This window comes from Mesocricetus auratus, unplaced genomic scaffold (genome assembly GCF_017639785.1).
Source record: "Mesocricetus auratus isolate SY011 unplaced genomic scaffold, BCM_Maur_2.0 Super-Scaffold_100676, whole genome shotgun sequence".
In the NCBI taxonomy this organism is placed as follows: Eukaryota; Metazoa; Chordata; class Mammalia; order Rodentia; family Cricetidae; genus Mesocricetus; species Mesocricetus auratus.
In genome coordinates, this window is record NW_024429266.1 from 104,299,830 (window position 1) to 104,371,918 (window position 72,089).

General features: G+C 41.5%; 1 protein-coding gene and 2 pseudogenes across 6 annotated transcripts; 1 reads left to right on the plus strand and 2 right to left on the minus strand.

The window, feature by feature from the left end:
- Positions 1 to 9,051: 9,051 nt before the first annotated feature.
- LOC121136779 lies at positions 9,052 to 9,492 on the minus strand (annotated as a pseudogene).
- A 2,173-nt stretch (positions 9,493 to 11,665) lies between these two features.
- LOC101832752 (zinc finger protein 431-like) lies at positions 11,666 to 42,499 on the plus strand. Of its 6 annotated transcripts, XM_040738016.1 has the most exons (5): positions 11,666 to 12,136; positions 12,680 to 12,718; positions 35,930 to 36,056; positions 36,263 to 36,323; positions 36,872 to 42,499. In XM_040738016.1, exons 3-5 carry the CDS (start codon positions 36,023 to 36,025, stop codon positions 38,463 to 38,465), a joined length of 1,689 nt encoding a protein of 562 aa, XP_040593950.1. In that variant the 5' UTR covers positions 11,666 to 12,136; positions 12,680 to 12,718; positions 35,930 to 36,022; the 3' UTR covers positions 38,466 to 42,499. The 6 variants fall into 6 exon arrangements, with proteins under 6 accessions (XP_040593950.1, XP_040593948.1, XP_040593951.1 ...); XM_040738014.1 differs by lacking the exon at positions 12,680 to 12,718; XM_040738017.1 differs by lacking the exons at positions 11,666 to 12,136; positions 12,680 to 12,718 and adding an exon at positions 15,729 to 16,603.
- Positions 18,822 to 20,048, minus strand: LOC121136519 (annotated as a pseudogene).
- Positions 42,500 to 72,089: the final 29,590 nt, after the last annotated feature.

The following is a 72,089-nucleotide window of genomic DNA, read 5'->3' on the forward strand; positions in this document are numbered from 1 at the left end:
GGGCTTAACAGACACCTATAAAACATTCCACCACAAAACAAAATAATATACCTTATTCTCAGCACCTCATGAAACTGTCTCTAAAAGTGACTATGTACTCTGTCACAAAACATTAATCCATAGATTAAAAAAAAATTGGAATAACTCCCTGTATCAATTGGATCATCATGGCTTAAACTTTGAATACAACAACAACACAAATTACAGAAAGCCTACAAACTCATGGAAACTGAATAATGCTCAAATGAATGGAAAAGTGATCAACACAGATTAGGTAACAGCACACACAGTGACACCATCCGACTTCAAAACGACCCACACTGCTGCAATGAGACCGCACTGTCCGAGGAAGACTCAGGCGATCAGCAGACCCTACGCGAACACTCGGGACCAAGTCACAACAGCGCAGTGGATTCTGACACCCGAGGCCGGGAGCCCGGGCAGTGTGGCCGCCCCGGCGTCCGCAGCAAATGCGCTCCCGACGCGGACTCTGCGCCCAGCACCGAGTCCACGCATGCGCTCCTGAGCTGAGCGCTCGGCGCCCAGGGCACAGCGTCCGGGAGACGCTGGGGACGGCAGCGCGCTGCGTGGTGACGTCACGTGCGGCCCGACCGCGCACGGCCCCCACGCCCCGTCCCGTGCGTTCCGCCGCGGACGAAGACGATCAGAGGCCTCGGGACCGGCGGCGGTCTGCTACATGGTGTCTTCTATTGGCCCTCTCTGCCTACCTTTCCCAGAATTCTCATCTCCTAGCCCCTCCTGTCTTCCGGCCTCCATTGGCCAAACAGTGTTTCATACACCAACCGATAAGAGAAACATGTACACAGAAGGACATCCTGTCAGTGAGGTTTAGGCAAGCCTGGGTTATAGGAGAGACCCTATTTCAGAAGAGCAAACGACACAGCTCGTGCAGCCTCTGCATCCCAGCTTTTTGGACCGTTAGTGTCTGTCTTTGTCTTGGGATCCACATGGGACTATGGCACCCTGGCCCTCTCTCCCAAGTCCACAATCAACTTTGACGCCCCTGCCTGGAATCTGTGACAGCGCTGAAGCAGCAGCCAGCAGCAGCGAGAATGATGTGAAGACTCCCTGCCCAGCTGCAGGCCTTCCACTGAGGGGTCTTTAAACCCTCACCAGCACTCCACTGGCATGCTCAGTCTGCCTTACTGTATGACTTCTGGCTCAGAAATTCACTTCCCAAGGCTGCTCGTTGTACCTGAACGTGGGAACCAGCAGGTAGAGTTCCACGCTGATGCTGACTACAGAAGTGGTTGGACAGTCACTGACAGCCCCTGCATGCGTTAGAGGTACACATGGTACATTGTCACCACCTTATGAACAGTGGCTAAGATGACGGGAGCGGAAGGGGATGAAGACGGCTTTCTCCACCCAGATGACCCTGCTGGGTCCTGCATCCCCGCGTGCAGCACACTGGGTATCTGGCAAGTGTAAAGCATGGGCTTATGGTTGATTTACACAGGCTTAGTGTGAACATGACAACCAAGACTAAGAGTTCTACAGCGGCTCTTCCTCTTCTGAGGTGGTGTGCTTGGGCTGCCCAGTTGTCATCATTAGAAATATTAAGTAGAACCATCTTCCCATGGTACTGGCTCACCACCTTGAGAAACCTGCAGTGTCTGTGGAGAAGGCTCAGCTGTCAAGACTCTGTGGTGCCCTTGCAGAAGACTGGATTCTGTTTCCCAGAATCCAATTGGCTCACTTTCCTGTCACTCCACCAGACCCAAGCCTTTTCTGACCTCTGAGAGCACTAGGCAAGCACACACGTTCATGCAGGCATGCACAAACAAAAATTAAAATAAACAAATAAACTTAACGAAGAAACTGGAAAAAAACCTGCGAGAGAAGGTCCATACAATGTTTAAAAGAAGCATGCTATGAGCATGTTATATTTATGTGAGCTCTAAAAGGAATTTTTCTTATTTACCTATCAGTTTGTGATGTATTGTATAGATGTTACATATAAAGTATAAATATCAGTTTGTGGTATGTTGTATATAAGGTACATAAAGAGTATAAATGTGGCCAGGTATTGTGACTTACGCCTTTAACCCTAACCCATGTGGGGGTGAGGCAGATGGATCTGTGAGTTTGAGGCCAGCTAGGACCACACAGTGAGTTCTGGGCTCAAAAATAAAAATAAATGTATAAGGAGTTGAGGTGACAAATGGGAATTCTGTGTTCTAGGAAGACAACTCTCTGAATGCAATTCTCAAAGATCACTAGTGTGAATGCTTTTATGTTGATAAAAGAATCAACTTTTAAATGTTTGAAAGAGTAAACCTGTTGATTTAAAATTACAAAGATTTAATACTTAGATTTTTGCCTGGAGAGATGACTCAGCTGTTAGGAGCACACAATGCTGTTATAGGGAACTCAAATTTCACTCCAGGACCTATATCAGGCAGTTACATGGAGAGACCTCGAATCAAAAAAAGTTTAAAAGTAACCATATCTATTAATTTAAGTGTTTTTTTTGGGGGGGGGACAGGGCCTTGAATGATGTTGAGCTTGATTTATAGACCAGGTTGGCCTCGAACTCACAGATATCAACCTCCTCTACCTATTGAATGCTGGGGTTAAAGGCTTGAATCACCACCACCCAGGTTCTTTAAGATTTTTTGTTTGTTTTTGTGTTTTGAGACAGGCTCTCAGTATATACCTCTCACTGGCCTGAAACCCACTGTACAGTTCAGGTTGGCCTCAAACTCACAGATGTCTCCCTCCCTCAGTCTGTTGACCAGTGAAGAATAGGGAAAAGTACAGTTGAACATGAATAGAAATGGAGGTGCTGTGTATATGCATTACTGTTGGTTCCCATCCTCGTAAGTGTGAAGACAAAACAAACACAGCTAAGACACAGCGCTGAGAGAGTCTTCCTCCCTGCAGAGGGTGGGGATAGATGAGACTTTTCCAAAGCTATGCTTTTCCTCAGCAAAGGAAGCAGGGGGCTTTTACTGTGGGAGTCTGGACACATTCATGTGAGGTCTGCCTATACCTAAGGATGCTCTGTTAACAGGTGTACTTCTGAACATGGACACACTGTACAGGCAGAGATGTTAGTCTTAGCTCAATGAACTGAGGGAACAAATGTATAATATAAAAATCATGAACAGAAATGCTTCTGGAATCTTTGCTGAAAATCTAGTAAAGGATACTGGGAACGTAGACTACTTAGGAGCAAATGTTACCTGATAATCAAGATGTATCATCTAAGGATCGATGTATCAATGCCAGAATTCTCACAAACACACAGGACAGAGACAGAAAACAGAATACATAAGGAAAAGTCACCCATCACACCGTGGATGCCATTCTAGGAAGAACACCTCTGCTGGGCTACTCTAGCCTCAGAACAAGGGTGATTTGGCTCTGAGCAGACTGCTTCAGAGGAAGGCGACAGAGGCTTCCATTCAGTACCAGAAAGAGATCATTCTAAATAGCCCTGACTGCTGGATGGCTTGGGACAGTGACACCACTACAGAGAATTCCATTCCTTTTTAATTTAATTTTTATTTTTATTAAGTTTCATTAAAATATAATTACCCCATTTTCCCCTTTCCTCCATCCTTCCCCTCATATGTCCTCTCCCTTAATCTCCTTCTGCCTCCAAAATTTCAAATTGATTGTCTCTTTTTCTTTATTTTGTTAAATATGTGTGAATAAATATGCCCAAGTATCAATGTGGCCTGCTAAGTCTGCTTTTGTTGTTTATGTGTATATAATTTTAGGGTTGACCACTTTGTATTATATAACAACCAAGTAGGATTTTCACCCATGCTGGAGGATGAATCTCACTCTTGCAGGAGGATTCTTCTCTTTACTGAGTATCAGGAGTCTGGCTTCTGGTGACCTAGGCTGCCTTGGACAGGAAACATTGTCTAGAATAGAGAACTGGGGCTGAAGTAACAGCTCAGCGGTGAAGAGCACAGGCTGCTCTCCCAGAGGCCCAGGTTTGATGACATGGCTGCTCTCACTTGTGCTGTAACTCCAGTTCCAGGGTATTTGACTTCCAGTCAGGTTTCCCTGGCTACTGAGCATGAACATGGTACGCAGACCTGTATAGAGTCAAAGAAGATCAATGCAGATGAAATAATCAGTTTACAAAAAGAAAAAGAAAGTAGAGACAACTCATAACATAGAGCTTCTTCCAGCTGGACATGGACATCCATACCTTTAATCCCAGCACTCCAGAGGCAGAGGCAGAAGCAGGAGGGTCTCTCTAAGTTCAAGGCAGGGAGTCTAATGCCACGCAGTACAATTTGAGAAAAGGTGTCCAGGGCACAGTCGACTCCATCAGTCCAATCCCAGGTGCACAGTAAAGCTTAGGCTGTGACTACAGAGAAACTATTTGATGAAGCACATGTGACCAAGAGGGTGGGTTCTAGAGCTCACAGGCTCTCAGCAGAGGTCAGCAGGTCATAGAGCACACGTGACATCTCCCCTAAGCATGGGTAACGGTCTAGGGAGGGAAGAGTCTGGAATAATCACTCTGGGGAATTTGGGGGAGGTCTGCCTCTATAGCAAAGGGTGGGTGAGATCTGCCTTCATACATAGCAATAAGGTCACCAAGTCACTCGTGACCTCCACTCTCAGCTTTCTGGATGGTACACAGTTATTTGATTTGTCTCCTCCATCGAGAAGACACCTCTGTGTGATAACATGCCAGGTTCTCTTAGTGCTTCTCTGAGTGCAAGGCCTTCATACACTCTCCACCAGATATCCTGCTGAGAGATTTTAGCTACTGTCTGAACTCACTGTGGGTGTCCTACAGTTTACATAGTAGCACTGTTCCCTCTATTTATCTTATTTTTTCTTTATTTTATTTTATTTTAAAATTTAAATTAGAAACAAGGTTGCTTCACATGTCAATTCTAGGTCCGTCTTCCTTTCCCTCACCTCCTCCCGTGCCCTCCCACCAATCCCTCCAAGATCCCCTCATTTCCCCAGGGAGGGTGAGGCCCTCCATGGGGGTGTCCATAGTCTGTCATTTCATCCAGGGCAGGGCCTAGACCCTCCCCCAAGAGTCCAGGGTGAGAGTTCACCTCACATTGTTGGATAGGAGTCCAAAGTCCGTGTGTATACTCGGGATGAGTACTGATCTACTGCCCAAGGCTCAATAGATTACCTAGGCCTCCTCACTGATACCCACATTCAGGGAGTCTTGATTAGTCCCATGCTGGATTCCCAGCCATCAGCCTGGGATTCAAGAGCTAACCCTTGTTAGGTCAGCTGTTTCTGGGGGTTAAGCCAGCCTAGTCTTAACCCCTTTGCTTATCAGTCCTCCCTCTTTGTCACTGGATTTCTTGAGTTCAGCTCAGTGTTTAGCTGTGGGAGTCTGCCTCTGCTTCCATCAGCCATTGAATGAAAGTTCTGTTTCCCAGACTCTCTGGCCATGGGATTGTAGGCTGGCACTCCCCAGATCTATGTCTAAAATCCATATATGAGAGAATACATGCCATGTTTCTCTTTTTGTGACTGGGTTACCTCACTCAGGATGGTTTCTTTTAGTGCCATCCATTTGCCTGCACATTTCAGGATTCCATTGTTTTTCTTTTCTGCTGAATAGTACTCCATTGTGTAAATGTACCACATTTTCTCTATCCACTCTTCGGTTGAAGGGCATCTAAGTTGCTTCCAAGTTCTGGCTATTACAAATAATGATGCTATGAACATAGTGGAACAGACATCCCTGTTATATGAATTTGTATGTTTTGTACATATGCCTAAGAGTGGAGTTGCTGGGTCTTGTAGTAAACTGATTTCCATTTTTCTGAGGAATCTCCATGCTGATTTCCAAAGTGGCTGTAAGAGTTGGCACTCCCACCAGCAGTGGAGCAGTGTTCCCCTTTCACCATAACCTCTACAGCATAAATTGTCTTTGGTGTTGTCTGGTATTCCTGTCTAGTGGTGATAGTGGGGTGTTGAAGACTCCCACTATAAGTGTGTGGGGCTTTTTATTTGATTTGAGTTTTAGTAATGTTTCTTTTACGAACGTGGATACCTTTGGATTTAGGGCATAGATGTTCAGAATTGAAACTTCATCTTCGTGGATTTTGCCTCTGATGAGTATGTAATGACCTCCTTCATCTCTTTTGATTGATTTTATTTTAAAGCCTAATTTGTTAGATATTAGGATTGCTACCCCTGCTTGTTGCTTGGGTCCATTTGATTGGAAAATCTTTTCCCAACCTTTAACTCTCAGGTAATGCCTGTCTTTGACGGTGAGAAGTGTTTCTTGTATGCTGCAGATGGATGGGTTCTGTCTTCAAATCCATTCTGTTAGCCTGTGTCTTTTTATGGGTGAGTTAAGGCCATTAATATTGAGGGATATTAATGACCATTGATTGCTCATTCTTCTTTGATTTGGAATGGTTGTTGTTGTTGTTGTTGTTGGAATTATGTGTGGAATTCCACCCCTTTTTTCTTTTGGCTGTTTGTAAAGTGGGATTATCTAATGCCTATGTTTTTCTGGTTGTAGGTAACTTCCTTGGGTTGGAGTTTTTGTTTCAGAACTTTCTGTAGGGCTGGGTTAGTGGATATGTATTGCTTGAATCTAGAAGTGGAAGAAAAAACAAACCAAAAAATGCAAGGAATGGAAGAAAAAAAAACCAGAACATTCATAAAATGCAACAAATGGATGAAAAGATAAACTGAAAATTTCAATAAACAATTCAAACAGTGCAAGGGTTGAAAACTGAAATAGAGACAATTAAAAAAAACACAATCTGAAGGAAGGATGGAAATAGAAAAGCTGGGCAAATGGTCTGGTACTATAAATACAAGCATTACCAACGGAATACAAGAGATGGAAGAGAGAATCTCAGGTGTTGAAGATACACTAGAAGAAATTGATTCATCAACCAAAAAAAATCTTAAGTCCAACAAATCCCTAACACAAAACATCCAGGAAATATGGGACACCATGAAAAGACCAAACCTAAGAATAATAGGTACAGAAGGTGAAGAAAACCACCTCAAAGGGGCAGAAAACATATCCAACAAAATCATAGAAGAAAACTTTCCCAACCTAAAAATGGCATGCCAATGAAGGTACAAGAAGCTTACAGAACACCAAATAGAGTAGACCACAAGAAGTCCCCTTGCCACATAATAATTAAGACCCCAAATATACAAGACAAAGAAAGAATATTAAGAACAGCTAAGGAAGAAGGCCAAGTAACATATAAAGGCAAACCTATCAGAATTACATCAGACTTCTCCATGGAAACTCTGAAAGATAGAAGGTCCCGGATAGATAGTCTACCAACACTAAGAGACCATGGATGCCAGTCCAGACTACTATACCCGGCAAAGGTCTCAATCACTATAGATGGAGAAAACAAGATATTCCATGACAAAGCTAGATTCAAGCAATACATATCCACTAACCCAGCCCTGTTTATCTTATTTTTAAATTACATTAATTCATTTGTGTTTGTGTGTGCATATGTGTCTCAACACCAGGGTAACTTGCAGTAGTTCTTTTGTGAGTGAGTGGGTGTACATGCATGTGCATCCCTGCACACACCACAGTGCACATGGAGTGATTAGAGGACAGCTTACAGGAGCTGATTCTCTCCAACACATGAGGCCAGGACATCAAAATCGTGTCATCGGGCTTGGTGGCAAGTGCCTTTGCCTGCTGAGCCATCATGCTGGTCCTATGTCTGCTTTTCTCTGATCCTGGTGAATTTGTTCACTGCCCATGTCATCTCCCAATTGCAGCTATTTCACACAGAAATACTACCGTTTTCATTATTATATCCTTCATTATTTTTCACACCTATATTGTCAAACAGAAAATTTGAGAAACTTTGCCATGAATGTAACACTATTCAGCAAAAACAGTAAGAGATAGCAAGATGGATCAGCGTAAAAATCCTTGAGCCAAGCCTGAGGACCTAGGTTCAGTACTTGGTACCCATGGTAGAAGGACAAATGGGTTCGTGGAACTATCCTCTACCCTCCATGCTTGCACAGTAGCATATACACATAGACAGAGAGACAGACAGACACACGTATGTACGCACGCAGGCATGCAGGCACACGAACACACACAAGGTAATTGGCAGAATTATCACATTGGGCCCCTGATCTGTCAAGTCAGGCTATTGTTATGACATGGCAGACATGGATCTTGGCAGGTGAGTCTCAACCACAGCAGGCGATTGAAAACACGAAATGCAGACAGAGCTTACCTGGGGAGTCTTATTGGGGGAAGGGAAGAGAGAGAGGGGAAGATACAGAAAGGGAGAAAAGGAGAAAGGGGGGCATATACCTGCCTGCCTCTTCAGAGAGCAGAAATGGGAGGAGCTATCTCTTAAAGGAACCTTTTGTGCCTGTGTAGAGTCAGGGTACTGCCTGGAATGGGTGCAGGGGTGACACAGTCTGCCAGTACCCCAAAGGGCAGGGCCAAGGTGTGCCTGGTTGCTAACAGCTATTAAGGTCGGAAAGGCAAATAGAGCTTTTAGAGTTGCCTCTGCCAAGGTATTGTATCCCTGGAGGCATTGCAGAAATTAGTTCCATCACGGAGGACTTGCAAGATTCAGGGTGGTGGTTCCCACACATCTCCCTTTAACTCTTCTATCTGATCAGCACTGAAGACAGATGGATTGTGGTGAATGATAACTGACCATCAAAAACTCAATCATGTAGTGACTGGAAATACATCTGCATTATCAAATGTGGTGTCCTTACTTGACGACATGAACGCATCTCTCGGTACGTGGTATATAGCTATTGATCCATCAAGGGCATTTTTCTCAGTGTCTGTTCATAAGGACAAGAAGCAATTTGCTTTGAGTTGGAAAGGCCAGCAGGACAGCTTTGAAGTTTTACTACAACAATATGTTACCTCTACAACTCTGTCATAACTTAGTTAGAAGGGATCTTTTTACATAAAACTTTTTAATCTTCATCTATACATATATAGACTATATACATATACATATATATCATATACATATATAGACTATACATGATTTGGGAAGGAGGCTGTACCAAACAATGATCAAAGAAGAATCATCCATTCTATGCCTTTTCTTTCATCTGGTCACTCAAAAATACAATGTTATCAACTATGATTGTTGTTGATACCTCACGTTATTTTTATCCATTTTTCACCATAGTCAACTTTCCCTTCCACAAGTATGGGAGCCCCCCTTTTCACACACTGATATGCCACATCTCTGAGGCCCGGTTGAAACACTGATATTCTGTGACACATTGTCTTTTGACTGACGTCACCCATTTGCACACTTCACTGTCTCCTGATCACTACATCTCGTTTGTTGCCAATGAAAATATCGTGACTGGGTTTTTTCCTTCCACCTGTCTCATGACAGGGTCCTGAACTACTCGTCCAAGTAACTGAACACGATTCATAGATCTTTCAAGAACCAAACTGCTGGCCACTTCAGACTCATGACTTATAAAATGATGAAACATCTGTAACACAGGTCCTCGTAACATGACTTCAGTTTTTCTAACCTTTAGACTTTTTCTGAAGCACAGCACCTGACTGCACCCCTGTTAGAGGCTTGCTTCTCTAGAAGGGAAGGCAGGGTCTGCATCCTTGGAGCAAGAACGCCATGACAGTCACCTACTGTTTTCTTCATAAATTCTTTGCCTAATAAAACTCCACTTATCATTTATACTGGGGTTGGTAAGTCCATAATTTACACACTATCATTGTTGCACTATATAGATGATGTTATATTGAACGGAACAGGAGGTAGTAGCCACATGGAACTCCTTGGTAACACATATGTGAACCAGAGGATGGGATATAAATCCAACCAAAATTCAAGGACCCTCTACCTCTGTGAAATTCTCAGGAGTTCACTGGTGGGAACATGCAGGGATATTCCATCTAAGGTGAAGGATACATTTACTGGGCCTGTTTGACTTCCGGAGACAACACATTCCTCACTTGGGTTTGTTTCTCTGGTACATATACCAAGTGACATGGAAAGGTGCTATATGTAAGACTCAGTTTTATGCCTCCCCACCAAGATTCTGCCATTCATGATGATAGTGGACTAATCCTCTCTCCTGTAATCAAGCCTCAAATTAGAAACCTTAAGCATAAAAGTCACGTTGGTCTTTTTTCTTCACAGCAATAGAAAAGTCACTAAGCCAGATCATCTGTGTAATATTTCGGTGTATTGGGCCCATGTCCTGTTAAGTAAGGCTGAATTAAAGAGCAATGGAATGTCTTGGCCAAACCTAGTCCGTGGTACAGTTATTGCTGGTGACTAGTGCAGGCCCATGGTGAAAAAGAGCAACAGTTGGGGATAGAGGCTAATGAAACCTGCGTGGTTTGAAAGAAAAACAGTAGTAGGTAGTTCCAGAGGGCAGTCATGTGCTGAAACGGAGGCAGTAATTATCAGGGAGGCTCGGGTACCCGCTCTTCTTTGGGAGTAAGGAAAAGTTGTCGTAAGGGAACTGTCCACCCAGCCAAGCATTTAAGTATGGAAAGAAAAGGAGGGTGACTACAAGTCCCCAAATCCAACTTCTTTCAGAATCTGCATTCAAAGCTAGAACCCTGTGTGGTGGTACCATTTATGAGCTACTCGCTGTTTGAAAGAAGAAAGATGCAACATTTAAACGTCATGGATTTGTCCTCTGTGCTTCAGCTCACCAGTGTTCCAGTCAACTCTTTGGAAGAGTCCAATCCCAAGTAAGGAGCCCGGGAGAGCTCACTGCACGAATCCGTGATGAAGCCTGGGGTGCGTTTTGAGACCATAACATGTTGAGATGCCCCAGCTTAGATACACCTGCCATGGAAAGCTGGAGCGAGTGAGAGAGACAGAGAGAGACAGAGAGTGAGAGACAGACAGAGAGGAGAGACCACGCGCGCGCGCGCGAGAGCCACAGACACAGAGACGCGCACACACTCATCAGAGAGAGAGAGACAGAGCGAGAGAGACACAGAGACACAGAGACGCGCACACACGGCAGAAAGACAGAGAGGAGAGAGCGCGCGCGAGAGAGCGACACACACACACACACACACACACACACACACACACACACACACACAGAGACAGAGAGAGAGACAGAGAGACACACAGACAGAGAGACTTGGTCTCGCTCCAATCTTTCTTTACTCTGTGAAGGGGAAACGTGTGTTCTGTGCCACTGTGTGTTGGCCACACACGAACTGTGTTTTGATTTTACAAGAATTCAAGACACTGCCTTGACTTTCAGAAGGAACTCTGGACACGAGGACGGTGTTGACTCCGCACACACGGGGATCTTAGTTCTGCAGCCACGCGCGCTCTCTGGCCCGGGCAGCTCTGAGCCTCGGACGAAGGCGGGGAAGGAACCGCGGAGCTGCGTCCCTGAGGGAGCTGCGCCCGTCACTCAGGCCACACCGGCCAATCAGCGCCCGCCATCGCACCGTCAGTCAGAGCGGGGCGGGCACTTCCGGTCCGCCATGCCGCAGTTCGCCCGCCCTGGACCCGGGCAGCCGCTCGCGTTCCGCGGGCCGCGCTGTGAGCCGCCGCCGGGAGCTGTGAGGAGCGCGGGGCGAACGCGGAGCCGCCATGGTGAGCGAGGGCCGCCGTGCGCACGCGGGGAGGGGCCGCGGAGCCGCTGCGGGGCCTCCCGGGCCTGCGGTCACGTGAGCCCCGCCGTCCACGCCGCCGGTCCCGGGGCCTCTGATCGTCTTCCGTCCGCGGCGGAACCGCGCGGGACGGGGCGTGGGGGCCGTGCGCGGTCGGGCCGCACGTGACGTCACCACGTCCCCAGCGTCTCTCCGACGCTGTGCCCTGGGCGCCGAGCGCTCAGCTCAGGAGCGCATGCGTGGACTCGGTGCGGGGCACAGAGTCCGCGTCGGGAGCGCATTTGCTGCGGACGCCGGGGCGGCCACACTGCCCGGGCTCCCGGCCTCGGGTGTCAGAATCCACTGCGCTGTTGTGACTTAGTCCCGAGTGTTCGCGTAGGGTCTGCTGATCGCCTGAGTCTTCCTCGGACAGTGCGGTCTCATTGCAGCAGTGTGGGTCGTTTCGATGCACTTTGGGCTGCAGCCGTTTGTCATGTCTGTGTATTTCTGCCGTGGGCAGCTCTCTCATGTGGATAGGTACAGACCTGGTTGTCCCACGTTAGGCAGGTGAGAGGATCCAGACACGGCCTTGGCCGTGACTTGTGTGTAAGCATACAGCACTCAGCAGCTAGCGTTTCACACCGGGCAGGCTCGTGTTGTCTTACACACGTGGACTCGAGTTCTGTGCGGGATGATGCGTGTAGATCTGTTTCTACATGCAGACATCTAGTTTGACCAGGACGGCTTGTTGAAGATGCTGTCGTTTTCCAGTGTGAATTTCTAACTTCCTTATCAAACTCCAGTTATCCATAAACGTGGGTTCATGTCTGGGTCTTCCATTTTGATGTGACTGTTTTTATGTCAAAAATATTGTTGTACTTCTGTAGTACAACACACACTGTGGAACGCTGTGAACTCCGGCAGTCCTTTTATTCTTCAGAATTACTTCAGCTGCCCTGGGTTTTCTGTTTTTCCATTTGAAGTTGAGCATTGTCCTTTCAGTTAGTTTGGATAAAGGTTTGTCTATCTTGTTCATTTTCTCGAAGAACCAACTCTTTGTTTCATTGATTCTTTATATTGTTTTCTTTGTTTCTACTTTATTGATTTCAGCGCTGAATTTGATTATTTCCTGGCATCTCCTCTTTTCGGGTGAGTTTGCTTCTTGTTCTAGAACTTAATGGTGAGCTGTTGAGTCTCTAGTGTGACCATTCTCTAGTTTCTTTATGTAGGCACGTAGCGCTGCTTTCGAAGTGTCCTGTAAGTTTGGGTATGTTGTGTCTTCATTTTCATTGAATATTGAATTCAATTACGGTACAGAAATCTCTGTAATTGAATTCAATAAAGTCTTTAATTCTTTATTTCTTTCTTTACCCAGTGATGATGCAGTTGAGCATTGTTCCCTTTCCATGAGTTTGTATAGGTTCTGCAGTTTGTGTTGTTGTTGAATTTTAGCTTTAAACCATGGTGATTCAATAAGATACAGGGGGTTATTCCAATTTTTTTTATATCTATTGAGGTTTTCTTTTTTGCTGAGTATGTGGTCAGTTTTAGAGAATGTTCCATGGGGTGCTGAGAAGAAGGTATATTTTCTTCTGTAGATGTCTGTTAAACCCAGTAGAGTCATAACTGTGGGGGGTTGTGTTTTCAGAGCTGCAGTGGGAGCCAGCAGAGCAGCCTGAGGTTCCGTACCTGAGAGGGAGAGTGTGGACTAAAGAAAAGCTAGCTAAAGACATTAAAGGAAAGACAAAGACCCAGAAATAAGATCAGGAGGGCGAATTAGTCAATGCTGAAGTGGTACCAATTTTATGTACCTTAACCAGAAAAGGTGAACATGGTATTATGTATATGGAACAAACAGACTTTTCCTCTTTTCTCCAAGGATTCATTAACCACTCCTTAGATTCAGCTTCTGGTTACCTGGCTTTGAGGGTCAGGAGTAACCACACCTCAGATCAGGTCTGTTGTTATTTAGAATAAGACAGCCAAGGCTAGGATTGAACATCCTGCTGTAGCCATGCCTTTGACTTCTAGGTCTTATGACTTAGGATAGTTTTGAACTGTCTGCCCTTGAATCAAGATGGAGTAGAGCCATCTTTTTTTTTTTTTTTTTTTTTTTTTGGTTTTTCGAGACAGGGTTTCTCTGTGGCTTTGGAGGCTGTCCTGGAACTCACTTTGTAGACCACGCTGGCCTCTAACTCACAGAGATCCGCCTGCCTCAGCCTCCCTAGTGCTGGGATTAAAGGTGTGTGCCACCAACGCCCGGCTGGAGTAGAGCCATCTTTATGGGCACCAATATATAATTTCTATTAGTTCCTTTATTTCCCTATTAAGTTTCTGTCTGCTAGTCTTGTTCAGTGGTGGGAGTGGGATGTAAAGTCTTCCTCTGTAAGTGTGTGTGTGTGTGTGTGGTTTTATGTGTTATCTAAGTTTTAATAATGTTTCCTTTACCGATGTGGATGCCTTTGTATTTGGGGCATAGATGTTCAGAATTGAGACTTCATCTGATGGATTTTTCCTGAGAGGAATGTGAAGTGACCTTCTTCATCACTTTTGATTAATTTTAATTTGAAGTCTACTTTGTTAGGTATTACCATAGCTATACCAGCTTGTTTCTTAGGTCCATTTGATTGGGAAATCTTTTCCCAGCCCTTTATTCTGAAGTACTGTCTATCTTTGAAGTGAGGTGAGTTTCTTATATGCAGCAGAAGGATGGAATCTTTGTATCCATTCTGTTAGCCTGTGCCTTTTAATAGGCAAGTCAAGACCATTGATATTGAGGGATGTTGATGACCATTGATTGTTGATTCTTGTTTTTGGATTAGTTGTAGTTGGCGGTATTGTGTGTGAGTCCCCCCTCTCCCCCTTTTGGCTTTTGGTAAGGGGGAATTATCTATTGTCTATGTTTTTGTGAGTGTAACTAATTTCCTTGGGTTGGAGTTTTCCTCCCAGTACTTTCTGTAGGTTTAGGTTTGGATTTGTGGATATGCAATGCTTAAATCTGGTTTTGTCATGGAATATCTGGTTTTCTCCCATCTATAGAGATCAAAAGCTTTGCTGGGTATAGTAGTCTGGTCTGGCATCCACGGTCTCTTGGTGTCTGTAGAATATCTGTCCAGAACCTTCTGGCTTTCAGAGTTTCCATTGAAAAGTCAGATGTAATTCTGATAGGTCTGCCTTTGTATGTTACTTGGTCATTTTCCTTCGCAGCTCTTTTTTTTTTTTTTTTTTTTTTTTTGGTTTTTTGAGACAGGGTTTCTCTGTGGCTTTGGAGGCTGTCCTGGAACTCACTTTGTAGACCAGGCTGGCCTTGAACTCACAGAGATCCTCCTGCCTCTGCCTCCCAAGTGCTGGGATTAAAGGCGTGCGCCACCAACGCCCGGCTTCCTTTGCAGCTTTTAATACCCTTTTTTTTATTCTGTATGTTTGGTATTTTGATTATCGTATGTCGAGAGGACTTTTTTTTTTTTTTGGTTCACTGTATTTGGTGTTCTGTAAGCTTCTTGTAATTTCATAGGCATGTTCTTCTTTAGGTTGGGAAAGTTTTCTTCTATGATTTTGTTGAATTTGTTTCCTGTACCTTCTGGACTTCTTTTCATCTTCTATACCTATTATTCTTAGGTTTTGTCTTTTCTCAGTGTCCCATGAATGTTTTGTGTTAAGGAATTGTTGGACTAAACATTTTTTGGTTGATGAATCTATTTTTTCTGGTGTATCTTCAATACCTGAGATTCTCTCTCCCACCTCTTATATTCTGTTGGGTATGCTTGTATCTGTAGTTCCTGATTGTTTACCCAAATTTTCTATTGCCAGCGTTCCCAGTTTGTGTTTTCTTTTTTCTTTCCTTTTTTTTTTTTTTTGGTTTTACGAGGCAGGGTTTCTCTGTATTGTTTTGGAGGCTGTCAGTCCAGCCCGGCCTTGAACTCAGAGATCCGCCTGCCTCTGACTCCTGAGTGCTGGGATTAAAGGCGTGCGCCACCACCGTCTGGCTTGTTTGTATTTTCTTTATTGCCTCTATTTCAGTTTTCAGGTCTTGAACTGTTTGTTTCCTTCCCCTGTTTGATTGTTTTTTTCTTGGCTTTCCTTGCTTTCTTTAAGAGAGTTGTTGATGTCTTGCATTTTTTGGTTGTCTTTTCTTCCATTCCTTAAGGGAGTTGAGTTTCTCATTTCTTCCTCTTTAAGGGCCTCTGTCATCTTCATACTTTTTTTAATGGTAGTTTTCATGGGCTTCATTTGCGTTGGGATGTTCAAGTCTTGCTGATGTGGAACCCTTAGTGCCTCTGTTGTTGTCATATTACTCTTTATGTTGTTGAATGTGTTCTTATACTGTCATCTACCCATCTCTTCCTCCAGTGAGTGCAGGTGGTTCCTGTGATCCAGGGGATCTCTTTTCCTACAGTTGCTGTAGGTGGGGCTTGTGGCTTAGGTGACTGATATTCCTCTCCCAGTTGGGTAGGGCCAAGGCTTCAATGGTGGGAGATGCAGGGCTGAATGTTTTGTGGTGTGAGGAGGGTGCCCCCAGGTCTCTGGGCTTTCTCTCGAGGTAGCAGTGGGTCAAGTCTCCAATGATGGCAGATGTACTGCTGGATGGTTTGGGCCTGCCCCCAGGTCTCTGGGGATTTTGCAGGCAGGATGGAGGGGATGTGCCCTGGCCAAGGGCCTCCAGTGAGGGAAGGGCTGGGCAGGAGAAGGCCTAGCACTCACCTCTCCCTGTGGAGGAGGGGCCAAGGGTTAGATAGAGGCAGATGCTGCCCTGGATGGTTTGGGGCTGTCTCCTGGTCTCTCTCCCCATGAGGGCCTCTCCATTTAAGTTGAGGTTGGCTGTATGAGTGTTGAAAATTGCTTCATTCTGATTAGGTGTGTTCCTTGTATCTCTTATCTCTGTAGAAGTTTTATCAAGAAGGGGTGTTGGAATTTGTCGAAGGCCTTTCCTCCATCTAATGTGGTGATAATGTTGACTGTTTATATGGTGGATTACATTTTTGTATCTTGACCCATCCCTGCATGTCTTGAATGAAGACTACATGATCATCATGGGTAGGTGATCTTTTTGATGTGTTCTTGGTTTGGTTTTTGAGTATTTTGTTGACAAGTTTTGCATCTATGTTCATAAGGGGAAAATGTCTTTGATTCTGTTTGTTGTGTCTCTTTGTGGCATAGGTTTCAAGGTAACTGTGGCATGGAAACCATGGTGTGTTGAACTCTAATGATCACATATTTTCAGAGGTGAGAAGTGCTCACAATAGACTATGCCCAACAGAAAGGAGCTCTATAATGAGCTGACAGCCATAGAGCAGACTCAGTCTTTAGTCTGGATGCTGTGTAAGCATTGCCTGAGCAGGCCTGAGACACAGAGACAGACCTTGGTGCATCCTGCTAAGGACTGACTTGACAGATGCTGCATTCTATCTTCCTTATGAATTTCTTTGCTTTCTATCTGTCTTTTGCTCTTCCTTGCTAATTTGGAGTAGAGGTAGTTGCTTAACCAAAAGGAAAGTACCTAGGAGATAAGTATTGCTGTGAAAACCTATTTGTTCCCATTTCACCTTAAGGGAACTCTGCAGTGATAACTTGATGAATTGGTAGGAAGTGAACTGTGAATGTTTTGACCCCTGTTGCCATCCTGGCTGTGTTCTGGAATTCTGTTTTGGTCAGTTATTGCTGGATGTTTTAGTTTTAGTACATTTTTTTCTTTTTGTTTTCACTTTTCTTTTTAAAAATTGTGATTTTGAGTCACTGAGATGTGTGAAAACACATGCTGGAGCACGTGTGTGAAGGTCAGAGGGCAAGTTCGAGATGTGGGTTCTCTCTTGGGTATTGACCTCAGGCCCTCGGACTTGGTTGCTTGTGCCTTTATTCACTGAGCCAACTGGTGCCTGTTATAACACTCTCTTCGGACACCTGTCTGCGTATATTGGTTGTAGTTACTCTGTTTTCATTCTGGGTGTAGAGAATACTGGGTACCGTTCTAGAGCACTTCAGTGCTTGGCAAACATCTGTCTACTGAGGTTAAACAAAAAGTTAATTTAGGCAGGGTCTGATTAAGTTGCTCAATTTTTTTTGTCAATATTGTCAGTAGTCACACGAAGCTTTAATCTTGTGATGCTCCTGCCTCATCCTTCCCTGTGGTGGGATTCAAGGATGCACCACCACATCGAGCTCTCAGTTCATATTAGAAATTTAAATAAGGAAAAGATTCAGGTTGCTTGCATGTAAAACACGAATCAATAAGATTCTTTTGTCATTGATTCCGTGATGCTGGACAAAGTTTGACATAGCTTCCATGGTAATTTGTCCTTAGTTACAAGTTTTACAGCAATCTCATACTTTGCCTATGAAAGGGTAACCCTGACATCTTCAGGCTTCAATGGTGATTCAGAGACAGCATCCTACCCTTAATACTGTCAGTTTGGAGCCTTCAACATGAAAACCTTTGCTGAGATGTCACTATATAGAAACCAGTCAATCGATGTGTCTGTGGGTTCCATAATACTATTTTGCTTGAGATTTTGTGGATTTGGTTCTTTTGCACCATTGATTTTTTTCAAAAATCCATGTTTATTTTTCCTCCATCAAAAGCATTCTAGGTAATGGCACTGACTCTTCAAGACTGCCATATTGATTCTCATTTTATCTTGCAGGATGCTCACACATCCCCTCCCCCGTTTTTTGTTTGTTTGCATCAGTGAACAAATGATCATAGGAAAAGCTTGTTTTTGTATGGCTCAGAGTTCAGCTGTTGGACAGGAAGTGGTGCTGATGCTTCTCAGTCATTGTCACATCCGTGTGCTCTATCCCACTGTTTCCATTGGGTATTCCACAGTGTCTGAGCATTTGCCATGCTGGCTGAAGCACCTCATCCCCAGGAATCTCCAGGAGAGAATCTGACAGGCCTGATAGACATTCGTGGGCTATGAATAAATCTGAGAGGTGATCAGGTTTCCGGTTCAAAGGAAAACTTTCCTTTCACACTTTCAAGTACAGATCTCCGGAGCCACCTGTGTACAACCCAGAAAGACCTGGTTGGCACTTTCACTGAGAGTTGAGTCATTGGGCTGTCAGCAGGTGTCTGACCTGTAAACATTGAACCAAACTGACTCACATCCTCTTCAGGTTGTAACAGAGGCTTAAAGGGAGGCTCCACCTCCTGAGCTAGTTCTTCCCAGTTACTGTGTCTGAAAATGGATGCCCTGGGACTTTTCCAGCAGCCCCAGGACCAGCTCCAATAGAGAAGCAGCATTTCTTTTTAAGCTTCTTGTGTGAGTTAGGGAGGCAAATTAAGTTTACATTTGAGGATTTTGTCAATTGTTTTCTTTCTGTTCTCTCCAGTGAGTGGAGGTGCTCCAGTCAGCATGTCGTACATTAAGACTCCCAAACTGCATCAATCCACAGCACGTTTGTGGTCTCTTCTCATCAAGATTTCAGGGGCCATGTATCCTATTGTTCCACAAAATGTGCATGTGACTGTTCCATCATGAATAGATTCTTTGCATAGTCCAAAGTCTGTTAGTTTCACATGCCCTTGTTGATTAAGCATGATGTTCTCCAACTTCAGGTTTCTGTAGATAATTCCATCTTGATGTAAATTCCCCAACGCCATGGAGACTGCAGCCAAGTAAAAGGAGGCTGTGTCTTTTATGAATATTCCCTCTTTTTCTAACTGCGTAAATAGTTCTCGTCCACTGAGATAGTCAAGGATGAGGTAGAGTTTTCCACTGGTCTGAAAGGCATAGATTAAATTCACAATGAAGGGATGCTTTCCTACCTCCAGAATATTCTACTCTGCTTTTATATATGAGCTGTATCTTTAGCATTTCTTATTATCATTGTCATTTTAAGCATCTTCATGGCAAATTTCTTCCCAGTATTTTTGTACTTGAAAAACCTTTCCATAGCCCCCTTTACCAAGTACCCAAAGTAGCTCAAAACATCTAGTCTGATTTTTTTTTTCCTGGCCCTGTGTTCACACTAGTTTCTGTGATTTCAAATTTCTCGCTATGTTTGATGCCAAATTCATAATGGTTCAACTCCCCCTTAGTCTGTGCCTTCGTTTAACTGACCCCTTGCCCTCCAGCTCATCCTCAGAGCCTGAGTCCTCTGGCTGGTCCATGTCTCTGTCAAACACTCCTGCTGTGTCCTCAGCTTCCCTGTCTTGGAAGTCAGGTGTAGGAGTCCAAGTGGTGATTAGGTTTTCTATTTGTAACAGTTTAAAAGATTTTAAAATTACTGACATTTTTATTTTTATTTTTTCCATTCTTCAGGAAATTGCCATACATCTCTCTACTATACTTTAATTTGCTCAGAACATTTAATTAGTTGAGCATGTCACCTCACACCTAGTATTTTTGAGGCAGAGGCAGAGTTCAAGGCTATCCTGATCCAAATAGTGATTACTATTTTGTCATATTACTTCTCTGTATCTGTGCATGTCTTGAAATCTTGTGAGGCAAAGAGTGATAGACTGATGTTTCTGACCAAACATTCCATCTGTGGAGCGCGCATGCCCAGTGCATGAGTGGCAGTGAGAGGACAACTTGAGACTCGGTTCTTCTCAAGTGGGATGCAAACTCAGGTCAGTGGTGTTGGTATCGTGCTGACCCATCTCCCTGATCTAACTATACATTTTGAGAAACATGTGAGTGTGTTCTGTGAGAAATATGTGTTTGTGGGGAGTAGCCTGTGTGTACGTTTACATGTTTGGGGCATCCATGATGCCTGTGTCAGCATGGCTGACATTGTGTGTGTGTTGTGTGTGTATGTATGGAGAAGTCATATGTGTAGGTTAATAGGAAGGTGGTATGACAGGGATGCTGTGGATGCACCCTAGAGCCTGTGTGAAGCTCTTGCATTTCTAGGTAGGTCTGGCTCTCACAGACACTTCACCCCAAATGTCAAGTACAAGTCAAGCCCAGTAGTCTTACTTCACCTCAAGTAAGAAGCCAAGCCCAGTAGTCTTACTTTACCTCTCTTGCTCTGGTTCTCCCCAGTTCCTGCCCTGTCTGCTGCTGCCTCTTCTTGTGCTGTGGCCCTGCCCACCATGACCTCCCTCTCCCCTTCCAGCACTGGCTCCATCTAACTTGATGATTTCCCCCCTCTCTCCCCACTGTGCCTGCCCTCCAGTCTTTCTTCCCATATCCCCTTCAAGGCCTCAGCCACTCCCAGCTTTGGGTTGAGCCTGTAGCCCCTGGCCCCACACCCTGCACCCTGCCTACATCTATGAAGTTATTGCTGTATACTTAGCAGAAGATGGCATTTTATGACTTATCATAGCACTTAATCTTCCAGTCCTACTACTGCCAAGGTCAATCACTTCATAGATTCATTAATCAGTACATATCAATTACATTATGGTACTATTTTACCTAAAGCTATTAAGTTTCATACAAAATCACATGCTTAATGGAGTGCCTTCAAATGAAAATTTCCTTAACTCAAAAAAATGGCAAAATTAATAATATTACTTTGTGAAACTTGTCAGCCTTTTCATAGGCCTTCATTACCCATTACCCCAAGGTCATGTATAAAATGAGATATGGCAAATGGATGTAATGTACATTAAAATGTTTTGGTAGCTTGGTGGTGGTGGTGGTGGTGGTGGTGACCCAGACCTTTAATCCTTGCACTAGGGAGGCAGGCGCAGTGTATTTCTGAGTTCAAGACCAGCGTGGTCTACAACATGAGTTCCAGTACAGCCAGAGCTACACAGAGTAACCCTGTCTTAAAAAAATAAAAGGATGTTTTTGATAGGTTGTGATACATGCATCATTGTATTGATTGATCTATTTTCAGCATTCCAATGGGCCACTTTATTAAGTAATAAAAAAGGCTTCATCAAACTTTTAATGCCATGGGTAGTCTTCAACAAATTAGGTGGATAATGTTCCAGTTTATATGTCATTAAAATTTCAAGTGTTTACAACTTTGAAATAATAAACATAATACTGATGTCCCATATATTCCTCGAGGACAGGCAATCATTGAACGATCTAACAGAATATTAAACTGTGTTAATTAAACTAAAAGGGTGTAAGGCAGTGCTTAATTCTGTGAAAATCCTAGTCTACTCGTTATTTACTTTAACTTCTTTGAGTTGTAATGATGACCATCTTAGGCCTGCTGAAATTCTTCTTCAGTCTATTATTGGAGAAAATATTGAGGGCATTGTACTACAGCATATTTGAGAGAGCACTATTATGGGGGCCCCAGGCGTCACGGTGGCCTTCATGGGCCTACTGCAACTGTTTGGTTACAGTGGTCACACAAAACTGCTGTCAGTTGTGGTGAGCACTGTGCACTGTCACTGCTGTCTGTGACTCCAGTTCTAAGGAGTCTCTCATCTGCCATAGTTGCTGCCTGTCAGTCATCCCTCCTGAGCTACTAGCACTGGTGTTAAAGCGAGAGGTGCAAGCTGAAGAAGAGATCTGGGCAACCTGAAGCCTCAGGGATCCTATTGTCTGTGCCTCGAGGGGTATTCACGCTGGGGAACCCAGAGTTCTAGGCATCATCGCAGACCTGTTTACCAGAGTAGATCTCAAAGAAACAAGGAGTGATTTTCTTTTGCCTCTTGCTACCAGTTGAGCTAGCCACTGGTTCCCTTGACATGCAGATGTGTCCTGTGCTGGGTGGCCGTGACAGATGATACTGGCTGGCAAAGTAGAATTTCCAATCTAGTTTACTGACTTTCTTCTCATTAAACATTAAAAAAATAAAGGGGAGAATCTTTACAGTGGAAAAAAATGTTATAAATGGGGAAAAGGGTGTGTTTATGTTTGCACAGGTACATGTGATGGTTAGAGTTTAGAAAGACTGCTGAAATTGAGAGATGAGCAAGTGAGCACAGCTTAACTTGCCTCCTGAACACATAGCTCATCTGACTGTGGGTCAGACTCCCAAAACAATGAGCAAAGCATTCCCTTCCACAGTGAAGAGATGGTTTGTTATGTGGGTGAAATAAAACACCTGGAATCTTGCTCTTGGCCCTGTTAGCAATCACTATTGTTCAAGTAAGTAATGCAAAGGTTTTTTTCTTGCTGGGCTTATATTCCTAACCCTCCCTTGACCCCAGTAGTGCATTGATGGGATCCCAGTATTCCAGTTTATACTAATGACTCAAATTGGATTCCAGGACCCTATGACAGTAGAGATCCTTTGTTTCCCAAGAGCTTTTAAATTTTATCTCATCTCATGATATAGGGATGGAAGCCCTTCCTTGCTGTATTGAACATGAAGTTCATTGTGTGAAACATCTAGGGGATAGTTGTCTGTTATTCATAATGTAACAACAAATGAAGTGAGAAGAACGTATTCACATCAGTAGCTAAAGGGTTTAAAGGGAATATGACTAACAATCTTTTCATTCCACCTCACTTTCCCCCTGGCGACACTCCTTTTGTCTCAGCATTAAGTGAATAGATCATTGGGAACAACGTAGAGGACCAGAGTTCCAAGGTCTTATTAATATTCCCTGTGGCTGTGTCACAGATTAGATCCATGTAGCTTCTGCTCACACCAAATGGGAAAGCAAAGAAGTAATAATAATGATGCCATCACCATCCATAGTAATGAGCCTGAGGTATGGGAAGTTCCTTTCCTCTCCTCATATAGAGGGAGGAGCTACTCAATAGAATCTACCAAATAGTATCAGCATTGGATAACATTTAGCTTCGAAAGGGGATTATATGGAAAAAGACTCCTAACAATGAGACTATATCCTCTTGTAAAAAACAAAAAAGTGGGGTCATACTATTATGTCATGCGTTTGTCTTCTTTATTTGTTTTTGCATGGGAAACTACTTTGAATCAATCTAAGGGATATATGTCTTGTTCCAGCTTTTCTTTATATACATTTTTAAATGCTAGTATTCCTATAACTTTGAGTTCTAGAGCTTTTATGTACTTTGAGCTCAAATTGGTGTTTGATGCCTGTACAGATGTATCAGACCAGGGAAGAGTCTTTCTCAATGTCTCTCCATCATCATATTTTGGGTCAAATGAAGAAAAGGACTAAAAGAATGGTTTGATGACTTATAGCCCTTATGTTGAGAATTACTGCTGTTACTGCCATAGTTGCCAATGCTGGAGTAGTCCTATATCAATGCATGCAGGTGTCAGACAAGGAATCGAACACAGGAAGAGATGAGAATGAAAACCCAGTGCAGGTCGATTATGTCAATCTTAGTGAGTCTAATACCAGGCAGTTTATTGTAGGTATATATAGTATATGGAAAGGAAAAGGACCTCCAGGCAATGGTAATTCCCATAGTCATTTGAATTCCAGTAAATAATAAAGGTTAACATATGAATACAGAGAAAAAGTTTTGCACAACACATGCAAACATGAGGTTGGGTTCTATCTCAGAAAGACCTAGAATCGAATGTGGTCCCTATACAATATAGCATAGAGGTCAGTAGGCCTTAGAGTGCATGTGGTATCTCCCTTAAAATGGTATAGGGAGGAAACAGTCTGGAATAATTATCCTGGGGAATTATGGTGAAGTATGTTGCTGCAGATAGCAAAATATTCACTAGGTCATTACCAAAATGCACTCTCAGATTTCTGGAGGTATTTGATTTCCTCTCCTCTGTTGACAAGACACCCTGTACGATTAACATTCTTGGTTCTCTCAGTGCTTCTCTGTGCATACAAGACTAGTGACTTTACACCTCCCATTTTCTAAGGTTTTAAAGATTAAAACAGTGGCCGTAATAGAGGCCATAGGAGAATGGATTGCTTTATTGCTAGTAAATTTAATACAGGCAATCATAAGAGAATGATAAGCATAGTTAGCAGAGGACCAAGTCATCGTAACTAGGAAGGTAACTCAAAAGTCACTGGAAAGATCTGTCTATCTCAGTTGTGTAGGTCATTAATTTGACTGTTAGTAGTATGGGGGACAATCTGACTTTAAAACAGTACAACCAAGATTATGCTTGAGTAACACATAATCTATAGTAGTTGTATTTTGTAAAACTGCTGTGCAATTCACCCGTCTCTGTATTAACTTCTGCTAATGTGTTTGGTGTGATGTTTGCATGTATACCATTCAGAGGCCATTCTTGAGTCTTCTCTTTGTATTCCAGTGAGTAATCCTGGAATATGCAGTAAAAGACCCCACGTGGCTGCAAAGGTTACAGGATCTAGTAACTGCTGAGAATCATCGACAGTTCTCAGGAAGACCTCTTGAATTCTATTGTTCAGTTGCAGAAATTTGCTGAGCAAAATAAGTGTAATAACCTATCACTTTTAAACCTTGATAACCTACATGAAGGGAAGTATAAATGGCAACCCCTCCTCCCCCAAGGTCCTTCCCAAATTGCTCCTCCTCACATTGAATATTAGGAGTGGATCTGCCTCCTTCGAATCAAGCAAAGACACCTCACAGGTGTGCCCTCCATGTTGGTCTTTTAGTTCTTTCCAAACGTAATCAAGTGAACAAGCAAGAGTCGCCATCAGCGGGAGATAGGACAAGGGACTGGGCCAGGGTCCCCTCAGTGGAAACAATGCTGAACTCAAAGTGATGCTTTCCAGAGTAAATGTGCTTTTCCTTGTGAGCCATTCCCCCACTTCCTGATCTGTGGTGATATCTAGCTTGTAGAAATCAAGCCTGTCTGAGTGCCAAAGAATGGAGCTTGCCACTAGCTAACCATAGAGGTGTGGAGGTCTGTACAGGCAGGAAGTGAGGTAGCTGAGCGGAAATAGGATATCAGCAGGGAGAAACAGGAACCCCCTCTCCTGTCTGCTGAGATGCTAAGGAGGTAATGTGTGCTGTGGCTTGCCCCTTCTCTCTAATCTCTCAGCATTTCCCTCTATATCTGACTCTGTCTTTTTGTTACGTAGACCAATTAAGAACTCTGCTTACATTTTGGTGCCCAACGTAGGGCATGAACCCCCGACCCTTACATTAAGAGTCTCATGAAATAGAAAAGAGGAGATAATGGGGGATGTCTTTCTGTATATATGTTTCTCTTATTGGTTGATGAATAGAACACTGATTGACCAGTAGCCAGGCAGGAAGTATAGGGGTGCTACCAGATGTGGAGAATTCTGAGGAGAGAGTGGGGAGATTGAGCCTCCAAAGAGACACCATGTAGCTACCAGGAAGATAGGATACTAGGCATTATCTCCAGCAAGATAACACCATGTAGAAATACATGAGTTAATAATTAAGTGGGAGTTAGCCAGTAAGGAGCCTAAGCCATCGGCCAATCAATTTATAATTAATATAAGTCCCTATTTGGGACTTAGGGTGGTGGGACCAAGTGGCAAAGTCTACACTGATCTTTTTTACGAGACAGGGTTTCTCTGTATTGTTTTGGAGGCTGTCGGTCCAGCCTGGCCTCGAACTCACAGAGATCCGCCTGCTTCTGCGTACCGATTGTACACTGATCCTTTTTTAAAACAATCTTTTACGTACCAATCCCAGTTCCCTCTCCCTCCAGTGCTCCCACTTCCCCACCATCTCCCCACCCTACCCCATCCACTCCTCAGACAGGGTGAGGCCTCCCATGGAGGATCATCAAAGTTTGTCACATCATTTTTAGGACTGAGGCCCTCCCCCTTGCATCTAAGCTGAGCAAGGTATCGCTCCTTAGGGAATGGGTCCCAAGTTCATGTACTAGGGATAAGTACTGGTCCCATTGCCAGTGACTCCATACACTTCCCAACTGTCACCCAAGTTCAGGGGTCCTGCTTTGGTCTTGCACAGTTTCTCCAGCTGTTAGTCTGGAGTCAGTGAGTTCCCACTTGCTCGGGTCAGCTGTTTCTGTGGGTTTCCCCAACATGGTCTTGACCCCTTTGCTCATATTATTGCTCCTTCAGCTCTACAACTGGACTCCAGGAGTTCGGTCCAGTGCCTGGCTGTGGATCTCTGCATCTGTTTCCATCGTTGCTGGATGAAGGCTCTTTGAGGGCAATTGAGTTAGTCATCACTCTGAATACTGGTGCATTCTTCGATGGGGTCATCCTTGTGGGTTCCTGGGAATTTCCCTAGTGCCAGGTTTCTCACTAACCCCACAGTAGCTCCCTCTGTCAGGGTATCTTCCCTTGCTCTCCCTGTCTGGCCTTCTCTCAACTCAACTTTCCTGATCCCTCAAGTTGCCCTCTCCCATAACTTCCCCACTCTCCTACTACCCTTCCCTCCCCCACATTCCCGATTTACTCAGTTGATCTTGTCTGTTTCCCCTTGGGGTGGTGGTGTCCATGTCTCTGTTCCAATTAGGATCCTCTTTGTTTTTTGGCTTCTCTGGGGTTGTGGACTGTAGGCTTTATGTCTAATATCCAGTTGTATGTGACTACATGCCTTATTTGTCTTCCTGTGTCTGGGTTACCTCAGTTAAGATGGTTTCCTCTAGTTCCATCAATTTGTCTGCGAATTTCAAGACATCGATTTTTTTTACCTACAAGTTGTACCCCATTGTGTATATGTACCACATTTTCTTTATCCATTCTTTGGTTGAAGAGCATCTAGTTTCCTTCCAGGTTCTGGCTTTTACAAATAATGCTGCTGTGAACGTATGTCCTTGTGGTATGAGTGTGCACCCTTTGGATATTTGCCTAAGTGGTATTGGTGGGTCTTGAAGTGGATTAACTCCCAATTTTCCGAGAAACCGCCATAATGATTTCCAAAGTGGCTACACAACTTTGCACTCCCACCAGTAGTGGAGGAGTTTTCCTCTTACATCACCTCCAGCATGAGCCATTCTGACAGGTTTAAGATGGTATCTCAGAGTTGTTTTCATTTGCATTTCCCTGATGATTAAGGGTGTTGAGCAATTCCTTAAGATCCTTCCCTTCCATTTGAGAATCCTCTGTTTCAAATTCTCTATTTATATCTGTGCCCTATTTTTTAATTGGATTATTTGGTATTTATTGTCTAGTACTTTGAGTTCTTTGTATAGTTTGGAGTTCAATCCTCTGTCAAATGTGGTGTTGGTGAATATCTTTTCCCCTTCTGTAGGCTGCCATTTTGTCTTGTTGACTTACTCCTTTGCCTTACAGAAACTTCTCAGTTTGAGGAGGTCCCATTTTAAGCTGGCAATCTTAGTGTCTATGCTGCTGGTGTTACAGTCATGAAGTGATCTCCCGGGCCAATGTATTCAAGGGTGCTTCCCACTTTCTCTCCCTAGATGCTGTGTGGCTTCATTTAATCATTGGGATTTGAGTTTTATGCATGGTATAGATAAGGATATATTTGTGTTCTTCTATATGTCAGCATCCAGTTATGCCGGCCCCATTTGTTAAAGATGCATTTTTCTCTCCATTGTATATTTTTAGCTTCTTTGTCAAAAGTTAGGTGTTCATAGGTGTTTGGATTTGTATCAGGGGCTTCAATTGGATTCCGTTGGGCCACCTCTCTGTTTTTGTGCCAATACCCTGCTGTTTTCATTATTCTTGCTGTATACTAGAGCTTGAATTCAGGGATGGTGATGCCTCCTGAAATTGCTTTATTGTACAGGATTGTTTTGACTATCCTGGGTTTTTTGTTTTCCATATGAAGTTGAATATTGTTCATTCAAGGTCTGTGAAGAATTTGATGGGGATTGCATTGGCATTTTTACTATGGTGATCCTACCTCTCCAAGAGCATGGGAGATCTGTCCATTTTCTGACGTCTCTCATTTCTTTCTTTAAATACTTAAAGTTCTTGTCATACAGGTCTTTCACTTGTTGGGTTAGAGTTACCCCCAAGATATTTTATGTTGCTTGTGGCTATTGTGAAGGATGATATTTCTCTGATTTTTTTTTCAGCCCGTTTATCATCTTTATATAGGATTACTAATTTCTTGGATTAAACTTATACCCTGCCAAACAATTGTGGGTATTCACAAGAATAGACATCTCAGGCACAGATTTAAGGCAATACAGTGTCTGATATTTGGCTTAGGACTACATTAAGTATTTAGGATCCCAGTGTAGTCCCATTCCTCAGTTTTTAAGCATAAAAAGTTATGTTCTGATTTGACTTAATTCAGTTAATATGAATAATGACTTTGGTGGATTAGGTCTTTGTTTTTAGTTTTGGCTTGTAGGGTATCATGTGTGCAGTGCTTTATAGCCTGAATGGCCCGACCGTCGTGGAGTTCACTGTGGTAAAGATTGGATCCTATTTATAGTGTTGAGATGTAGGTGTATTCATTTGTGTTTGGGTTAAATGTTCTATAACTATCATTTAGGTCCAGTATTTCTTTGTTTAGTTTTTCTCTGGATTTCCTATCATAGTTGAGAGCAGAGTGTCAATATCTCCTATTACCAGTGTGTGAGAGTCAATAATTGATTTAACCTGCTGTAGTAGTTCTTTTTTTAATTTTTCTTTCATTTTATATACCACCAATATTTCCCTCTCCCTCCTGTTCTCCTGCTCTCCTATCACCCCCCACCCCCATCCCCTCCTCAGAGAAGGTAAGGCTTCCCATGGGGAGTCAACAAAGCCTGGCACATCAAATTGAGAAAGGACCAAGCCCCTCCCATCTGCATCAAGGATGAGCAAGGTGTCTCACCATAGGGAATGGGCTCCAAAAAGCTAGTTCATGCACCAGGGATAAATCCTGGTACCACTACCAGGGACCTGACAATAAGATCAAGCCACACAGCTGTCACCCACATTCAGAAGACCTAGTTTGGTCCCATGCAGGCTCCCCCAGCTGTCATTCCAGAGTCCATGAGCTCCCACTAGCTCAGGTGAGCTGTCTCTGTGGGTTTTGCCATCATGATTTTCACCCTTATTGCTCATATAATCCCTCCTCCCTCTCCTTCCCTGGAATCCACGTGATTTGCCCAATACTTGGCTGTGAATCTCTGCATCTGCTTCTATAAGTTACTGATATATGTTCTATAATCACAATTAGGGTAGTCACCAATCTGGTTACAGGACAAGACCTGTTCAGACACCCTCTACACCATTGCTAGGAGTCTTGGCTGGCATCCTCCTTGTGGATTCCTGGGGATTTCTCTAGCACCAAGTTTCTCATTAACCCCTTAATGGCTCCCTCTATCAAGATATTTCATTTCTCTTCCTCTCCATCTCTCCTCCAACTCAATAATCACATCCCCTCATGATGGCACCCCCTGTCCTCTCCTCTTCCCCTCCCCCTCCCCCTAGTTTACCCGGGAGGTCTTGTCTATTTCTCCTTCCTAGGGTGATCCACTCATGTCCCTCTTCTGTTCCTTCTTGTTACCTAGCTTCTCTGGCATTGTGAATTGTAGCTTGGTTATCCTTTTCTTTACATCTACTAGCCACTTCTGAGTGAATACATACTGTGTCTTTTTAGGTCTAGATTGCCTCACTCAGGATGGATTTTTTTTTCTAGTTCCATCCATTTGCCTGCATATTTCATGATGTCATTTATTTTTACTGGTGAGTAATAATCCTTTGTTTAAGGGGCATCTAGGTTGGTTCCAAGTTCTGGCTATTATAAATAATGCTGTTATGAACATAGTTGAGCAAGTGTCCTTGTAGTATGATTGAGCATCCTTTGGGTATATGCCCAAGAGTGGTATTGCTGGGTCTTGAGGTTCATTGATTCCCAATTTTCTGAGAAACAGCCATACTGATTTCCAAAGTGGCTGTAGAAGTTTGCACTCCCACCAGCAATGGAGAAGTATTCTCTTATTCCACATCCTCTCCAGCATAAGCTTTCATTAGTGTTTTAGATCTCAGCCATTCTGACAGGAGTCAGATGGTATCTCAGAGTTGTTTTGATTTGCATTTCTCTCATGGCTAAGTATGTTGAGCAAGTCCTTAAATTCCTTTGGTTCATTTGAGATTTGTCTTTTGAGATTTCTGTGTTTCAATCTCTACCACATTTTTAATTGGATTACTTGTGTTTTGAGTGGGGTTGGTAAAGATACTTTCCCATTATGTAGGCTGCCGTTTTGTATTAATGACAAGGTTCTTTCCCTTACAGAAGCTTCTAGGTTTCATGAGGTCCCATTTATTCTTTGTTGCTCTCAGGGTCTGTGCTACTGGTGTTACATTCAGGAAGTTGTGTCCTGTGCCATGCATTCAAGGCTATTTCCCACTTTCTCTTCTGTCAGGTTCAGTGCAACTGCATTTATGTCTTTATTGCACTTGCACTTGAGTTTTGTGCATGGGGATGGATATGGATCTGTTTTCATTCTCCTACATGTTGACATCCAGTTGTTCTGTCACCATTTATTGAAGATGCTTTCTCTTTTTCAATAGTTCCATTTTGGCTTCTTTGTCAAAACTCAGTTGTTCATTGGTGTGTGGATTGATATCAGAGTCTTCAGTTCAATTCCATTAGCTCACATGTCTGTTTTTATGCCAGTACCAAGCTGTTTTTATTACTATAGCTGTATAATAGAACGTGAAGTTTGGGATGGTGATACCTCCAGAAGTTTCTTTATTTGCATAATTATTTTGGCTAATACGCACGAGAAACCACTATGGTTAGCTAGTGACAAGCTCCATTCTCTGACCTTCAGACATGCTTTATTTATACAAGAAAGATATCATCACATATCCTCCTTTTTGAAATTTAAATAGAGTTCTTGATAAAACCCAGAGTCAGATATAGAGGTCAGAGAGAAGGATCAAATCACTTCTATACCTTACCTCATTAGTGTCTCAACAGACAAGAGAGCGAGTTCCTGTGTCTCCCTGAATATCCTGTTTCTGCCCAGCTACCTCACTTCCTGTCTGTACAGACCTCCAAACCTCTATGGTTAGCTAGTGGCAAGCTCTGTTCTCTAACCTTCAGACAGGCTTTATTGTTACAAGCAAGATATCACCACAGAGCTATTGATTTTTTTGAGTTAATATTTTATCCAACCACATTAGTGAAGGTGTTTACCGACTGTAGTATTTCCCTGGTAGAATATTGGGAGCCACTTATGTATACTAACCTATCACCTACAAATAGTGAAAGTTTGACTTCTTTTCCAATTTCTTTCTTCTTGGTCTCCTTTTGTTGTCTTATTGCTCTAGTTAGAACTTTTTACTCCATTGGATAACTATGTAGAGAAGTGACAGCCTTGTCTTGTTCATGATTTTAGTTGAATGGCTTTGAGTTCTCTCCATTTAGTTTGATGTTGGCTGTTGGCTTGCTGACCATTGCCTTTATTATGTTTAGGTATGTTCCTTGAATCCATGATTTCTCCAAGAGCTTTATCATGAAGGGTTGTTGGCTTTTGTTGAAGGCTTTTTCAACCTCTAATGAGATGATCATGTTTTTTTTTTTTTATTCTTTCTTTCAGTTTCTTTATATGGTGGAGTACATTGACAGAATTTCATATGTTGAACCCACCCTGCATATCTGGGATGAATCCTACTTGATCATGGTGGATGACTTTTTTGATGGGTTCTTGATTTTGGTTTGCCAGTACATTTTGGGGGTGGGGTGTTGAAAAATACATTCAAAATTTGTCTTTGGATAGACAGTATCAGCAGGTAAAACTACAGATTATTTCACACATTCATTCACAGGGTGTGAGAAAGCCATGGCTGGTGTGTTCTCTGTAACAATATCCACTTCACAGTGTAAACAGCTGAACAGGCTAACCTGCAAGCAGGTATCACAGGCTTCACTTAGCAATCCCAGTAGGAAAGGCACAACTTGTCAGAAAAAGCAAAAGTTTTGGATCCTAAAATCGGGTGCAACAAGAATGAGGAAAGGAAACTGGTGGATGAGTTTCCATCCTCATTTTGGCAATGGCATTCCACAGGGCATGAAGAAATCTACCCAGGAGCTAGAACTATGTCCCTCCTCCCTTGGTAAACCAACAGAACCCCGTTACATCAGGTTTGCTAGTATTTTATTGATTATTTTTCATCAGTGTTCATAAGGGAGATTGGTCTGCAATTTTCATTCTTTGTTGTATATTTGTTAGGTTTGGGTATCGGGGCAACTGTAGCCTCATACAAAGAGTTTGGCATTGTTCTTCCAGTTTTCATTGTGTGAAACAGTTTGTAGAGTATTGTATTAGCTCTTTCAGTGAAATTCTTGTAGAATTCTGCACTGAAACCGTCTGGCCCTGGGTTTTTTTTTTTTTTTTTAAAGACTTTTAATGATTGTGTCTATTTCCTCAGGGGTTATAAGTGTATTTAAGTTGTTTATCTGGTTTTGATTTAATTTGGGTATGTGGAACTTGTCCAGAAAATTGTCTTCTTTTAGATTTAACAATTTTGTGGAGTACAGGTTTTTGAAGTATGGCTGAATGATTGTCTGGATTTCCTTGGTGTCTGTAATTATGTGTTCTTTTCATTTCTGATTTTGTTGACTTGGTTATTCTCTCTTTGTCTTTTTGTTACTTTGGATAAAGCTTTGTCTATAGCTTTTGATTTTCTCAAAGCACCAAATCATTGATTTTTTTTGTATTGTTCTCTTCCTTTTTTATTGATTTCAGCCCTCAATTTGATTATTTCATTCCTCCTGAGAGTTTATTTTTTTCTACACCTTTCAGGTGTGCTGTTAAGTCATTAGTGTGAGCAGTTCCTTTATGTAGGCACTTAGTGCTATGAACTTACCTCTTAGCACTGCTTTCACAGTATCACCCAAGTTTGGATATATTGTGCACTCATTTTCATTGAATTCTAAGAAGTCTTTAATTTCTTCCTTGACCCAGTGGTGATTCAGTTGAGCATTATTTGGTTTCCATGAGTTTGTAGGCTTTCTGTAATTTGTGTTGTTGTTGTATTATAAATTTAAGCCATGATGATTCAAGTGATACAGAGGGTTATTCCAATTTTTTGTATCTATGGAGACATGTTTTGTGACAGAGTATGTGGTCACTTTTAGAGAAGGTTTCATGAGTTGCTGAGAAGAAGGTACATTATTTTGTTTTGGGGTGGAAAGTTCTGTAGGTGTCTGTTAAGCCCATTTGAGTCATAACATCTGTTAATTCCCTTATTTCTCTGTTAAGTTTCTGCCTGGCAGACTTGTCCATTGGTGTGAGTGGAGTGTTGAAGTCTCCCAGTATTTCTTTGTGGGTTTTGATGAGTGATTTAAACTTTAGTAATGTTTCTTTTAGAAATATGGGTGTCCTTATTTTGGGGGCATAAATGTTCAAAATTGAGAGTTATCCTTATAATTTGAAGTCTATTTTGGTAGATATTAGGGAAGCTACACCAACTTATTTCTTAGGTTCATATGATTGGTATATGTTTTCCCAACCCTTTACTCTGAGGTAATATCTGTCTTTGAAGTTGAGTTGTATTTCTTCACGCAGCAGAAGGATGGATCCGGTTTTTGTATGCATTCTGTTAGCCTGTGTCTTTTTATAGGTGAATCGAGTCCATTGATATTAAGAGATATTAATGACTAATGATTGTTACTTTTTGTTTTTTTATTGTTGGTGTAGTGTGTGTGTGTGTGTGTGTGTGTGTGTGTGTGTGTGTGTGTGTGTGTGTTTCCCTTTAGGATTTGCTATTTGGGATCATGTATTGCCTGTGTTTTCGTGGATGTAGCTAACTTTCTTGGGTCGGAATTTTCCTTTTAGTAGGTTCTGTAGGGTTGGATTTGTGGATATGTATTGTTTAAATCTGGGTTTCTCATGGAATATCTTGTTTTCTCCATCTGTGTTGACTGAAACTTTTGCTGGGTATAGTAGTCAGGGCTACATCCATGGTCTTTTAGTATCTGCAAAATGTTTGTCCAAAATGTTCTGTCTTTCAAAATCTTAATTGGGTATAATTCCAGTAGGTCTCCCTTCACAGGATACTTGAACTTTATTCTGCTCTTAGTGTTTTTTATTATCCTGTATGTTTAGGGTTCTGATTATTATGTAACAATGGTACTTTTCTTTTTATTCCAGTCTATTTGGTGTTCTGTAAGCTTCTTGTATCTACACAGACATGTCCTTCTTTAGGCTAGGAAAGTTTTCGTCTGTGATTTTGTTGAATATATTTACTGAGTCCCCTATTATTCTTAGGTTTGGTCTTTTCATGGTGTCCCAGATTTCCTGGATGCTTTGAATTAACACATGAAATTTGCAGCAAAGTTTGGTTCCCACACCCAGGCTGCCATTTCTGTTGCCTATGTATGAAATCAATACCTATTCCAGATTTGTGGGCTTTCATAACTCTAGAACTTGTGTCCCATATGGTTTTCTCTACTTTTTCCTAGGATATTCTTGTATGATTGTTTTTGTGTTCCTGTTTCTTAAGGCAGTGTGTCATATAGCCCAGGCTGCCCTCAATTTTCCTATGTCCCCAAGAATAATATTCAACTTCTGGTCCTATTTCTACTACATCCATCTATCGTGTGGTATGATTAGAGGCATCCTAATCCTCATACACTACATGGAACAGAAATTAAACTGAGGAATTCCTGCATGCTAGGCAAGAATGTTACCAACTGAGTACATCTTCAGTCCCTTTATACTTTTTGTTTTATTAGGATAATAATTTTGTTGTATATGAATGTTATCCTTCTTACATGCCTGTATAATGTGTATTCCTGGTGCCCTAATGTGTATACCTGGTGTCGGTGGGAACCAGAGTCAGATCTCTTAGGACTGGACTTACAGGTGGTTGTAAATGAACTATCACTTGTCTTCCTGGTATTTTCTGAAGTCAGAGGAGAGCATTGGATTTTCTTGACCTAATGATGGGTGTAGTTGGTAACCTCTAGTGAGTACTGTGAACTGATCTAGGACCTCTTCAAAAGCAATAGGTGATCTTATCTGTTGATGCTTCTTTATATACTCTATCATTTTTATGATTTTTTACGGTAAGTATTTATTTTACTAATTTTTAGAGTTGTTTAATCTGTCTGTCAGTAATTTACTACAATGCTTTCCTCCCTAGGAATTATTATTCTTACAATTTACAAGGGGGTCAAGTCAGTTTATGATTGAGAACTACAGAATTAGAGTGAATGTTTTAACTTTATTGAGGAATTTCGAGTGAAACTCTGCATGATTTCCATGAGTTTGTTTTTTGTTAGTTTGAGACAGAGTCTCATTATGTACCATTGGCTGTCCTGGAACTCTCTACATAGACCAGGCTGACTTGGAAATCACAGAGTATCACCTGCCTTGGTTCCCTGAGGTTTGGGATTAAAGGTGGCCCCCACCACACCCATGTTGTCTATACCTTTTTATGTTAATAATTTTGATGAAATTTGCTGATGTTATTGTGTTGTTCTGTTTGAATGTCTCTCTGTATTTATTACTAGGCATTTCTTCTGCAGTTCCCTGTTCTCTTTTGTGGGCACACATATGGAGAGCATGGTTATCCTTTGTGTTTCTGTTTAAAGTGTGTTGGTGACTGCCTTTGGTGTTTTATTACCCATGTGATAGACTATAACTAAACAATGAATTATGTAAATATATTCTCAATGATGTGCCCTTTTGCAACACAGTCAGTCTCACCATTTCTCTTATGTACACTATGGGATACTTTAGGACACAGTGACCTATGAGGATGTGCATGTGAACTTCACTCATGAAGAGTGGGCTTTGCTGGATCCTTCCCAGAAGAGTCTCTACAAAGATGTGATGCTGGAAACCTATTGGAACCTCACTTCCATAGGTAGGAATGTGAACTTTCTCTCAGTTTTCAACTTAAGATGACAAGCCTTTCTTGGAGATTGTTGCTCTTCTGTGATTTTGAATGGGAAGGGGAAAGAATCTAGTGAGTAAATCAGGCATTGTTCAAAGATTCACAAAAGATGCTAATTTCAGTTGTGCCTGATTTCCAGTAATATATCTCATACATTTTCTGGTGCTGTATTTTAGGGTACAAATGGAATGACCACAGTATTGAAGAGCATTGTCAAAGTTCTGGAAGACACGGAAGGTAATTGCATGTGCAAGCAGATATATATGGACCTTGGAAGAAATGTTAGTGTTCCCTGAACTTTTAAAGAATAGCAACAATGTAAATTAGCACAGGTTTGTGATGATTATTACAGTATCACAGCACCAAGTAGTTCAAGTTCAGGTAGCTGATCACTGTTTAGAAAGCATTCCTTTAAGGATAAGACAAGGATGCAATGTCATAAGAGATGTCACAGTTTTCATCATAGCCACATAAGTGGCATAATGTTGAATTGTCCATCCACTTACTGTCATGCCATTCAATCATCATGTAAGATATACACATTAATAGGGGATTACAGTATTCCAGGATCATTAATAAGCAAATCTTCCATATTAAAGCTAGTGTTTTTCATATGCTTTACTGAGTGACTTACCATAGTTTAGTGAGAGGAGCACTTTATGAGAGACAAGGAATTTATAGTAGTGTAGAAACCTGAATCTATATACTATGTCTTTGAGGCATAAAGTGTTTGAGTTTGTGAATGTAATGTGACAAGCTTTTATTTGATATCCTTCCATTAATAGGCATATCAACTGTCACTGTGGATATAGGCCATGTGCACATCAGGGACATGGAAAGAAGGTTTCTACCTCTGTTTCTTCTGGAGCAATTAGAAGATATGATGTGGTCACTACTATAAGAAAACATAATGACTGTGATACAAGTTTCCACTCCCACTTTGGAGAAAGACATTATGAGACCAAGGAAGATGGAAATTCACTTGTCTATACAGGTTCACTATCTTCCAGTTCTTTTCAAAGACATGAAGAAACTCATTTGGGAAGAGGAAGTGAAAAATGTGAGCTTTTTGCTAAAGCGTTTAGCCATCACAGGTATCTTCAAACACGCAAAATATCTAATAATGATGAGAATCTCTATGAATGTAAAGCAATTAGATATGATTCCTCTTTACATCAAAGAACTCATTTGGAAGAAAAGCCCTGTGAATATAATCAAAATGATAAAGTCTCTGCATATCCCAGTCTTCATCAAGTACACAGACCTCATTCTGTAGTGAAAACCTGTGAATATCAGCAATATGATAAAATCTTTGCAAGTCCCAGTTATCTTCAAATATGTAAAAGAAGGCATAATCGAGAGAAACCCTATGGATGTAATCAATGTGGTAAAGCCTTTGCAGAGAAGAGTAGTCTTCACCGGCATGAAAAGAGTCATACTGGAGAGAAACGCTATGGATGTAATCATTGTGGTAAAGCCTTTGCACACAAGTATAAGCTTCTCATTCATGAAAGAATTCATAATGGAGAGAAACCTTATGAATGTAGTCAATGTGGTAAAGCCTTTGTAGAGAAGTGCAATCTTCTCAGTCATGTAAGAAGTCATACTGGAGAGAAACCCTATCAGTGTAATCAATGTGGTAAAGCTTTTGCTCACAAGAGTTCTCTTCACAATCATGTAAGAATTCATACTGGAGAGAAACCCTATCAATGTAATCAATGTGGTAAAACTTTTGCACAGAGGAGTTGTCTTTACATACATGAAAGAATTCATAATAGAGAGAAACCCTATGAATGTAATCAATGTAGTAAAACCTTTACGCAGAAAGTTCATCTTCGAAATCATGAAAGAATACATACTGGAGAGAAACCCTATGAATGTAGTCGATGTGGTAAAACATTTGCACAAAAGAGTAATCTTCTCAGTCATGACAGAACACAAATTTGCAGGAAATCTTATGAATATAATCCTAGTGCTAAATCCTTTACACAGAAAAATAATCTTCTCATTCATGAAAGAAGTCATGAAACTGAGAAACCGTATGAATGCAATCTATGTGGTAAAGCCTTTGCAAGGAAGAGTCATCTTCACAGTCATAAAAGAATTCATACTGGGGAGAAACCCTATGTATGTAATCAATGTGGTAAAGCCTTTGCACACAATAGTCATCTTCACAGTCATGAAAGAATTCATACTGGAGAGAAACCCTATGAATGTAACCAATGTGATAAAGCATTTTCATGTAAAAGTCATCTTCACAGGCATGAAAGAATTCATAGTACAGAGAAATCTTCTGGGTATAATCAATGTGCTAGAGACTTCTCAAGTAACATTCACCTTCAAATAGAAGAAACCTCATACTGGAGACAAGTTCTGTGAATGCAATCAGTGTGGTAAAGACTTTATATAGAACAGTTGTCTTCTGGCAAGAAAGAAATCAGGTGACACTAACATTATGAATCTAATCAGCCTTTTCACATTGAAGTAGTCTTCAAAATCAAGAAGACATTCAAACTGATAAAAATCCCCATGAAATTAATAAATGATGCCAAGCCTTACAATCCACATGCATTCCCCCCCCCAGAGTTATCTCACTGCTGCTTCAGTAAGATTAGTAGAGCCATCCCATAGGTAAAATGTTCTGTTTTTCAAGTTGTAAACATTATATGCAAGAACAACAGAAACACATGATAATTTGAATAATAAATGTATTTGCAATAGAAAATGGTATTTATCCTGTTATCCCATTATTTTTGGATCATGATATTTGATTCTGAAGTTAAATACTTCTAATCATAGTCTCAGAAACACAAATGAATGACAGAGAAGTTTATTTGTGAGGAAATGTGATCACCAGAACTTTCAGTGAATATACATCTGCCCTATTGGAATGCCAAATTGGGTAGGGCCAACAGTCCAATTTAAAACTTTGTTCAGTGATTTCAGATATGCAATAAAGACAGATTCAGACCAAAAGAAACCTCTAAATGTGTCACAGTATGTTTGAAAACTTTTTGTAGGCTAAAAAATTGGGTATAGAGAGTTATAAAAAGAAATAAATAGTTTTAGTCGAAGTCTGAAAGGAGAAAGTAGAAATAATATAAGATAATAAAGCCACATAAAGATGATAAATACACAGGGAGTGTTGATTGTATATATTATTTTGAATTTTTAATGACTTTTGGGTAAGAGACAGCTGCTGGGAGACATGGAATTAGAAAAGATACCAACATAAATATTTTTTAAATGCCTTGTCTTTAAAACAAGTCAAAAATATATTTGTAAAATGTAAATTAAAAGATGGATTACTTTGGAGAAGCAGTTTTGCCTTAATTCCACAGGAAACAAGAGGCTGTAGATTTGTTCCAGGTTAAGATGGACCAGCTTTGGTCAAGGGAGACCTTTTGAACCCTGACAGATGATGTCTATCAACACGGGTTACCACTGGTCCTCCCAGAACTTGTTCATTATCTCAAAAATTTATTAGGCACCCAAAGATATTTCATCCACAGACAGCAGGTAGTAATTTGCATAAAACGACATCTGCATTCCAAAGAGTTGGGGTTTATGGATGGTCTTCGGTTATTTGATGGATAATGGATGCTTGTTATACTTAGGGGAATATAACATGTAAAGATCATTATTTATCTCATATTTTCATTGGCATGCATTTTTGTATATTGATACAAATTTAAGAGTATTGTCATCATACTGCATATCTGTTTCTATTTTTGCTTAAGACACTACCTATACATCTCATGCCTATAAAGGTTGTTTAATTATGCAATATGAAGTTTTAATCCTTAAAAGCTAGTCAGGATAATGAAGAATTTCAAGCTATTAGTTACTCACGTCTGTCAAACTTGTAGTCATGTCAGTTTTCAAGGTAATACAAAGATATACTTCACATGGGTAATCTTCAAACACTTCAAAGACCTACAGAATATGGCATTTAAAATATTTTAAGAGCTTAGACTTTTCTCAACCATGAGACGTGTCTGCTCATGACAATACCAATTAGCTCGGGAGAATGATGTGTATCGAAGAAGCTCCTTATGGAATTTGCTTTCAATGTGGCAGGGCTAGCCATTTGAATAAGAAACTGCTCTTGTCTGGACTGCTTGATTGTATGTTGTATAAACTTAACATATAGGATAGATAAAAAATGACTACCGAACTTGGCAAAACAAGATGGGACAGTACTTCAGGGTTCCTACTTCATGGAAGCGTCTGACAGACATTCTGCAGGGCACAGAGAAAAATGACTGACAAACTGCCAATATAGGTAGAACAGCTTCAAATTTCCTGCTTTGCTGGCCTGTAGACTAAAGTTGGATGCCTCAGTGCTACAGAACTCTGTCATATTTAGAGTTTTGAAAGTTGCTTACAATTCACTTCTCAGTTTCATGGGTAATATTGAATCTTTCTGTGGTCTTTGATGGAGTTGAACACTTAGTTATAATTATAGTTTTCCTTTAGACTTGCAAAGATAGAATAGAGTATTTCCTTTAATTTTTCAAATACAAATAGACTAAATATTGTAACTGTATCCTTTCTTTTTGATTAGACAGAAACGGGGAAGTTATGTGGTATGTCCCTCTGTATGCTGTCAATATATTTTATTGCCATTGGTTAATAAAGGAGCTGATTTGGCCAATAGCTGAACAAAATAGAGCCAGATGGGAAATGTAAGCAGAGATACAGGGAGAAGAAGTGTAGAGTCGGAGAGATGCCAACCACCAAGAAAGCAAGGCGTGTAAAAAATAAGGTAACTTCCTAGGCACATGGCAATACGTAGATATATAAAAATGAGTTAATCTAGTTGTATAGAGTAGTTAATAATCAGCCTGAGCTAATAGGCCAAACAGTTTATAACTAATATTAATCCTCTGAGTGGCTGTTTTAAAAGTGGCTGCAGGACTGGGTGGGATGAAAAGCCTCTAATTACAGGAGCTACTAGTGCAGGTGTGGGTGGAACCCAGTATAGGTTGGAGTACGGGGTCTGGGCATCGTGCCAAACCACAAAAGCCAACTACAGAGTCAGCTGGTGGACCTGGCGTCCAGGCATAAGAGGATAGAAGAGTTCTTCCACGTGAGTGGCTCCTGCCATTAGGCTCTCCTTAAGGTATATTTGTCCCATGACCCTGTGTATCTGTCTGCATATCTGTCCACACACAAAGGCAAGAAAAGGTGGTTGGATTCCCTGGAACTTTGACATTCAAGATGTATGCTGCCATGTGGGGCTGGAAACTGAGCTGTGGTTTTTTGTTTTGTTTTGTTTTTTTTTTAATATATTTGCCAGAGTCCAGCCCCAATGGGGTTCAGGTCCCAATGAGGAGGTATAAAGTCGATGAAGGAAGGAGATTGACAGGATCTGAGGGTGAATTAGAATAGCTGCTGGTTTATTCTCAAAGACCTATACCTTTTATTCTCTACAATTGCACAATAGTCTAGCCATATGATTCTAGGATGAACGTGGCCATCAACCCCATCGTAGCATTTTTACTAAGGCAAAAAGGTATCTAAATGCCTATCTTGATGTGAGCCCGTTGTTTCTACCCAGTGTGCTTTCATCCTTGTGACCAGGTGTCGCCAGTTCTCTCTGTTCTTGGTGTAATGGGAGACACAATGTGGATTCTTGTGTGGGAGTCGGCAGAGTTATCACAGTATATGGTTCTATGGTGATGGAGATTTTTCCCAAAGAATTACTTTGTTTAAAGAGACTGTCATTTTATATATCCTTATTCTCCACTGAAGCCCACACAAAATTTCCTGAAGGAAAAGGTATAAGGAAACTCCCATAACACATAGTGAGAACTATTAAAAATGAAATTAAAAAATGCTGGAGGATTGTGGTCTGCAATGTTAAAATACTGGAACTTAGTGAAGCAGCAATGTTCTCTGTGTGCTCCACACCAGGCACTGAACTGTGGAACCATCTCAAGATTGTTTTTATCTCTTTCTTAAGGTTTAGTTCATTATTCTTGTCTTTGTGCATGCACATGCAGAGTGTAATTTGGAATCAGATGACAGCCTATGTGATGCAGTCCTCTCCTCCTACCATGTGGATTGTAAGAACCAAACCATATCCATCAGTCTTGGTTGCAAGTCTTGGTCTATTTTTGTTAGTCATTGCTTTTGATGTTTTCTTTTTGAAACAGGCTCATAAATTTCAGGCTGACTTTAAAATCATAATGCTTCTGCCTTCACTTCCTAATGCTAGAATGATTGGTTTCAGTATCATGCCCTCCTATGCAGAGGCCTGGTGAATGCTGACCTTTTGCTCTACTGGATGAAACCAATCTGAGCTGAAAAAATTGATGTAGCTGACATTTTGATACAATGGTCTACACTGAGACCTCATCTCAAAATCAAACAAAAACTGCAAAGAAATAAAAAATTTTTGTTAAATATATTGTGTATATCTGTTTTGAGACAGTCTCTAACTTTCCTAGGCTGATCTAGAACCTACATTGTAGCCTTTGAACTGCCCCTTGGCCTTAGCCACCTAAGTATCAGGAGAACAGGCCTGGACTTACCAAGGGAGGAAGCCAAACACACTGCTAGTAGCCAGAGATCCATGGCAAGGTCAGAATTTCCCTAGGTTCAAGTCAGAATTCAGAACTTTCCTTGAGGTGGAACCAGACAGTTCTGCATGGAAGGATGGGAAGAGGCCCATGATCCAATTCTCTTTGGGGTCCAAACGTCTTGAGAATCTTATGTGGGCTAGGGCTGTAGATGCAAAATGAGAATTTGTTTATGCAGAGAGGGAGCGCATAGCCAGGGTCAACCTGGCCATGGACAAGCAGCAGCTTCATTGTCCTCATAAGGAGCCCAAGAAGCTCGCAAGAGCCTGTCTATTTTGTGCCAATACCAAGCTGTTTTCAGGACTATAGCTCTAAAATAGAGCTTGAAGTCAGGAATGGTGATGACTCCAGATGTTGCTTTGTTGAGCAGGGTTGTCTTGGCTATCCTGTGTTTTTTGTTTTTCCATATAAAGTTGAGAATTGTTCTTTCAAGGTCTATGAAGAATTGTGCTGGGATTTTGATGGAGATTGCATTGAGTCAGTAGATTGCTTTTGGCAGGATTGCCCTTTTTACTAAATTGATCTTACCTATCCACGAGCATGGGAGATCTTTCCATTTTCTGGTGTCTTCTTTAATCTCTTTCTTGAAAGACCCAAAGTTATTGTGATACAGGTCTTTCACTTGTTTGGTTAGCATTACCCCAAGGTATTTTATGTTGTTTGTGGCAATTGTAAAGGGTGATGTTTCCCTGATTTCTTTATCAGACCTTTTATCGTCTATATATAATAGGCCTTGGGTTCATCTTGTATCCTACCACTTTGCTGAAGGTGTTTGTCAGCTGTGAGAGTTCCCTGGTAGAGTTTTTTGGCTCACTTATGTAAACTTCATATCATCTGCAAATAGCAAACGTTTGACCTCTTCCTTTCCAATTTGTATCCCCTTGATCTCCTTTTGTTGTCTTATGCTCTAGCTCGAACTTTGAGTACAATACTAAAGAGGTATGGAGAGAGTAGACAGCCTTGTCTTGTTCCTGATTTTAGAGGAACTGCCTTGAGTTTCACTCCATTCAATTTGATGTTGGCTGCTGGTTTGCTGTATATAGCTTTTATTATGTTTAGGTAAGTTCCTGTTTTCCCAAATTGCTCCAAAACCTTTTGGTTTTTCGAGACAAAGTTTCTCTGTGGCTTTGGAGCCTGTCCTGGAACTAGCTCTTGTAGACCAGGCTGCCCTCTAACTCACAGAGATCCGCCTGCCTCTGCCTCCCAAGTGCTGGGATTAAAGGCGTGCGCCACCAACGCCAGGCTGCTCCAAAACCTTTATCATGAAAGGGTTTTGGATTTTCTCAAAGGATTTTTCAGCATCTAGAGAGATGATCATGTGATTTTTGTTTCTCAGCTTGTTTATATGGTGGATTACATTGTTGGATTTTCATATGTTGAACCATCCTGCATCCCTGGAATGAAGCCTACTTGATCATGGTGGATAAGTTTTCTGATATGTTCTTCGACCCAATTTGCCAGTATTTTATTGAATATTTTTGTATCAGTGTTCATGAGGAAAATTGGTCTGACGTTCTCTGTACTAGTTGTGTCTTTGTGTGGCTTGTGTATCAATGTTATTGACGCCTCATAAAAAGAGTTTGGCAAAGACCCTTCTGTTTGTATTGCATGGAATACTTTGAGGAGAACTGGTATAAGCTGTTCTTTGGATTTCTGGTAAAATTCTGCAATGAAGCCCTTGGGCATTTTTTTTTTTTTTTTGGTTTGGGAGACTTTTGATGACTGCTTCTATTTCCTTAGGGTTTATAGGTCTATTTAAATTGCTTATTTGTTCTTGATTTAATTTTGGTAGGTGATATGTATCCAGAAAGTTGTTCATTTCCTTTAAATTTTTGAATTTTGTGGAGTACAGGTTTTCAAAGTATGACCTGACGATTTTCTGCATTTCCTCAGAGTCTTTTGTTATGTCCCTCTTTTCATTTCTGATTTTGTTAATTTTCATGTTCACACTCTGCCATTTGGTAAGTTTGGACAAAGGTTTGTCTATCTTGATTTTCTCAAAGAACCAACTTGTTGCATTGATTCTTTGTATTGTTTTCCTAGTTTCTACTTTATTGATTTCAGCCCTCAGTTTGATTATTTCCTGGCATCTGCTCCTCCTGGCGGAATTTGCTTCTTTTTGTTCTAGAGCTTTCAGCTGTGCTGTTTATTCTCTAGCACAACTATTCTTCAGTTTCTTCATGTGGGCACTTAGTGCTATGTACTTTCCCCATAGCACTGCTTTCAAAGTGTCCCATAGGTTTGGGTATGTTGTGTCTTCATTCTCATTGAATTCTAGGAAGTTTTAATTTATTTTTTATTTCTTTTTTGACCCAGGAATGGTGCAGTTTTGCATTATTCAATTTTCATGAGATGCATGGACTTATTCCAATTTTTTTGTACCTGCTCAGGTTTGATATGTTGCCAAGTATATGGTCGATTTTTGAGAAGATTCCATGTGGTGGTGAGAAGAAAGTATATTCTTTTTTTTATATACTTCTACTAGACCCTTTGTTTCTTTGTTGAGTTCATGCTAGCATTCTGTCTAGTGGTAAGAGTGGGGTGTTGACTTCTCCCACTACAAGTGTGTGGGGCTTTATATGTGGTTTGAGTTTTAGTAATGTTTCTTTTTCGAATGTGGATGCCTTTGTGTTTGGGGCATAGATGTTCAGAATCGAGACTTCATCTTGATGGATTTCTTCTGTGATTAATATGAGATGACCTCCTTCATCTCTTGTGATTGATTTCAGTTTAAAGTGTAGTTTGTTAGATATTAGGATTGCTACCCCTGCTTTTTTCTTGGGTCCATTTGATTGGAAAATCTTTTCTCAACCTAAGGGTTAAGAGTTAAGACTCTGAGGTAATATCTGTCTTTGTAGTTGAGGTTTGTTTTTTGTATGCAGCAGAAGGATGTGTTCTGTCTTGAAATCCATTATGTCAGCCTGTGCTTTTTTATGGGCGAGTTAAGACCATTAATATTGAGGGATATTAATGACCTTTGATTGCTCATTCTTGTTTGTTTTGGAACGGTTGTTGTTGGTGGAATTGTATATGGATTTCTACCCCTTTTCTCTTTTGGCTATTGGTAAAGTGGGATTATCTAATTCCTATGTTTTTCTGGTTGTAGACAACTTCCTTGGATTGGAGTTTTCCTCTCAGAACTTTCTGTTGGGCTCGGTTAGTGGATATGTATTCTTTAAATCTGGTTTTGTCATGGAATATCTTGTTTTCTCCATCTATAGTGATTGAAAGCTTTGCTGGGTATAGTATTCTGGGCTGGCATCCCTGGTCCCTTAGTGTTAGTAGAATATCTATCCAGGACCTTCTGGCTTTCAGAATTTCCATGGAGAAGTCAGGTGTAATTCTGATAGGTTTGCCTCTATATTTTATTTGACCTTTTTCCTTAGCTGCTGTAAGTATTCTCCCTTTATTCTGTGTGATTGGGGTTTTGATTATTATGCGGCAACAGGACTTTTTTTGTGGTCCGTTCTATTTCGTGTTCTGTAAGCTTCTTGTACCTTCAATGGCATGTCTTTCTTTAGGTTGGGAAAGTTTTCTTCTATGATTTTGTTGAATATGTTTTCTACCCCTTTGAGTTGGGTTTCTTCACCTTATTCTATACCTATTATTCTTAGGTTTGGTCTTTTCATGGTGTCCCATATTTCCTGGATATTTTGTGTTGGACTTAAGATTTTCTTTGGTCTTAAACCTATTTCTCCTAGTTTGTCTTCAACACCTGAGATTCTCTCTTCAATCTCTTGTATTCTGTTGGTTATGCTTGCTTCTGTAGTACCTGACTGTTTCCCCAGTTTTTCTATTTCCAGCATTCCATCAGACTGTGATTTTTTTATTGTCTCCATGTCAGCTTTTAACCCTTGCCCTGTTTGAATTGCTTCTTGTAATTTTTGCTTCATGTTTTCCTCCTTTCCTTGCATTTGTTGGATTTTTTAGTTTGTTTTCTCTTCCATTTCCTTAAGGGATTTTCTCATATCTTCTTTGAGGGCCTCTATCATTTTCATGAAGGTGTTTTTAAGGTCATTACCTTCTGCTTCATCTGCATTGGGGTGTTCAGGTTTTGCTGGTATAGAATCTTTAGACTTTGGTGGTGTCATATTTGTTTTTCTGTTGCTGAGTGTGTTCTTAAACTGCCTGTTTTCCATCACTTCTTCCAGTGGATGTGGAAAGAGTCTCTTCCTCTCCTGGTGTGTAGGCGACCAGGGGGTTCCCTTTCGGTGCATGCAAGTAAATCCAATATGTCTGACCTCTGCTCTCTGTCCTCTGCCCTCTGCCCTGAGAGTGGGCAGGAGTAGACTGACTCTCTCTGCAGGCTCCTGGTCAATTGGTCGTCCCTCTGGGGGCCAGTCGACCTGGCTATGGTCCCCAGGCCAGGAGATCCGAGAGAGGGTGAGCGGGAGGAACTCGAGCCTAAGATGGTGACCTGGAGCTCACCTCTGCTCTCTGCCCTGAGTGTGAGCAGACATGGGCCAGCTCTCTCTGCAGGCTCCTGGTTGCTTGGTCGTCTGGGGGGCGAGTCAATCTGGCTATGTTGTTCCATTTTTAAATTATGCTCCTGAGCAGCCAATTGATTTTACAGGTAAAAGAAATCCTATCATCCAGTAAGTACATTAAAAATTTATTCCTTTTCATTATTCAGACTTCATTGTTCTAATGTAAGCTTTGATTGAAATAAATTTAATTTTAATTCCCACCTTGGAATTACCTCTCTTGTACTCACATATCTCTCAGGTGTGTCTTCCCAGTCCCTTTTTTCTTCATTCAAAGAAAATGTGTTTGTTTTAGCTCATGTTTATTTACACATTTGATATTCTGAAATTCTCTGTATTCCTCTGCAGTGCTTTCAGCTGTCCAGAGGTGTCATATTTTCATGTTTTTCTCTGCAGATGGACTATCATCAATTTCACATGTTGTTTAGGGTCACTCTCAACATGTAGTTGTCAGTTGAGAAGAAATGTTGCCAGGGTTCACAGTGACCAGAGTCCCTGTGTGATGACGGTAGAGTGGCAGGCATTGCTTGTGCTGTCTGCTGCTCATCATGCAATCCAGTGTGAGAGCTTTTCTTTGGGGTTCTTCTTTTTAAAATGCTTTCAAAAATGATTTACAATTTATTTCTATAACTTTTATTAGCAATATTTTAGATTGTGTCAATTTTGCAATAAATGCTCCATTTCATTTCTGTGTTTCTAATTATTAAAACTGTCATGGATGTGTTTTGGATGTCACATAGATGTTGTTGGCAATCTTTGATGGTAGGATCTTAGTTTTGTGCCTTTTTTATTAGAGTACAGTGGAAGTCAAGTTAGTAGAAGGTCAGCTGGGCGATGGTGGCACATGCCTTTAATCTCAGCACTCGGGAGGCGGAGGCAGGCAGATCTCTGAGTTCGAGGTCAGCCTGGTCTACAAAGCTATACAGAGAAATCCTATTTTGAAAAATCAAAAGAAAAAGTTAGTAGAAGGTCTTAGACTACACTAGCACTTTAACAGTACACTCACAGTTATATCTGCTGTGTTCAGAGCATGAGACATAATGACTCCCCTCTCCCATTCCACTTTGTCACTTAGCTTGCTTATGTCTGTGACTTGTAGCATGGTTGACATTTATGACTTTTATGGCTAATATCCACCTGTGTTCATACTGTGTTTTATTTCCGTGTCCAGGTGAACTCACACAGCATGATCTTTTCTAGTTCCATCCATTTTTCAGCAAATTTCATGATGTTTTTTTTGTTTTGAACAGCCAAGTAACATTCCATTGTGTTAATGTACCTTATTTTCTTTATCCATTCTTCTGTTGAAGGGCATCTATGTTTTTTCTATTTCATGGCTACTATGAATAACGCTTTTGTGAATGTAGATGAACAAGTGTCCCTGCTGTATTGTTGAGTGTTCTTTGGGATTATTTCTATTCATAGCTTGGTCTTGAGGTAGATCTATTCCTAAATTTTTGAGAAACCATCACAATAGTTTACAAAATTGTTGAATAAGTTTGAATTCCCATAGCAGTGGAGTATTGTACCCCTTGCTCCACATCCTCACCAGCTGGAGCTGTCATTCAAGTTTTTTTTTTTAATTTTAGCCATTCTGACAATTTAAGATGGAATACTATATTGCTTTGATTTGTTTTTCCCTGATGGCTACACATGTTCAACTTTTCTCTAGGAGATATTCGGCCTTTTAGATTCTTCTATTGAGAATTTCTGTTATGGTCTGTACCCCATTTTTAATTGATTTTTTGACATGCAGTTTCCTAGGATTTTTATATAATTTGCATATGAATCCTGTGTAGTATGTGGAGTTAGTAAAGAGACTTTCCCATTCTGTAGGCTGCTATTTTGTCTTTTGATGATTTCCTCTGCCTTCCAGAAGATTTGCAGTTTCATGGAGAATGTTCTCCTTGATAATTTGGACTTCACCATCTTTCCATTTAACTACTTTCTTCCAAATAAATATGATTCCTGTTAAAGGACATAATGTATGCTTTGTGGTTATTCTAAAAAGTCTTACAATGTTATGTTGATTTCAAAAAATATATTTTCTTGCTTAAAAATATAAACATTGGTCTAATTTCACTCCACTGCATGTTGATACCCAGCCCATCAGGTATATTGCTGCATTTATTGTATTGGCTGTCTGTCCTCAAAAAAATATATATATATATATATTTGAAGAACTCTTATTTACATATCAATCCCCCATTACCTTACCCTCCCATCCTCCCATGCTCCCCACCAACCCCCCAACCCACCTGCACCCACTCCCCAGGGACAGTGAGGCCACCCACGGGGGACCATCAAAGTCCACCACACCATTTGGGGAGGACCCAGGCCTTCCTTCCTGTATCTGGGCTGCAATAGTATCCCTCAATAGCGAATGGGCTCCCAAAGTCCATTTGTGCTCTAGGGATAAGCCCTGGCTCCACTGTTAGAGGCCCCATAGACTGCCCTGGCCTCTTAGCTTGCACCCACATTCAGAGGGCTTTGTTCTGTCCAATGCTGGTTCCCCAAATTTACAACTAGGTTCTGTGTGCTCTCACTAGGACAGATCAACTGTTACTGAGGGTTTCTCCTCAGTACGTCTTGTCTCATTTGCTCATCCCTCCTCCCTCTCTGCGATTGGATTCCAGGACTATGGCTCAGTGTTTAGCTGTGGGTGCCTGTTTCTGCTTTGATCAGCTACTGGATGAAGGATCTAGGTGAAAGGTTTTGGCGTTACTCTGCCTTGCCCCTGCCACCTGGCAGGATTCACTCAGGCAACACTCTGGGCCCCTTTAAAGGACAGACCCCTGCCCACTTACGCTCTTATCTTTTCTTCCCTTCCCTTACTCTCTCCCTCATGCCTGCCTCCCCCTTTCAGTCTCACTATAATAAACTGCGGTTAACGTGTTCTCCATGGCTCACGATGTATGGTGCCGGTTCCCGTCCCTGGTTCCTGTCCCTGGTTCCTGTCTCCTGCAACTCTTTCCTTTTCCTTTTTTCTAATTTCTAATCTTAAACAAAACAGCAACACTAGGAATAGCAACCAAGGTAGTAATCAATCTCATTATAGGGGAAGGTCATCAAAGACAGCCTCTCTATCACTGCTGAGATTCTTAGTTGGGTTCATCACAGTCGATCCCCTAACATTTCCCCCATGCCAGATGTTTCTCTAAGCCTATACTGGCTCCCTTATCAAGGCATCTCTTTCTTGACATCCCCTATTCCTCCCATGTGTCAGTCCTGCTCTCCTCCCCCCTCCCCTTCTCCCTCTCTCACCTTCCCACTTCCCTCTTCTTGGCTCCCATGCTTCCAATTTGCTCAGGGGTTCTTGTCCTCCTCCCCTCTTCAGGGGATCATACATTTTTCACTTGGGGTTCTCCTTGTTTCCTAGTTTCTCTGGTGGTGTGTGTTGTAGTCTAGTAGTCCTTTGTCTGTTTCTGTATCTAATATCCATATATGAGTGAGTAAATAACCTACTTGTCTTTCTGTGATTGGGTTACCACACTCAAGATGTTTTCTTCCAGTTCAATCCATTTTCCTGTGAATTTCAAGATTTCATTTTTTTTCCATTGAGTAATACTCCATTGTGTAAATATACCACATTTTCTTCATCCATTCTTTAGTTGAGGGGCATCTAGGTTGCTTTCAGGTTCTGGCTATTAGGAACAACACCTCTATGAACATAGTTGAACATATGCCCTTGTTGTATGAATGTGCATTCTTTGGGTATATGCCCAAGAGAGGTTGGTTCCTGAGGTCAACTGATTCTCATTTTCCTAAGAAACCACCATACTGATTTCCAAAGTCATTGTACAAGTTTGCACTCCTAACAACAGTGGAGGAGTGTTCCCCTTTCTACACATCCTCCCCAGCAAAGACTGTGATTGGTGTTTTTGATTTTAGTGATTCTGGCTGGTGTAAGATGGTATCTCAGAGTTGTTTTGATTTGCATTCCCCTGATGGCTAAGGATGTTGAGGACTTTCTTAACTGTCTTTCAGCTATTTTAGATTCCTCTATTGAAAATTCTATTTAGTTCTGCATCCCACTTTTTTTTTATGAGACAGGCTTTCTCTGTATTGTTTCGGAGGCTATCGGTCCAGCCTGGCCTCGAACTCACAGAGATCCACCTGCCTCTGCCTCCCGAGTGCTGGGATTAAAGGCGTGTGCCACCACCGCCCGGCACATCCCACTTTTTAATTGCATTATTTGGTGTTTTAGTGGCAAGCTTCTTGAGTTCATTGTGTATTCTGAAAACCAGCCCTCTGTCAGATGTGGGGTTGGTGAAGATCTTTTCCCAACTGTGGGCTGCCATTTTTTTTTTGCTGACTGTGTCTTTTGCCTTACAGAAGCTTCTCAACTTCTTATTTTGCCTCCTTACTTAAAATAATTCCTTTTGTGTTTAAGGGGAAACAACTACCCAGAAGTAGCAGCATATGCTAGTATAATGGTTATCATCAAGAAACCAACCATAAGTATTTGAAAGGCTGTTGGCAAAGATACTTATTTTCTGCAGGATGGGCAGGGAAAAGTATAGTGGCGTTCTGGAAATCATTTTGCAGGCTCTATAACTTTTAGAATAGAAATAAAGTGACTTATAATCTAGCTATTACACTTCTAAACTAATTTCCTGAAAGGTCTACATCCTGTCTTGGAGACTTTTCTATTTCTGTGAATAAGATTCATATCTAATTTTGTTTCTTGTTGTAGCTGTACTGTTTTGTAATTTTAAAACTTATTTCAAATATAATTACCTTTATTTCTATGTGTTTTCATATCTAGACACAATTCTACAAAAGATTAGTCATTTCTTCATGATGATAATATTCCCTTTTCCTTTCTAGCACTTCAAATATAAGTGTATATTGAATTTCTGTATAACATGGTGTAACTTGAATACTTTAGATTTTGGAAACAACTTTTAAATTATGTGAGAAATGTCCTTGTAATCATTAGAATATTTATCTCTGTATATATCATATTTGAAATTGCAGATATGCTGTTTTACCTCTCCACCCTCCAGGAGAATGGTGACTACTGGGGGCTCCTCCAGTCCACCTTTCCCTCTTTGAGTCCCCTGACCTGCAGCCACCAAACCCATCCCACCACAGAATCCCTTTAGGCAAAACAAAGGATCCAGCATCAGCCACAATCCCTGTCTTGCCCCTCCACCATCTGGGAGACAGGAGAGGAGAGACCTCACGTGTACCCACTGGAATAAGAGATGGGAAGGCAACATCATAAGAACACATTCAACAACAGAAAAATGTATATGTAAACACCAGAGCCTAGGTATTCTACACCAGCAAGACCTGAACATCCCAACACAGATGAAGCAGAAGAAAATGACCTTAAAAACAACAGTCACCCAGGGGGAGTAGATGCCAGGAAATAATCAAGTTGAGGGCTGAAACACAGAAAACAATACAAAGAATCAATCAAAGAGTTAGTTCTTTGAGAAAATCAACAAGAGAGACAAACCTTTATCCAACCTAACCAAAAGTCAGAGACAGAAAATGCAAATTAACAAAATCAGAAATGAAAAGTGGCCATAACAACAGACACTGAGGAAATCCAGAGAATCATCAGGTCATACTTTGAAAACCTGTACTTTGAAAAATTGGAAAATTTAAATTAAATGGACAGTTTTCTGGATAGATACCCATTACCAAAATTGAACCAACAACAGATAAGCAATTTAAATAAACATATAACCCCCATGAAGTAGAAGTAGTCATCAAAATTCGCCCCCCCACAAAAAAAAAAACCCAGGGCCAAATGGCTTCAGTGCAGAATTCTACCAGAAATTCAAAGAAGATCTAATGCCAATACTCCTCAAATTGTTTCACACAATAGAAGCAGAGGGATCGTTGCCAAACTCTTTTTATTTAGCTACAATTACCTTGGTACCGAAAACCACACAAAGACATGCCTAATATATTTTATTTATTTTAGTTATGTGGTCATGTTGGTTATATACATATTTGTACTTAATATTAGTTTAAAATTTTAGTATTACCATGAGAAAAATGAACTAGGGTCAAGTAAACAGTTTAGGTTACAGGAGCATTTACTTATAATCAATTTGTTTTTAAGTACATGATGAGAACAACAAACCAAAATGCATATGGACAGTTTATAAATAAATAGTACAAAAGACAAATTCTAATAAACCTAGTTTTTATGATACTGTGATTTATAAACTTAAGATTAAGGATTATTGAATTTAGATTCTATGAGTGGGAACAAGTCAATATTAAAGATCCCTTCATGGGAACTATTTTTCATTTTCCTGCATTGTGAGAGTGACTTCATGGGAAAAAGAAAAAAATTTTAGTACAACTTCTAGTGAAAAACAATTGGGGTCAGGGCATAAAGTGCAAAGTCAATTGCTTTTTGGCTTTCCAGACATTGGTCCCTGGATAAATAGAGGATGTCCTCTTCTTTTCGTTGTCTAATTAATGTTTAAATGAATATTTAATTTTCATGGTAAATGAACCAGAGGACAAAAGTTCATGATTTTCAACTCTATTATTGGGTATGCTCCTCTCTGATTATCATTACTCAGAGTTTGGATCTGCTCTTTAAACTGCTTTCTGAAAATTATTGGTTAAATTCTATAAAAATGTAACACCTGTAATAAAACAGGTTGTAAGGTTATTACTAAGGTAAAAGGGCATAAAATACTCTCTTACAGATAGATTTTACAAAATTATTTTCCATAAATAAAATATATTAAAATTGGTGTTTTTATTATTTTTTCTGAAATAAGGTCTATTTTTATCAATTAATTTGTATTTAAATTAAAAAAAAAGTCCGTCACATCATTTGGGGCAGGACCGAGGCCTTCCCTGTATATCTAAGCTGGAAGAGTATCCCTCTATAGTGAATGGGGTCCAAAAGCCTGTTCATGCTCTAATGATAAATACTGGTTCCACTGTCAGCAGACCCATAGATTGTCCAGGCCCCCAAATGACACCTACCTTCAGGGTGCCTGGTTTGGTCTCATGGAGGTTCCCCAATTGTCAGTTTGGAGTTCATGGAATCCTACTTGCTAAGGTCATCTGTTTCTGTGGGTTTCCTTAGCATGGTCTTGTCCCCTTTACTCATCACTCTTCTCTCTCTACAACTGGATCCCAAGAGTCCAGCTCAGTGCTTAGCTATGGATCTCTGCTTCTGCTGATCATCCATCAGCTACTGGATGAAGGCTCTAGGATGTCATTTAAGGTAGTCAGCAATCTCATTACAGGGGAAGGGCATTTAAGGTAGCCTCTCCACTATTGCTTAGATTCTTAGTTGGGATCATCCTTGTGGATTCCTGGGAATATTCCTAGTGCCAGGTTTCTTGTTAACCCCATAATGGATCCCTCTATCAAATCTCCTTCCTTGCTCTCCTCTATTTTTCCCCCAACTGGGTTCTCCTTCCCACTCCACTTCTCCCTATCTTCCTTCTCCTGCCTCCCTGACCCTCTCCCTATGCTCCTAATCTAGTCAGGAGATCTTGTCTCTTTCCCATTCTCAGGTGATCCATGTTTGTCACTCTAAGTGTCTTTCTTGTTTACTAGCTTCTCTGGGGTTGTGGATTGTTGGCTGGTTTTCCTTTGCTCTATATCTAATATCTACTTATGCATGAGTACATACCATGTTTTTCTTTCTGTTACTGCACTCAGGATGGTTTTTTCTAGCTCCATCCATTTGCATGCAAATTTCCAGATGTCACTGTTTTCAGTTGCTGAGTAGTATTCTGCTGTGTAAATGTAACACATTTTCTTTATCCATACTTTGGTTGAGGGGCATCTTGGTTGCTTCCAGGTTCTGGCTATTACAAATTATCCTGCTATGAATATAACTGAACAGATGTCCTTGTATGAATTTGCATCCTTGGGTAAATGCCTAAGAGGCAATTTGCTGATTCATGAGTTTGATTGGTTACCATTTTCCTGAGAAACCACCATACCAGTTTGCATTCAACCAGCAATCGAGGAGTAGTCCCCTTACTCCACATCCTATCCAGCATAAGCTCTCAGTGATGGTTTTGATTTTAGCCATTATTGCAGGTGTAAGATGGTATGTCCTGGTTGTTTTGATTTACATTTTCCTGATGGCTAAGTATGTTGACTAATTCCTTAGGTGCCTTTCCCCCATTTCAGATTCCTCTTTTAAGAATTCTCTATTTAGTTCTGTACTGCATTTTAAAAATTGGATTATTTGGTGTTTTGGTGACTAGCTTATGATTTATTTGTATATTTGGGATATCAGCCCTCTGTCAGATTGGGGTTGGTGAAGATCTTTTCGCATTCCATAGGCTGCTGTTTTGTCTTGTACACTGTGTCTTTTGCATACAGAAGCTTCTCAGTTTCAGGAGGTCCCATTTATTAATCATCAATCTCAGTGTCTGTGCTACTGGTGATAAACTCAGGAAGTGGTATCCTGTGCCAATGCCTTCAATGGTATTCTCACTTTCTCTTCGAAGAGGTTCAGCGTGGCTGGATTTATGTTGAGGTGTTTGATCCATTTGGACCTGTTTTGTGCATGGTAATAGATATGGATCTATCTGTAATCTTCTACAAGTCAACATCCAGGTGTACCATCACCGTTTGTTGAAGATACTTTCTTTTATGCCACTGTATTTTGAACATTTTGTCAAAAATCAAGTGTTCATAGGTGTGTGGATTAACATTAGGGTCTTCGATGCCCTTGGTCAACCTGTCTGTTTTTGTGCCAATACCAAACTGTTTTCGTTAATATAGCTCTATACTAGAGTTTGAAGTCATGGATGGTGATGCATCTGGAAATTCCTTTATTGTACAGGATTGTTTTGGCTATCTTGGGCTATCTTTGTTTTTTTCATATAAAATTGAGTATTAGTCTTGCAAGGTCTGTGAAGAATTTTTCAGGGATTTTGATGGGGATTAAATTGAATCTGAGGATTGCTTTTGGTAAGATTGCCATTGATCCTAGCTATCCAAGAGCTTGGGAGATCTTTCCATTTTCTGATATCTTCTTTAATTTCTGTCTTTAAAGACTTAATGTTCTTGTCATACAGGTCTTTCACTTGTTTGGTTAGCATTATCCCAGGGTAATTTATGTTGTTTGTGGCTATTGTGAAAGGTGATGTTTCTCTGATTTCTTTCTTAGCCCATTTATCATCTGTACATAGGATGGCACAGTGGGGTTTACACTGGGGACATTGGGGTGGACACTTGGGACACTGTGGAAGATATTGGGCACAGTGGGGTGGACACTGGGATGGACATTGGGGACACTGGGTTTGACACTGGGGATATTGGTGTGGACACTGGGTATTCTGTGGTAGATAGGGGTTAAGGTGGGATGGAACCTAGAGGCAGTGGGGTAGGCAATGTGGACAGTGGTGTTGGACACTGAGGGACAGTGTGGTTGACTCTAAGGACAGTATGGTGGACACTGTGGATAGTGGGGTGGACACAGTGGACCATGTAGTGGCCATTAGACAGTGGTATGAACTTTGTGTACAGTGGGTTGGACACCGGGGACAGTGTGGTGGACACAGAGCACAGTGGGTTTGATACAGTGGACATTGGGGTACACACTGGGGACACTGTGGTGGACACTGGGAATGTTGGATTGAACACGGGACATTGGGTTGAGACACAGAGCACAGAGGGGTGGACATTGGGTACAGTGGTATGGAAACTGGGAATAGTTGGGTGGACACTGGGGACAGTGTGGTGGACACAGAACACAGTGGGGTGAATGCTGGGGGCAGTGGGTTGGACTGTGGGGCCAGTGGGGTGGGACACTGAGGGACAGAGTGATAGATACAAAGGACAATGGGATGGACACTGTTGACAGTGTGGTGGACACTGGGGGCCTTGGGGTGGACACTGGGCACAGTGGGGTTTGCACTGCGGGCCATGAGTTGACACTGCATACACTGTGGTGGACTCTGGAGACAGTGAGGGGTGAACCCTGGAGGCAGTGGGGTGGACAGTGGGTGCAGTGCTTTGGACACTTGGGATAGTGGGATGGACCCTGTGGACACTGTGGTGGACACTGTGGACAGTGGGATTGACCCTGAGGACAGTTGCATGGACACAAGGGACAGTGGGGTGGACAGAGAATACAGTAGCATGGACACTGTAGACATTGGCGTAGACTCTTGGTACACTGTGGTGGATGCTTAGTCAGTGGGGTGGACACAGAGCACGATGGAGTGGGCACTAGGATATTGTGGTGGACACTGCAGACAGTGGGGTGGACACCGGGGGAAGGAAGGTGGACACTGCAGACATCTGGTTAATATTGGGGACATTGGGTGAGAAAAGGGAACAGTGGGGAGGACACTCAGTGTAGGGGTGTGGATACTGGTGGACACATTGGGATGGGCACTAGGGACAGTGATTTTGACTCTGGGAACAGTAGGTTAGAACTCTGGGGACCCTAGGGTGGATGCTGGGGACAGTGGGTTGGGACTCTGAGGGATAGTGACATGAGTGGGTTGGGATCCTGAGTGACATTGTGGTGGACACTGGCAACACTTGGGTTGGCCCTGTGTACATTGGGGTGGGACACTGAGGGATAGTGGGGTGCACTCTGGGGACATAGGGTAGGACAGGAGGAGACAGTTGTGTGGATACTGTGGACAATGGGGTGAGACTGGGGGACAGAGGGTGGGCCATTGGGGACATAGGAGATACTGGGATTTGACACTGGGCACAGTTTGTAAAGATGGGGGCAGTGGTGTGGGACACTGGAGACAGTGGGGTCGAGTGGTGTGGACAACTTAGGGAGAGTGGGTTGGACAGTGGGGACAGTGTGGAGGACACTAGTGACATTCTGGTCGACACTGGGGACCATGAAGTGGACACTGGAGAGACCGGGTGGATACTGAGGACAGAATTGGACACTGGGGACATTGAGGTGGACACTGGTAGCAGTGGGGTGGACACTGTGGATGTGGACCTGAGGATGTGGGGTGGACATTGGTTGGACACTGGGTTCAGGGAGAGATCTTAGGTACCTGCAGCGCTGACCACGCCGTTTGTGCGTGGTCACAGGTGCGTAGTTGGTATGTGGAATAAAGAGCTGAGAGGAAGGGGACTCGCTCTTTTTTAGGGGTTCTGGCCGGGTTTTGGAGTGTGACTGGGTTTCTCGGTGCGCCAATCTGGTTATCGGTTTCTCTTGTGAGTGGTTTTATGTAACAAATTGACCATCAATATTCATACCTGGTGTATGGTTATATTTCCTCAACAGCTGGTGTCAGGATTGGGATTCCCACCCCTCCCTGGTGTGCCGCCGCCGCCGCCACTGAAGGAGAGGCAGCTGCTCTGGCCGATCGGACACGCACCACCCACGGAGGTGCCATGCGGCTACCAACAACCCTACAGCAGCAGCGAAGCCCAGCTCTGGGAGCCCCACATCACTGCAAGTTTCCTCCCCCTCGTCCCCCCTCCCGGTGCCAGCCGTCTTCCCGGCTCTGTGGCCACCATCCTCTCCCACCCGGTGCCGCGATGCCCTCTGCAGTGCGGTCGCCATATCTGAGCTTGGAGCAGCACGAGCTCCAGCTTTGTGACCAGCTACGGCCGAATCCAGCTGCCTGCAATTTACACGGAGCTCGTTTTCGCCCCCCTTTAACGAAACCCTGCCGGTTCTAACATTGTATGACAGCCATTTCGAATTTTTCAATCATCCACAGCTGAATTCTGCTTGGCGGTACACCTGCGCCACCTGCTGGTCATATGTAGCTACTGCAAGGTGAGATCCACACAGGTTAAAAACAAACACCTCAGCCTTGAAACTAAGAAATCACTGAAGGTAAGCATTCCATCCCTTGTATTTTAAAATAATAATAATAAATAAGATTAACTACTCTAAACCTATGGCAGATAATATTACAATGCAGGACATTAACAATTTTCTTGTTTCATGTATGGATGAGATATTGGAAGGGGTTGAGGACCTACCTGGAGCATACTTTCTATCTTCTATAGTGGCTACCAGTTTGGTAATCCATATAATATCCTTAAAGAATGGTTCGACAACAGGGCAAAAAATGACAAACTTATACAAATCATATGGTCATCACAGGATGGTTATGAAAACCAAGTACAAAGAATGTAGAAATAAAGAATAGAAAATTCCTTACAGAACGGTAAGGAAGATTTGGTAGAAAAGATTCAGAATACTCAAAATGATAATGAAGATCTGACAAACAGGATTCAAAAAATCAGAGCATAACATTGGCTTACTTTTAGGAAAAATGTGTTCCATATCTACTGATTCAACAGACAGAATAGAAAAAGAGGAACATAATGTTGAAATGCTTAAACAAAAAACCCTTTCCATGTCTGATGATTCACTAACAAAATACAAAGACTGGAACATAAGATTGAAATACTAACGGAAGTGATTTGTTACATGTCTAAGAATAATGACAAACTAACAAATAGAACATTGTTTCTAGAAGGTACTTTACATGATATTCATATAATATCTAAGGATTAGAGTATTAAATGTTTAGAATTGTATATGAATGAAGAACACAGAAAACTGACTGATACTATGAAATCTTTAGAAACATATGATCCAGAAAGTTCAAACATTCAGAGAAACAATGGTGAATAGATTACAGGCCATAGAAGATTTTCAATCTGATACATCAGAATCATAGATAAAACAATAGGTCATAAAAGAGGCTTAAACTTGCCTATACTTTTCAGACACGGGAAGGCCTTCCTAAGATTGTTATGCCCTCTCCTATGGTTTTCCCAGTCTATGACTCAAAAACCAGCAAAGAAAAAACACCCAAATGGCTCCATGGCATATTAGTGGGAGCCAATACAGCTAAAAGACTTAAAGGACACTAAGGAGGCCATTGTCTTTTATGACATGCATTCACATTATGTTCAGGGAATTATTAAACTCATGGGCAAGCACAAAAAGGGTGACCCCTAAGGATTGGGGCCATCTAATATCAGCTGTACTTGAAAATTCATGTCAAAAACAATGGAGGGTTTATGGAGGGAAGGAGCAACAGCTCTAGAGCTTCAAGGCTTAAAGAAAGGTTATGAAGCTCCCCAAGATAAGATTCTTGGTGAGCGTTTTTATGCTGACCTACAGACTCAAGCTGCATATGATGAACGCAGCTTGTCTTTATGACATACAGCAGCCTTGAATGCTTGGGATAAGGTTCATGAACCAGGAGAGAGAATAGAACCGTATACCAAAGTTGTACAGGGACCAAGAGAACAGTTCATGGAATTTTTACAAAGATTGTCCAGAGCAGTAGAATCACAGGTAACTGATTCAGATTCTAGACGAATATGCATAGGATCTCTAGCTTATGAGAATACAAATCTACAATGCAAAAAGGTGCTTTGGCCATTAAAGATCATATCAGCACCATTGGATGAATGGGTTCTGTAATGAACCTGCCTGGGTAGGGCAATGATCTTTGACCACTGAGAAGCTAGAGCCTTTAGAAAAGCTGTGTTATGAATAGCTAAATTCTGGGCATATCAAAGAATCTACTAGCCCTTGCAATTCTTCTGTATTTGTTATAAAAAAGAAATCTGGTAAATAGAGAATGTTTACAGACCTGAGAGCCAAAAATAAAGTAATTCAGCCTATGGGCTCTCTACAGCCTGGGACGCCCTTGCCTTCTGATACCTAAAGGATAGTTAATTATAGTCATTGATTCAAAAGATTACTTCTTCACTATACCTTTACAAGAAAAAGATAGGGAAAAATTTGTCTTCAAGGTGCCTACTTATAACAATTCTCAGCCAGTTAAGAGATATCAATGAAAGGTCTTGCCACAGGGAATGTTAAATAATCACACCCTGTGCCAATAATTTGTGCAAAAACCTTTGGAAATAATTCACAAATGATTTCCACAATCTGTAAACTTGTGGCGCCAGTGCCACAAGCCACTCCAAGGTATCAGGAAAAGAGAGACAAGACGTCCATTTGTTTGTACTAAGAGAATGTATGTGCTGCCTTTATTGTCAGGAGAGTGTGTATGTGTGTGTCTTCATTGCAAGTGCTAACAGGTCTCCCTTGTAGGAGGGAGGAGCTTTATATAAAGGTTTACAGCACAGTGGAAAAACCCCAGGTAGAAGACAGCGTGTTTTCCTCCTGCTAGATGTTGATGTCAGAGGGTCAAGGCCAGGGCAGTAAGCCAGGATTAGAAAACAGAAAGCACTTAGACTGGAAAACAAATTGCACTTGTAGGCTGACCAGTAACTCACAGAGACCCCATGGGGGTCTCACCATTATATGTTGGCTGATTTGAAGGAAGGAACGTTGGAAAAGATGTTTGAGGCAGTAAAGGAAATTTTACCCCCAGAAAAAAATACAAAGAGGAGATTCTATCAATTATTTAGATTATAAAATAGACCCAAGAGCCCTTCCAGGCCCCAAACTCCGGCGAGCCCAGCTTTAGGTGAGCTTGGGTCTCCAGAGGGACACTCCCCATCTCCTGCCCAACACCCATCCCCTCGAGCTTCCGGGGGATGCTCCTGGCATCCAGAAAACCTGCACACACAGCAAAGACTTCAGCCCTTCCAGGCCCCAACCTCTGGCAACCCCAGCTTCAGCTTAAGCTTCAGTGTCAGCATCCCCAGCTTCAGCTTCAGGAAGGAAGGAGACCAGTGGAGACGGAAAGACCCCACCAGACCCACTGGAGGAAGAGATGGGAAGAAGACAGAATAAGAGCTCACTCAGCAATAGAAAGACCAACATGACTCCACAAGAATCTAGGGAACCAACACCAGCAAGACCTGAAAAGCACTACATAGACGAAGCAGAGGAGACAGACCTTAAAAATTATTTTATGAAGATGATAGAGACCCTCAAAGAAGATATGAGGAAATCCCTTAAAGAAATAGAAGAAAAAGCAAACAAAAAATCAATGAAATGGGGGAAAAATTCAAGAAATAAACAAATCTCTCAAAGAATCTAAAGAGTACCAAGAAAAAACAACCAAAGAAATGAAGGAAACAACTCAAACAGTTGAAGGATTGAAAGCTGAAATAGAAACCACAGAATGAGGGGATTCTGGAAATGGAAAAGCTGGGTAAACGATCAGGAACTGCAGATGCAAGTATCACCAATAGAATACAAGAGATAGAAGAGAGAATCTCAGGTGTTGAAGACTCAGAGGATACACAGTTGTCAACCAAAGAAAATCTCAAAACTAACAAATCCCTAACACAAAATATCCAGGAAATATGGGACACTGTGAAGAAGCCAAACCTGAGAATAATAGGTATAGAAGAAGGCAAAGAAATACAGCTCAAAGGTACAGAAAACATATTCAACAAAATCATAGAAGAAAACTTCCCTAACCTAAAGAAGGATATGCCTATGAAAATACAAGAATTTTACAGAACACCAAATAGGGTGGACCAGAAAAAGAAGTCACCTCGCCATATAATAATCAAAACATCAAACCTACAGAGTAAAGAGAAAATATTAAGAGCAGCTAAAGAAAAAGGCCAAGTAACATATAAAGGCAGACCTATCCGGATTACACCTGACTTCTCAATGGAAACGATGAAAGCCAGAAGATCCTGGACAGATGTCCTACAAACGCTAAGGGAACAAGGGTGCCAGCCCAGACTACTATATCCAGCAAAGCTTTCAATTACCATAGATGGAGAAAACAAAATATTCCATGACAAAGCCAGATTTAAACAATACGTATCCATGAATCCAGCTCTACAGAAAGTGCTAGAAGAAAACCTAGATCCAAGGAAGATAACTACACTCACAAAGACACAGGCAATATATAATCCCACTTTACAAAATACCAAAAGAAAAAGGAAGGAGAAACTACACAAAATAATTTCACTACCAATAAATCAAGCACAAAGAAGAATCATCAATCAATGGTCATTAATATCCCTCAATGTCAATGGCCTCAACTTGCCTATGAAAAGACACAGACTAGCAGAATGGATATGAAGATAGAACCCATCCTTCTGCTGCATACAGGAAACACATCTCAACATCAAAGACAGACGTTATCTCAGAGTAAAGGGTTGGGAAAAGATTTTCCAATCAAACGGACCCAAGAAACAAATGAGTGTAGCAATCCTAATATCTAACAAACTAGACTTCAAATTAAAATCAATCAAAAGAGATGAAGAAGGACACTTCATATTCATCAAAGGACAAGTCCATCAAGATGAAGTCTCAATTTTAAACATCTACGCCCCAAATACAAATGCACCTACATTCGTGAAAGAAACATTACTAAAGCTCAAATTGCACATAAAATCTCATACACTAATAGTAGGAGACTTCAACACTCCACTCTCACCGCTAGACAGGACCTCCAGACAGAAACTTAACAAAGAAACAAAAGAACTAATAGAAGCTATGACCCAACTGGGTTTAACAGACATCTATAGAACATTCCACCCAAACACAAAAGGATATACCTTCTTCTCAGCGCCGCATGGAACGTTCTCCAAAATTGACCATATAATAGGAAACATAGCAAATCTCCACAGATACAAAAAAAATTGGAATAACCCCCTGTATCTTATCATGTATTAAAATTAGAATTCAACAATAACACATATCGCAGAAACCCTACAAACTCATGGAAATTGAACAATGCACAATTACGCCATCCCTGGGTAAAGGAAGAAATAAAAAAAAGAAATTAAAGACTTCCTGGAATTCAATGAGAATGAGGACACAACATACGCAAACTTATGGGACACTTTGAAAGCAGTGCTGAGAGGAAAGTTCATAGCACTAAGTGCCCACATGAAGAAACTGGAGAACAGTCATACTAGAGAATTGATAGCACAGCTGAATGTTCTAGAACAAAAAGAAGCAAACTCACCCAGGAGGAGAAGACGCCAGGAAATAATCAAATTGAGGGCTGAAATCAATCAAGTAGAAACCAGGAAAACATTGAGAAGAATCAATGAAACAGAGTTGGTTCTTTGAGAAAATCAACAAAATAGACAAACCTCTGTCCAAACTCACCAAAAGACAGAGAGAGAACATGCTAATTAACAAAATCAGGGATGAGAAAGGGGACATAACAACGGACTCTGAGGAAATCCAGAGAATCATCAGGGCATGCTTTGAAAATCTGTACTCCACAAAATTCGAAAATTTAAAGGAAATGTACAATTTCCTGAATAGATAACACTTGCCAAAACTAAATCAAGAGCAGATAAACAATCTAAACAGACCTATAACCCCTAATGAAATAGAAACAGTCATCAAAAGTCTTCCAAACAAAAAAAGCCCAGGCCCAGATGGCTTCAGTGCAGAATTCTACCAGATGTTCAAAGAGCTAATTCCAATACTCCTCAAAGTATTCCACACAATAGAAGCAGGAGGCTCACTGCCAAACTCTTTTTACGAGGCTACAATTACCTTGATACCCAAGCCACACAAAAACACAACTAAGAAAGAGAACTACAGACCATTTTCCTTCATGACCAAAAATGCTCAATAAAATACTAGCAAATCGGATCCAAGAAAACATCAGAAAAATCACCCACCATGATCAAGTAGGCTTCATCCCAGGAATGCAGGCATGGTTCAACATTAGAAAATCTATCAATGTAATCCACCATATAAGCAAACTGTGAAAGAAAAACCACATGATCATCTCACTAGATGCTGAAAAAGCCTTTGACAAAATCCAGCACCCTTTCATGATAAAGGTCCTAGAGAGATCAGGGATAACAGGAACATACCTGAATATAATAAAAGCAGTATACAGTAAACCGACAGCTAACATCAAATTAAATGGAGAGAAACTCAACGCAATTCCTCTAAAATCAGAAACAAGACAAGGCTGTCCACTCTCTCCATATCTCTTCAATATTGTACTTGAAGTTCTAGCTACAGCAATAAGACAACAAAAGGAAATCAAGGGGATACAAATAGGAAAAGAAGAAGTCAAACTTTCACTACTTGCAGATGATATGATAGTTTACATAAGTGACCCGAAAAACTCAGCAAGGGAACTCCTAGAGCTGATAAACACCTTCAGCAAAGTGGCAGGATACAAGATTAACTAAAAAAAAATCAGTAACCCTATTATATACAGATGATGAAGTGTTTGAGAAAGAAATCAGAGAAACATCACCCTTTACAATAGCCATAAACAGCATCAAATATCTGGGGATAACGTTAACCAAAGAAGTGAAAGACCTGTATATCAACAACTTTGAGTCTTTAAAGAAAGAAATCAAAGAGGATACCAGAAAATGGAAAGATCTCCCATGCTCTTGGATTGGTAGGATCAACATAATAAAAATGGCAATCTTGCCCAAAGCAGTCTACAGATTCAATGCAATCCCTATCAAAATTCCAGCACAATTCTTCAAGGACCTGGAAAGAATAATAATCAACTTTAGATGGAAAAACAAAAGGCCCAGGATAGCCAAAACAACCCTATACAATAAAGGAACTTCAGGAGGCATCACCATACCTGACTTCAAGCTCTATTATAGAGCTATAGTCCTGAAAACAGCTTGGTATTGGCACAAAAATAGGCAGGTAGACCAATGGAACTGAATTGAAACCCTGATTTTAACCCATACACCTATGAACACTTGATTTTTGACAAAGAAGCTAAAACTATACAATGGAAAAAAGAATGCATCTTCAACAAATGGTGCTGGCATAACTGGGTACTGGTATGCTGAAGACTGCAGATAGATCCCTGTTTATTGCCTTGTACAAAACTTAAGTCCAAATGGATCAAAGATCTCAACATAAATCAAACTATATTGAAACTTTTAGAAGAGAAAGTGGGAGACACTCTTCAACGAGTTGGTACAGGAGACCACTTCCTGAACATAACACCACTGGCATAGACACTGAGATCGACAATTAACAAATGGGACCTCCTGAAACTAAAAAGCTTTTGTTAAGGCAAAGGACAGTCAACAAGACAAAAAGGCAGTCCACAGAATGGGAAAAGATATTCACTAACCCCACATCTGACAGAGGGCTGATCTCCAAAATTTACAAAGAACTCAAGAAGCAAGTCTCCAAAACACCAAAGGATCCAATTAAAAGGTGGGGTACAGAACTAAATAGAGAATTCTCAATAGAGGAGGCTAAAATGGCCAAGAGACACTTAAGAAAATGCTCAACATCCTTAGCCATCAGGGAAATGCAAATCCAAACAACTTTGAGATACCATCTTACTCCTGTCAGAATGGCTAAAATCAAAAACACCGAAGACAATTTATGCTGGAGAGGATGTCGAGAGAGGGGAACACTCCTCCACTGCTGGTGGGAGTGCCAACTCGTACAGCCACTTTGGAAATCAGTATGGAGATTCCTCAGGAATATGGGAATCAATCTACCACAAGACCCAGCAATTCCACTCTTAGGCATATATCCAAAAGAGGCAAATTCATACAACAAAGGCATCTGCTCTACTATGTTCATAGCAGCATTATTTGTAATAGCCAGAACCTGGAAGCAACCTAGATGCCCCTCAACTGAAGAGTGGATAGAGAAAATGTGGTACATTTACACAATGGAGTATTACTCAGCAGAAAAAAACAATGGAATCTTGAAATTCAAAGGTAAATGGATAGCACTGGAAGAAACCATCCTGAGTGAGGTAACCCAGTCATGAAAAGACAAACATGTTATGTAGTCACTCATATATGGATTTTAGACATGGATCAGGATAGTGCTAGTCTGCACTTCCACTGACAGAGAGTCTGGGAAACAGGAAAGAACCTAAGAGATATGCATGGAACCCAAGAGAGGAGGAATGAGGCAAGATCTCCTGAACAGATGGGGAACATGGCAAGAGGTGGGGGGGGAGTGGGAGCTGGGAAGAAGAGAGGGAGAGAAGAGGAAGAGAGAGTAGGTCATGGGGGAACAGGAAGGTTGAGTTGTGGGGGTAGAATAGGGGGAAGAGGGAATCATAGGTTAGAAGACAGATCAGGCACCAGTGTGACCTCTAGTGATCTAAAGGGATGACACCAACTGGCAAGCTAAGCAATAGTGGAGAGACCACCTCGAATGCCCATTCCTGATAATGAACTTGATGTCTATAACCATCCTGGAGCCTTCATCAAGTGACTGATATAATCAGAGGCAAACACCCACAGTTAGAACACTGAACTGAACCCAAGGAACCCAGTGACAGAGAGAGAGGAGCGATGAGCAAATTGGCAAAGAATGTGCTGGCAAAACCAGCAGAGACAGCTGATCCTAACAGGGGGAGAGCTCTTGGACCCCAGACCGACAGCCTGGGACTGAATCAGACCCCCTGAATGTGAGAGTCAGTGAGGAGACCTGGGCAACCTATGGGGCCCTGAACAGTGGACCAGTGTTTTATCCCTGGAATACAAACAGACATCGTGTGCCCATAACACAAAGAGGGATGCTCTCTCAGCCTGGACTCTTAGGGGAGTGCCTGGACCCTACCCTGAGTGAAATGACAGACTCTAGATATTCCCTATGTGGAAGGAATTGGCAATAGTTTGGGAGGCTGGGGGGGGGGTGATGGTGTGGGGGTGCGGGAGGAGGGGAGGGCGAGGGAGCTGGGATTGACATGTAAAACAAGCTATTTAAAATTAAAAGAAAACAACAACAACAACAACAAAAAATAGACCTAAAAAATTATCCTGTAAAAAGTACAGATTAGGAGAGATCGTTACCAGACTTTTAATGATCTTCAAAAATTACTAGGAGAAATTTCTCAACTACAATCATTGGACTAGAAAAGCATGACTTGAAACATTTAAAAATGGTCCTAAAGGGTGACAAGGACTTAAATAGTCCATGAATATTGTCAGCTGAATCTTAAAAAGAATTAGAATGGGTAGAAAAGAATACTAGAAGCAATGTTGACCGAGAGGATCCAAAACTAGATTGTAATTCTGGTTATTTTACCATCTAGAGAATACCACTCAGGGATTTTGATGCAGATGGAAGATATCATGTTAGAATGCATATTTCTGCCACATAAACAGAATAAGAAATAAAGACATATATAGAAGAGATCTCCGATTTGATTTTAAAAGGCAAATTAAGACTTCATCAAGTAATTGGAAGGGACCCAGCAGAAATTATAATACCTTTAACTAATGAGGAAATTTCCTCCTTATGGAAGGATAATGAATATTGACCAAGAGCTTGCAGTAACTTTTTGGGAATAATTAGCAACAATTATCTCAAAACTGAGAGAATCAAATTCATAAAGAAAACAATTTGGATCCTTCCATGTAAAAAAAATCTGGAGTCCCTACATTCTACACTGTTGCAAACAAATCAGGTAAAACAGGATATAAATCTGGAAATATAAGTAAAGTAGTTCAAAGCCCTTATAAATCTGTACAAAAAGCAGAATTGTATGCCATTCTCATGGTACTCATGCAGAGTTGTTTTACACATTGAGACCACTGAATTTATTCCTGATGATAGAGAATTTACAACATTGTTTATACAATTACAAGAAACTATCAGGAATAGGATTCATCATATATATATATATCACCCATCAGATCCTATACAGGTCTGCCAGGTCCTCTAGCAAAAAGTAGTGATGAGATTGATCGTTTACTAATAAGAAGTGTGTGAGAAGTCTCAGAAATTCATAAAAAAACACCATGTGAATAGTAAAGGTTCAAAAAAGGATTTTTCCATCACTTGGCAACAAGCCAAGGAAATAGTAAAAAATTATCCCATTTGTTCATTCTATTATCAAACTCCATTAGTAGCAGGCAGTAATTCCAAAGGTATTCGCAGAAATAAAATTTGGCAAATGGAGTGTGGGCCAGACTTTGCATAGGGACCTGCAGGTTTTAAAGGCACCTGTGAGTTGCAGGGCCTAGACCGATCGCGAGGACCGTAAAGTATCGTGTATCGCTGCTGCTCGTGCTGGGCTTGTTGCTCTTGGGCCCCTCTGCTCCTGAGCCCCTCGGCAGGAAGCGCTCTTCCCGATTCAGCAGTTTCTCCTGGGATAACTGTGATGAAGGAAAGGACCCTGCAGTGATCAAAAGCCTGACGCTCCAACCTGACCCCATTGTCGTTCCTGGAGATGTGACTGTCAGTGTTGAGGGCAAGACCAGCGTCCTCCTCGCTTCTCCTCAGAAGGTGGAGCTAGCTCACTGTGGAGAAGGAAGTGGCTGGCTTCTGGGTCAGGATCCCTTGTGTAGAACAGCTAGGCAGCTGTACCTATGAGGACTCCTGTCAACTGTTGGACCTATACTTCCCCCCTGGAGAGCCCTGCCCGGAGCCCCTGCACAGCTATGGGCTGCCCTGCCACTGTTCCTTCAAGGAAGGCACCTACTCACTCACTGCCCATGAGCAACTTCACAGTGCCTGACTTGGAGCTGCCGAGCTGGCTGAGCACCGGCAACTACCGTATCCAGAGTGTCCTGAGCAGCCACGGGAAGCATCTGGGCTGCATCAAGATCGCCGTCTCTCTCAAGGGCACATAGCCTGCAGCAGCCACCATGGAATGAAGGGGCACCAGGAAGGCGTGTCTCTTCTGTGTTCCAGGACCCAGACATGCCTCCCTCTAGCACCATTCTCCTTCAATTCTGCCCTCTCTGCAAATCACTGTACCTGAGGGAGGATGGACCAGGCGGACCCTGACATTGGGCTTTGAGCTGTGCTCTTCCCCACTCCTACAACTCCCGAAGAGTTTCTTTCCTGTCCCAAACAGCCAAGGAATGGCAACCAACGTGTTTGGGGAATCTTTAGTTCAAACTGATCTAACCTTGGCCTCCTGAAGTTATCCCCATCCCAACTTAAAACTAGAATAACAGTATTAACCTTTCTCATTCCACCCTAAGCCTCTCCTGCAAAGAGGCCTAGGTAATCTATCTTAGTCTGCCCACCGCCATTAACTTATGTGACTAATTGCGTTCTCTTCTCAGCTTGCCTAGCCAACACAGGGACTGATGGATCCAGGAGGGGCAGGGTGGTGTGTGGCAGAGACCCCATGGGACTTATGATGGGCATACGCCATTAAGCTCTGTAAAAGCCCAGGTGCCTGCAGGGCCAAGCAGAGGACCCAGGGAGCCAAGGCAAGGCTTTCACTTTTCCTTTTTTGGCATGCCACACATATAAGGAATGGATGTTATTCCTTATACTAGACAAGAATTAAAACCCCAAACCCAATAGCACATGTGCGCTGGTGCCAGATGGCCAGGGTCTGGAATGGCCTATCTAGTCCTGGGGAGGTACAGCCTAATGTGACCAGTAAGTGCCATATAAGAATGTTGCCAGATATTCACAATATTTTTCTCCCTTAGGCCCCAAACCCAGACTTTTATATGAAATCTTAGAATTTTTAGCTGCTGGTAACAATGAAAAAAAAAACTGTACGGGCCAAAGGGGCCACATGGACTTGTCTGGGGGCTATCTGGCTCACAGGTGGCCATTTCTCAGTCTTAAGTTATCTGGCATCATCTCTTCCCTCTTCAGGGTCAAGTCCATGGGGCCTGACCACAAAGAGGGCTCAGCCTGCATTACAGCAGGTCTGGGTGTCCTCTGAGAGCTGAGCACTGTGCCAGCCTCAGAGTACATCGCCATCAGGTTACAGGGGTGCACACTGGAGTGGGTCCCCCAGAAGCCACCATGTGGAACAGGGATCCCATGAAGAGAGTGGATCCCACATCAGGTTGCACCATAACAACTTCCTGAGCCTCTGACAGCCCAGGTTCTGGACTGGAAGCCTAGGCCAGCAATAAACCTTTTTAACTTGCAAAAAAAAAATTGGCAAATGGATTTGTTTCACTTTCCAGAATTTGGAAATTTAAAATATGTGCACCATATAATAGACACATTTTTTGTGGTTTTAATGGGCTACTACTCTTAGTTCTGAAAAGACTGATTCTGTTATCACACATCTATTAGAGGTAATGACCATTATGGGTATGCCTACACAAATAAAAACTGACAGTGCTCCAGTGTATGTATCCAGCAAATTGGAACAGTTTTTCAAATATGACAGCATAAAGCACATAACTGGGATGCCATATAATAACACAGGACAAACAGTGGTTGAGAGATCTAACCTCACTTTAAAAGAAATGCTCTATAAACACTCAGGGGGAACAAAGATCCCCAAACACAGGTTAAATAATGCTTTATTAACTTAAAACTTACTTAATGCTAATGAGAAAGGGCAAAACGCTGCAGAAAGACACTGGACTACAGAAAACACTTCTGAACTAAATCAGCCGGTGTATTTTGAGGATGTATTGACCTTAGTATGGAAACCAGGATATGTGTTAATTGGGGAAGGGGTTTCGCCTTTGTTTCCACAGGGGAAGAAATGCTTTGGATACCATCAAAATTGATCAAGATTTGGTTCAAACAGGAGAAACCTTGGGATGAGGAAAGATGACAGCTCATCCACCAAGTTATATCCCACGAGTTGCATGGAGACATCACAAAGGAAAGGTGTTTTGTTCTTGTCTTAAGAGGAAAACCCATCTCCAAAAAGAAAGAAGATGCTGAACATGTAGATACCTAAAGAAGAGAGGACAACTATCCAAAAAGAACTATGAAACAAAGAAGAATCTGATATTTGATACCAATGTTTAATTCTCTTAAACTATATCTTTCCAAAAATCTATTTCTCTTTTAGTCCCAATTCACTTAAACCAATGCTGGCTTTGGAAACGGATTTGGCTTTCCTCCTCTAAATCCAAGCATATTGTTAAAATAAAATTCAGAGTTTCTTTATTATACCAAGAAGCTAATTGATGTAAAACAGAAGAAAACAAAATCTAGGGACTGTCATCTGTCTATAATTGGTTCTTTCTCTGAAAGTCTAATTTCCTTCATAGTTATTGTCTTCCTTATTGTTGCCTTTCCCGGTGTGCATACCCATAAAACTTGAAATTTCTGTGTTGTTATTAATGTTTAAGTCCCCCACAGAGAACAAAGAATTTCCTACAGCAATATTTGAACTCTCTAAAAAAGAAGATGGGCCCCA

Coding starts and splice junctions, on each gene's coding strand:
- LOC101832752 (XM_040738013.1), top strand. Junction 36,057..36,262: donor TTGGAACCTCACTTCCATAG/GTAGGAATGTGA, acceptor GCTGTATTTTAG/GGTACAAATGGAATGACCAC. Junction 36,324..36,871: donor AGTTCTGGAAGACACGGAAG/GTAATTGCATGT, acceptor TTCCATTAATAG/GCATATCAACTGTCACTGTG.